Source organism: Zingiber officinale, chromosome 11B, assembly GCF_018446385.1.
Source record: "Zingiber officinale cultivar Zhangliang chromosome 11B, Zo_v1.1, whole genome shotgun sequence".
Classification (NCBI taxonomy): Eukaryota; Viridiplantae; Streptophyta; class Magnoliopsida; order Zingiberales; family Zingiberaceae; genus Zingiber; species Zingiber officinale.
This window is the reverse complement of record NC_056007.1, coordinates 12,914,915-12,983,149: the sequence shown is the minus strand read 5'-3', so window position 1 is coordinate 12,983,149 and position 68,235 is coordinate 12,914,915. Positions and strand designations below refer to the sequence as shown.

The 68,235-nt window shown below is 42.3% G+C and overlaps 3 protein-coding genes across 4 annotated transcripts; all 3 read right to left on the bottom strand.

Annotated features, from left to right (window-relative positions):
* Positions 1 to 38,298: 38,298 nt before the first annotated feature.
* LOC122033386 (cytokinin riboside 5'-monophosphate phosphoribohydrolase LOG1-like) lies at positions 38,299 to 39,770 on the bottom strand. The gene is made up of 6 exons (XM_042592388.1): positions 39,360 to 39,770; positions 39,191 to 39,288; positions 39,074 to 39,104; positions 38,907 to 39,009; positions 38,760 to 38,830; positions 38,299 to 38,680 (listed from the first exon to the last, which is right to left on the bottom strand). Exons 1-6 carry the CDS (start codon positions 39,474 to 39,476, stop codon positions 38,438 to 38,440), a joined length of 663 nt encoding a protein of 220 aa, XP_042448322.1. The 5' UTR covers positions 39,477 to 39,770; the 3' UTR covers positions 38,299 to 38,437.
* A 13,733-nt stretch (positions 39,771 to 53,503) lies between these two features.
* Positions 53,504 to 54,489, bottom strand: LOC122034780. Its single transcript, XM_042594132.1, has one exon. It carries the CDS (start codon positions 54,403 to 54,405, stop codon positions 53,581 to 53,583), a length of 825 nt encoding a protein of 274 aa, XP_042450066.1. The 5' UTR covers positions 54,406 to 54,489; the 3' UTR covers positions 53,504 to 53,580.
* Positions 54,490 to 59,580: 5,091 nt separating this feature from the next.
* On the bottom strand, positions 59,581 to 61,343 carry LOC122034709 (transcription factor ABORTED MICROSPORES-like). 2 transcript variants are annotated; one of them, XM_042594042.1, is made up of 4 exons: positions 60,577 to 61,343; positions 60,208 to 60,504; positions 59,964 to 60,140; positions 59,581 to 59,878 (listed from the first exon to the last, which is right to left on the bottom strand). In XM_042594042.1, exons 1-4 carry the CDS (start codon positions 61,099 to 61,101, stop codon positions 59,663 to 59,665), a joined length of 1,215 nt encoding a protein of 404 aa, XP_042449976.1. In that variant the 5' UTR covers positions 61,102 to 61,343; the 3' UTR covers positions 59,581 to 59,662. The 2 variants fall into 2 exon arrangements, with proteins under 2 accessions (XP_042449976.1, XP_042449977.1); XM_042594043.1 differs by having other exon boundaries at positions 59,581 to 59,866.
* Positions 61,344 to 68,235: the final 6,892 nt, after the last annotated feature.

Sequence of the window (68,235 nt, the reverse complement as noted above, 5' to 3'; positions counted from 1 at the left end):
TAATGAAGGCCTAACTTAACCATACATTCTCCCCCTATTGGCACACATAAAAAACTCTCCCCCTGAAGAGTTACCCAACGTTGTTGACAACTTCACTCGTTATTCACAACACAATAATGAAAGTCTCATACCCTTCATTGTTCTAAACGCTCATCCTTGAGCATATACCACATGAATAATGAAAATATCCATTCTTCATTACATTCAAATGCCCAACCTTGAGCATTTTCACTAAAGAAGGTTAACCACCTTTCAAGGTGTATGAAAAATAAATTTTCATGTCCTTAAAGAGTAACTCCCCCTAAAGACATGCACGTAACTTCTGTCATTGCACCAATAATGACTTGGAATCCCTAAACCTTTAGGAAACCCAAATTTAGAAGTTTTGAGGTCCAAAAATTCAATATTGAAACCAAACCTCAACCTAAACCTCTACTTAGTCTTCCTTAACCAATCCATCCTTTTTTTCATCATGAAAATTTCCCCTAAATATATACAAATGTGTTTTGAGGGGTTTGGAATGATTACCTAGACTAAAGGTGGTTCAAAATGCTGAAATCAGGCTTTCCCAGCTAAAATTAGCATCCCCAATCGATTGGAGTTGGGTCCCAATCGATTGAACCCTGCTGAATCGATCCACTGATCGATTCAAACTGCGTGGATCGATCGGTGGATCAATCCAGCGAGCTTACGCTCGCAAGAGATGCCTTCTCAATTGATCGCCCGATCGATTGAGGCACTTCAATCGATCGATTGATCGATTGAAGCTCTGAAATTGCTGAAATTCACTTTCAGTCAATTTCAGAAACTCCCCAAAAATTCTACAAAATTCAAAAAATTATGAAAATTCATGTAGACATTCCTTAGGGCATATATTATCAAGGGGAAAAATAGTTTTTTCTATGAAAATACTTTCTATTTTCCAATATTGACACAAACTTGAAAACTTGTAAAAACTTTAGTGTTTTCTTCTAGTTTGTGTCTAACTTTTCAATGATGACTACTATCAAAAGATAGTCTTCACCAAAGTTTTTCAAAAGTATTTTAAAATCATTTTCAAAACCAATATCCAATCATGTTCTTTGGGCTCAATGCACATGACTTGTACATTAACTTTCCCAATGATTAGAAAACACATAACTATGTGTTTTGATGAACTTAAAACCCAAAAGAATGTACTAAATCAACATCTTGAGTTTTGTTCATCATCCTAACATCTCACTTGTATTTAATGTGTACGAAACCACATACAAGTCATCTTATAGTTCTTAGTGAGATGTAAACTTTTGGTTTTACCCTAATCTAGGGATCATGCATATCTACCTAGGCATTTTGAGGTTATGAACATCCACCAAGGATGTGATTTGTTAATAAACGCCATTTGTCCTTAAATTGCAAGGAATTAAAGTAATGCATGATATGTTATCGCATACATCAAAAAGAAATAATTTTCAAAAGAAAATTTCCTATAACTATATGATGTATGTATGACATGACATGATATTTTTGTGTTTTTCATAATAATACATGAATGCAAACATAAATATGATGTCATGGCATATGTTAGGCAAATAAAGCATGGCAAATTAGCATAAAAGAAATACCTAGATTATCTCTCTAAGTATCCTTAACCCTTAGCTAAATTAAAATTTAACCCTAGATTGCCCAAAATATCCCAAGAAACTGCCAAAACCCAATTTTGACATTTCTTTTACTTTTCCTAATTGGTGTCAATTTAAATTAAGCATATTTCTCAAATTTTTGACACATTTTACTCTTCCAAGAGTAACAAATTTAAAACAAGACTTAGACTTGCCTTTAACTTCCCAATAAAATGCCAACATCCCAACTTGACATTTCTTTAGACTTGATTTCTTGTGCCAATTAAAATTGTATCCAAATACTCAAATTTTGGCACATCTTACTCTTTCCAAGAGTAAGCCTTTAATCCTTATCATTTTCAAAGGTTAACAATAACCTTGAAAATGCTCTTAGAGTGTCAACTTTATCATGATTGGGTTAACTACCCTTTCAATTTGAGTTGACACTCTCTCACCCTCTAAGGGGTAGAGAAAATGCTCCTAGGAACCCAAAACCTATTGATGCTCCTTGAATGCTCTAGGTATTCATTAGGGATAACTTCCCTAGATACCTTCCTAGTGACCTTGTTAGGCTTCTTAGAGTCCTTGGTCACCTTTTCTAGGTCAACTCTAGGGATTTTTTTCCTTGTGACCTTCTTTGTGACTTTCTTGGACTTTTTAGAAGTCTTAGTCACATTTGTTGCAAAAATGCTCTTAGGGATAACCTCCCTAGTATTTTTGACTTGACCCTTAGACCTAGACTCGGTTCCATAGCTATATGGAACCCTATGGTAAGAAATTTCATCCTTCTTAGCCTTAGGTTTGTATCCCAAACCTCTATGGCCATTGGATGACTTTTGTACTCCTAGATCTAGGCTATGCTCATTTTGCCCTTTAAGGATATTTTCCATCCTTTTTAGGGTCTTTTCCATTTTATCAAGTCTTGACCTCAAGACTTGATTTTCTTCCCATAAATCCCTAGATTTTGATTTTTCCTTAAATCCTTGAGCATTTTTATTTCTAAGCTTATAACTAAAATTCTTAGTTTTCTTGCCTAGATTTTTATCTTCCTTCCTAAACCTAGGTGTGGTAGTCTTAGCATGGAGAGCCATATGTTTTTCTTTAATACTATTATGCTCCCTATTTTTATGGTAAATAGCATTAAAATGATAAAAATTTGAATTAACATGTTTTTTACCAGTATTTAACTGGGCAGGCTCAACAAATGATACCTTTCGTTTTACCTTGGAGGCTCCCCCTTGACTCATGTTTCCTCCCTTAGGCTTGACCGTCTTCTTCCCCTTAGGACATTGGCTCCGGTAATGTCCTTTTTAATTGCAAGAGAAGCACACAATGTGCTCCTTGCTCTTCTTTGTTGTGGGAGCAGTCTCCTTGGGCATCACCTTGCCCTTTAGTGCCACTTGGCCCTTTTTCTTGGCCAATTTGGGACACTTGCTCTTGTAGTGCCCATGTTCCCTACACAAAACATATAATATGATTTTTATTCTTAATTGAAACATTTATACCTTCATGTGTAGGGATGACATCTTCTCCTTTTGATCTGGATGTAGAAACTTCCTCTTGTTCCAACAATGATGTTTCTCCAATAAATTTGACTCGACTTGTGGAGGTGAAAGCTTCTTCATCCTCTTCTTCTCTTGACCCGGATGTGGAGACTTCTCCTTTCTCTTGATCCGGTGTCACCGAAGGTCGCTCCCACTCAATGATAGAGGTTGAGGCTTCTTCCTCCTCATCTTGTATATGGAACAAAGAGTATGCTCCCTCTTTCCCCTTTTCATTGTACTCCTTTGAGGATGAGGCTTCTTGGACTTCTTCATCTTCGGAAGTTGAGCATCTCTCAACTTCGGAGTCCTTTTGATTTTGATCCAATTGTAACACCCCAAATTTCATGATTTGGAGTCCCAAAAGACCTTATTAAAATCTAGAAATACTATAGAAAAATTCTAGAGATTTTTAGGAATTTTTAGAGTATTTTTACGTAATTTTTGGAGTTTGTTTGGTATTTTTACCAAGAGAAAGAAGTTTAAAAATATATATATATATAAAAGTGTTAAAGCTGGGTTTTGAACCCAAGAGCTCGGACCTGAACCAGATTTTAACGGACTCAGCCAACCATCTAGTATATGGCTGTTTTGTTAATAATATATGAGATAAGATGTATATGATGTAGAAAATGGTAATGGAGAATAATAGCAAGGAAAATAAGTTGAAGAAGCTGGGTTTCGAACCGAGCTCCTCGGCCCAAGCAGAACTCGGCCCGACCAACCGAGCTATGCTCGATTTGTTAACTAGATGTGAGAACAAATTTATATAAGGTATAGTTAGGAACATTGAAAATAAATCGAAACGAAAAGTGCGCAGCTGAGGAATCAAAGCTGCGAACTGGGACTTGGTCAAAACCGCAGCCAACCAACTCTTCCGCGAGTATTTCGCGAAAAGGTAGGGTGCGAGATATATATATATGTTAAAATTGAAACCCTAGTGATAAGAAAAGAGAACTTAAGTTTTCTCTTTCCCCGAACCTTTCTCTCCTCTTCCCTTCTGCGACGGCGCGGCGGCGATTCCTTCTTGGGCGGAAACGAAGCCGAGCTTAGGGCTCAACTCCGGCGGTCGGCGAGCACTCCTCTCCGTCGGTTCTTCACAGATTCGAGGTCTCCTCGTTGAAGAGAGCTCGTGGGCACGAGGAAGGGTTGGAATTTGAAGTTTCTCCGCGAACCCTAGAGGTTTTCTCCTTCGGTTTGAATTCAAGAATCAGGTAAGTTGCTACTCACCTGCAGTAGGATAGCTCCGAAGTATATTCCGTACTCCTCTCCTTGTTTCCGAAGTTTAGAGTAGCTATGGAGTTGTTTTTGTTTCTTGTTAGATTCTGGTTTTTCCGAAGGATGAGGTATAGAACGAGCTTTGAGGTTTTCTGCCGTGATGGGCACATTCGACTCATGTTGAGTTTTGCAGGTTTTGTTTTTATGATGCAATGGGTTTGAACAAGTTTTATATAGGTTTCAAGCTTTAGCAGGTTTCGGTCTTTAATGGCTATGTCTAGCGTTTTGGTTTCTTGTAAGTTCCAGCAAGTTTTGGCTTTTGTTTGTGCTAGGTATGAGATAGGAACAGCCTCATTTGAAGCTTAGAACAACCTAATCCTCTTGTGCTTTATGATGAACAAGAACAGCCCCCCTTGGAGCTTGTTGCAGTCCGAATCTAATGGTTTCAATTTATGTTGCTGATTCTGTGAATTGCATGCTGTTAACTTTGTAGTATTAGTATTTTATCTCACTGCCATGTATAAGAATGAGTTTTTAATGAATAATGCAGTAAGGTAGTTTGTGCTTATTAGTCTTTTGTCTAAAGGACTTATAGGGATGAACAATCCGGTTCTGTGAATTTTGATTTGCTTTAGAGATTATAGTGTAGAAATTTATTAGCTAAGAATGCAGAATTCCGAGTAGCATGTTATGTAGATTCTTAAGCTTTGTATTAGCAGTAGGCTTGTATCATACTCATGTAGTAGTGTAGATTTTTCAATTCGTAGTAGACCAGATTTTTGTTAAGCTAGTATGCATATTTCTGTTAAGCTATTATACATATTTTTATTGAGCTAGTATGCAGATTTCTATTAAGAATTAGTGCAGATTTTTGATAACTATTGTATGTACAGATTTCTTTTGTATTATATGCATGATTATGTGATACATAGTTAGTTTCATTCATAGATTCATACGAAAGATACCCCTAACAGTATTTTGGATTTAAGAAAAGTATAAGAAAGATAAAGATAAGTATAAGAAAGATAAAGAAAAGAAAGAAAAGGCCGAGGCCTTAAGTAGATCCCAAAGTCGAGATTTTAGGGATTTTTGGCACACAAGGTGTCTATTAAAATGCCAAGGCATTTAAAGAAGAAGTAAATAAGCTAATAAGTATTTTACTTTTAAGAAGAGGCTAGTACCCGACTTCCGAGGTTGTCGTTAAACAAATCCAGGTGTCCAATTCCGAGGTCTTGGCCCTGGTAGACCGAGGTCTGCTCTTTTAGGATTGGTGGCTCGCTACCCCAACCTATCAGGGAACGCGCATAAGATGGTACTATGCCTGGGCCCAAGAAGAAAGTTGATTATTATTTTGAAGTATTATAAGTATAAGTTTTTGAACAAGTAAAACGAGTTTTACATAAGTATAAAGTATTGAAGAATAAGTCTTTAAACAAGTTGAATAAGATTCAGAAGGTGTTTAGAATTCAGTAAGTTTAGTTCTTTATTCTACCATGTTTATCTAGTGGATGAGTAGTTTTCATGTTTACCTATTAGATGAGTAGCATGATTAGCGAGTAGAATTACATGAGTAGATTTCTTAGCTTTTCTTTGCTATTAGTTTGACATGAGCAGTTATGTTTATGCTTTATTTCTTTTTAGAGCATATAGTTCCTAGTTCTTTTCATATACATGCACATTCGTGTTTTTGTGAGTTAGATAGCGCTTACTAAGCAAATTTTGCTTATAGACTACACTTCCTCTTACTACAGATAAAGGAAAAGAAAAGATTTAGCGAGGAAGGCGACAAGGTGGCGCGGATGGTGTGTGATGCCAGGACTATGGAAGCCTTGGGACTTAGTTTAAGAATTTATTAAGATTGTCATTTATTAAGAATGTATTAGATGAGTCATTTAGTCTTCCGCTGTTAGTTAATTGTATGTTTTTATTTTTTTCGCTATTCATTACTTGCATGATTTGATTTCATTAAACTGCGTGGTGATGTTATTCCTTTTGTGTGATTGATATGTGTTCCAGCCGCATGTGGCTGAGTATATATATTGCATGTATTGTTGAATAAGGTCACCGGTACAGGGGAGATTCTGTCGAAATTTTTCGGTAGGATTTCCATGTGGTTTTTAATCACACCGGTTAAGTAGAGTTAATAGATAAGTAACGGTCATCCTTAGAGAGTAGTAGTAGTAAGAAGGGTGGTCGTTACACCAATGAGTCACCCTCTTTGGATTCTTCTTGATTTGGTACAGTGGAGGGGATCTCATGAATCTTGGCCAATTTGCTCCATAGCTCTTTGGCATCTTCAAAATCTCTAATTTGCTCCAAGATATTGCTCGGTAATAAATTGACCAAAATCTTGGTCACTTTATCATTAGCCTCACATCTTTGGATTTGTTCTTGGCTCCACTTGCTCCTCTTGAGAATTTTACCCTTTGAATTCTTTGGAGCTTCGAAGCCTTCCATTAGAGCAAACCATTGCTCTATCTCCACCATCAAGAAATTCTCGATCCTTGATCTCCAAAGATCGAAGCTCATCATTGTGAATGGTGGAGGCACCCTTGTATCGAATCCGAGTCCATCTTGGAATTCCATCTTGAAGTTGAGCTTCTTGATTTCTTTGACTTTGATTAATTTGCTTCAACTTCTTCACCCTCTAGCTTTGTTGCCCCTTCAGGCGATGATTCTGGTGAAGAGCGGTCTTGCTCTGATACCACTTGTTGGGACCGAAATGTAGCTAGAGGGGGGGTGTGAATAGCTCGGTACGCTCTTGTGCTCGTCGTTGCTTGCTTCTTGTGATGAAATGCAGCGGAAAATACAAAGAAACAAACACACAACGCTAACACTAGGGATTTACTTGGTATCCACCTCAAGAAGAGGTGACAAATCCAAGGATCCACACACTCACGCACCCTCCACTATGTAAACACTCCTTTTCGATAACTACTGAAGGCGAAGAAGCCCTACAAGCTCACAGTACAACAAGAAACAAAGAGAAGCAAATACAAGGGAAAGCTTACAAGATTTGGACAATGAAACCCTAACCCTAGCTTCTTCTTCTTGTTGTAGATCCGCCTCTTGACTTGGAAATGTTAGGACCGATTATGTAGCTAGAGGGGGGGTGAATAGCTCGGTGCGCTCGTCGTGCTCTTCGTTGCTTGTTTCTTCAAGGTATGCAGCGGAAAATACAAAGAAACAATATACAGAACGCTAACAAGAAGGATTTACTTGGTATCCACCTCACAAGAGGTGACTAATCCAAGGATCCACACACTCACGCACCCTCCACTATGAAAATACTCCTTTATGGTAACTACCAAAGGCGGAGAAGCCCTACAAGTTCACACTACAAGAAGAAAGGGAAAGGGAACAAAATACAAGCTAAAAGCTTACAAGTTAGCACAAGAAAACCCTAACCCTAGATTTCTTCTTCTTGCTGTAGATCCGCCTCTTGACTTGGACAAACCTCCAAGAACCCTCAAGAACTGGCGGTGAGAACTCGGTGGATAAGACTGTGAAGATCTGTGCTCGCTGGAGAAGAAGCCGTGTGAGTTCTTTTTGAGAGAACAACTCGCCAACAGCTAAATACGACGCCAACGGTCGGATCCCGATCGATTGGATTACTCCCAATCGATCGGGGAGGCTTTGGATCGATCAGTTGATCGATCCAGAGCACCTCTGTGCTCTCAGGAAATTGCCTAGATCGATCGGCTAATCGATCTAGGGCTTATCGTGCGAAATCGCACCTCCCAATCGATCGCCCGATCGATTGGGGGCTCTGGATCGATCCGCTGATCGATCCAGAGCTCTTCTGTTCGCGCGACACTTCTCCCCAATTGATCCACTGATCGATTGGGAGAAAGCTTGTCATGGGGACTCACCCAATCGATCGGCCGATCGATTGGGCATGTGCCAATCGATCGACTGATCGATCCAGCTCCTTGTTTTTTTACCCAAAAATAAGTCCAAAGCCCCCTAAACCAACATCCGGTCAACCATGACCTGTTGGTCCATCATGCCTAGCATCCGGTCACCCTTGACCTGCTAGGACTCTCTCACCAAGTGTTCGGTCAATCCCTTTGACCCACTTGAACTTATCTTCACCAGGTGTCCGATCAACCTTGATCCACCTAGATTTTCCTTGTGCCAAGTATCCGTTCAATCTCTTTGACCTACTTGGACTTCCCAACACCAGATGTCCGATCATCCTTGATCCATCTGGATTTTTCTTGCCTGGCTTCACTCACCAGGACTTCCCTTCTGCCTAGCTTCACTCACTACGACTTCATGTCTGCCTGGCTTCACTCACCAGGACTTCCCTTCTACCTAGCTTCACTCACTAGGACTTCATGTCTGCCTGGCTTCACTCACCAGGACTTCCCTTCTGCCTAGCTTCACTTACTAGGTCTTTCACCTGGCTTCACTCACCAGGATTTCCTTCTGCCTAGCTTCACTCACTAGGTCTTTCACCTGGTTTCACTCACCAGGATTTCCAGTCAAGTATCCAGTCAATCTTGACCTACTTGACTCTCCTTCACACATGAATAAATGCACCTGCAATCTTCATGTATTGACTACATGTATTGTCAAACATTGAAACCACAACATCAAGACTCGAGCTTGACTCAATTCAAGCTCAGTCAACCTGGTCAACCTTGACCTGGGGAATATTGCACCAACAGGAAATGCCTCCAAGAACCTTCAAGATTTGGCGGTGAGAACTCTATAGAGAAGCTCTGGAATCGCTGTGAAGATCGGAGTTGAACAGTGCAAGCGTTTGCGAAGAAAGAGCTCGACAACGACTTTAATCGACGCCAACGGTCGAATCCCAATCGATCGAATTGCTCCCAATCGATTGGGGAGGCTTTGGATCAATCGACCAATCGATCCAGAGCACCTCTGTGCTCTTGGGAATCGCCTGGATCGATCGACTGATCGATCCAGGGCTTATCGTGCGAAATCGCACCTCCCAATTGATCGCCCGATCGATTGGAGGCTCCCAATCGATCGGCTGATAGATTGGGAGGCTTTCTGTTCGCGCGACACTTCTCCCCAATCGATCCACTAATCGATTGGGAGGACACTTATCGCGGGGACTCTCCCAATCGATCGGCCGGTTGATTGGGCATGAGCCAATCGATCGGCTGATTGATCCAGCTTTTGTTTTTACCCAAAAATAAGTCCAAAGTCTCTTAAACCAACATCCGGTCAACCATGACCTGTTGGTACATCATGCCTAACATCTGGTCACCCTTGACCTGCTAGAACTCCCTCACCAAGTGTCTGGTCAATACCTTTGGTCCACTTGGACTTTTCTTCTCGTGCCAAGTGTCCGGTCATCCTTGACCCACTTGGACTTATCTCCACCAGGTGCCCGATCAACCTTGATCCACCTGGATTTCCCGTGCCAAGTATCCGATCAATCCCTTTGACCTACTTGGACTTCCTAACACCAGATGTCTGATCAAACTTGATCCATCTGGATTTCCTGTGCCTGGCTTCACTCACTAGGACTTTCACCTAGCTTCACTCACTAGGATTTTTCTTCTGCCTAGCTTCACTCACTAGGACTTCTCATTTGCCTGGCTTCACTCACCAGGACTTTCCATACTGCCTAGCTTCACTCACTAGGTCTTTCACCTGGCTTCACTCACCAGGATTTTCTTTCTGCCTAGCTTCACTCACTAGGACTTTCCATACTGCCTAGCTTCACTCACTAGGTCTTTCACCTAGCTTCACTCACTAGGATTTTCCAGTCAAGTATCTAGTCAATCTTGACCTACTTGACTCTCCTTCACAATCTCACCACATGAACAATTGCACCTGCAATCTCCATGTCTTGTCTCCATGTATTGTCAAATATCGAAACTCAAACATCAAGACTCGAGCTTGAACCAATTCAAGCTCAGTCAACCAGGTCAACCTTGACCTAGGGAATATTGCACCAACAGTTAGGTTAGGTTCTGTTGTGTTTAACCCTGTGTCTAAGTGTGCAGGAACTCAGGAGCACAGGATATCGATCAAAAGATGCACCTAGCGAGAAGGAAGGCACGTGAGAGAGCCAACAGGCTCGGTGCGTCTGAGGGACGAGGTGCTGCGGAAGAGTACACCGACGGACGAGAAGGGAGTGTGCAGTATTTCCAAGGGACGAGAAGCCAGGAGCGGAAGATTGCTCGAGGAGCAAAAGACGCAGCTAGCGAGATTCTGAGGGATGATGCGTCCGAGGGATGAAAAGCAGTGGAAGAGTTTGCTGGCGGACGAGAAGGAAGCACGCGATGATTCCGAGGGACGAGAAGACAATTGCACCTGCAATCTCCATGTCTTGTCTCCATGTATTGTCAAATATCGAAACCCAAACATCAAGACTCGAGCTTGAACCAATTCAAGCTCAGTCAACCAGGTCAACCTTGACCTAGGGAATATTGCACCAACAGTTAGGTTAGGTTCTGTTGTGTTTAACCCTGTGTCTAAGTGTGAAGGGTCTCAGGAGCACAGGATATCAAGCAAAAGACGCAGCTAGCGAGAAGGACGACACGTGAGAGAGCCAACAGGCTCGGTGCGTCTGAGGGACGAGGTGCTACGGAAGAGTACACCGACGGACGAGAAGGGAGTGTGCAGTATTTCCAAGGGACGAGAAGCCAGGAGCGGAAGATTGCTCGAGGAGCAAAAGACGCAGCTAGCGAGATTTGAGGGATGATGCGTCCGAGGGATGAAAAGATGTGGAAGAGTTTGCTGGCGGACGAGAAGGAAGCACGCGACGATTTCGAGGGACGAGAAGACCGGAAGTTGGGTTCAGGTGAGCTCTATTCTGGATGGCCGAAATCACTCAAGCGAGCGGAGCTAGAGCGGAAGACCCAGACTGAAGCAAGTGGAGCCGAAGCTAGAGGCCCTGAGAGAAAGTCAACTAAAAGTTGACTTTTTCCTTCGGGGCGCACGGAACCATTATGGGAGCTCGGAGCAGTCCGAGGTGCCCGGAACCATTCTAGGCGCTCGGAGCCTAATTCTTAGCCAAATTCGACGTGACACATACCGTTGCATCTGAGATAAAATATTATCTCATTCCAGGCATCTGAAACTCTTCCAGGTGCCATGAGCAGGGCTATATAAACAACCCTACTCCGAGAAGGTAAGTACAACAAGAAATATCCATGCAACACTTGTACACACTATTGGAACCCCAAGGTTGTTTAGTGTGATCAACAAGTTAAGTTAGGTCCTATGTGCTTTTAACCTTATTTCTAAGTGTGCAGGAGCTTAGGAGCACAGGTAGTCGAGCGGAAGATGCAGCTAGTAAGAAGGACGGCACCCGGTGCGTCCGAGGGACGAGGCGTTGCGAAAGAGTACACCGGCGGACGAGAAGGAAGCGTGCGGTGGTTCCGAGGGACGAGAAGCCGGAGTGGAAGACTGCTCGAGGAGCAAGAGACGCAGCTAGTGAGAAGGTCGGCACGGGGTGTGACCGAGGGATGAAAACTGCGGATGAGTACGCTAGCGAACGAGAAGGAAGCATGCGGTGATTCCGAGGGACGAGAAGCCGGAGTGGAAGCTTGCTCGAGAAGACCGGAGTTGGGTTCAGGTGAGCTCTATTCCGGATGACAGAGATCACCTAAGCAAGCGGAAGACTCGATCTGAGGTGAACGAAGCCGGAGCAGAAGACCCGGACTGAAAAAAAGTCAATGGGGTTGACTTTCCCAGCCGGGGCGCCCGCAACAGTCCGAGGCTCCCGGACCTTAACTTTGACCAGGATCGCATCAATCGCGATCTGAACGTTGGGGGATAAACTTTTATCCCCCTCAGGGTGCCTGGAACCCTTCGGGGCGCCCCGACCAAGACTATAAATATAGCCTTGGTCCAGAAGCTTTTTATAAACACAAGCAATTCACTTCCAACACTTGTACGCTCAATTTCTAAATTAGCTTCTCTGTTTTGCGCTTCAACGTTGTACGAGGCTTCTCCGCCTGAAGGAGTATTTAGTGCTACATTTCCCTTGGATTAACAACCTCATCGGTTGTAACCAAGTAAATCCTAGTGTACCTTGTATTTTTTGTTTTTCTGTTTAAGTTACAATTTATGCAAGTGTTCTGTTGAAAGATCGAGAAGGGTCGTGTTTTTATTTTTTCAGGCTATTCAACCCCCCTTCTAGCTGGCCGCTGCGATCCAACAAGTGGTATCAGAACCAAGGTGCTTCAAGAGGACTAACCGCCGATCGAAGCAAAGACGATGGTCGGACCGAGCAGCTACCCGCCGAAGTTCGAAGGGGGTTTCGCTACCTGGAAAAAACGAATGCAGGTATTTTTTACAACAGATTTTGAGTTAATTCTAATAATGGAATTTGGTTCTGTAGCTCCAGAGGGCAAAGAAGAATATCAATGGACAAAAAAGGAGCAGGCCAACTATGTGGCGAACGACAAAGCATAGTACCATCTGCTAAGCGTTCTCTCGCCACAAGAAGTCAACCGGATCGGGAACTACGACTCGGCAAAGGAACTTTGGGAGAAGTTCCTTAAGCTGCATGAAGGAACATCCGAAGCCAAGCTCGCTAGATGGGATCTACTTCGTAATCAGCTCACCAGCCTGCGACTTGGGGAAGACGAGACAGTTGTAGGAGATCGGTGGCCGGCTTGAAGGGGGGTTGGATAGACGACACCCCCAAATCCTTACTTCCTACGTATGTTAGCTTGCGCAGCGGAATACAAAACAAAACAAACAAGCTAAACTAAAACAAAGAAAGAAAATGCAAACCGCTAACACGTTCGTTCACGTGGTTCGGAGATAACTTGCTCCTACTCCACGGCGTGTCCGTAAGGTGGACGATCCCTCAATTCGTCGGTGGATTAGTCCCCGGCAAATTTCGGCTAGCTCAACCTCCTTGTGGGTGGAGAAACCTCACCACAACCCTCATAAGAGCTCCTTTGATACTAGGGCACAGGTAGACTACTAATAGAGATTAACCACCTCTATTTCGTCACCTTGGCCAGCCATTCCAAGCTCTTTCTTATAGAGCTTGGAAGAAATCAACAATCTGATTTGCCCAATACCGGTCGACTGGTCCTTGCACCAGTCGACTGGTGCCAGCCCAACGATACTCCAACGGCTCTCTACCAGTCAACTGGTCCTTGTACCAGTCGACTGGTGCCGAGCCATGCGGGCACAGAAGCTCTCTGTGCTCACCACTAGTCGACAGGTACAACCCTAAACCTAGGGTTTCCCATCCTGAGTACATTTCTCTCGCACTCGGACCCTCACGACTCACTTGACTCTTCTTCGCAGCTTGACCTCTTGCTTTCAAGCCTACTTCCTTTGGCTCTCGTCCCTCGGATGCATCCAAGCCTGCGGCTCGTCCCCAATGTCATCCTTCGCGTATGCCTCGAAGTCGCTTCCCTCGGCCCTTGTCCTTGCTGCTTTGTCCACGGTCCCTCAGATGCATACAAGCCTGCGACTCGTCCCCAATGCCATCCTTCACCGAACCCGAAGCCATCAACCTGAGTCACATGTGTATCCTGCAGTCCTGCACAACTCAAGTACGCATATCAAATAACGAGGGTAATCCTAACTTAAACCCTTTGCCCAAACACCAAAACACATGGTCGCACGGACTATTGGGATTACTCCAACAATCTCCCCCTTTTTGATGTTTGGCAATACGTTTAAGTTAGGGAAAACATATAGCAAATAAACATGCTAAAAAGAAACAATGGACTTACGTTGTCAAGGATACACACTTGGACTTACACTACTGAATGGACTTACGTTGCCAAGACTACACACTTGGACTTACACTACTGAATGGAAATGCAACATGCATTGGAACCTATCCCAAGGCTCCCCCTACATCTGAGCTCCCCAATGAGCTAGGATTTTCCCACAGAGATTTTTAAGAACCTATCACAAGGCTCCCCCTACGCAAAGACACTTAAGGTTTTCCTAACTAAACCTTACTTCTCCTCCTTTGCCTAACATCTAAAAAAGTTCTCCAATAATATCCCAATTGTTGAAAATTGTTATCCAAACTAACCCTAAACTCATGTATTTATCCCCCATGGATCCCATACATCTAAACGAGTTGACATGGTCAAGAACAGCACTGAAAAACACTATCAGGCTGGTATCAGTCGACTGCCCCAAGTACCAGTCGACTGCCCCCTTCGACACAACCTTATAGAAGCATACTATGGTTGAAAAACACTGTTACCAGTCGACTGGTATCTACACCAGTCGACTGATACCCTATTTCTGTAAAAATCAACCTTTTCAGGCCAACTTCAGAAATGCACCAGAAATTCCATATACCTCCAAAAATTACCAAATTTTGTGGAGAGGTCTATTGTACCCTTATCTATTTGGGAAAAATACATTACAAAATTTATCTATCACCAATCCCAAGATTGACACAAAACTCAAAATTAGCTAAATGGTTCAATTGAACCTTGACCTAAAGTCCTAGTTTTGGCTTCCTCTTGATGTATTTGCCTATACTAACCCATAATGCATCCCTAGCATTGGTTTATATGATATCTATACATCCAAAACCAATTTTCATGCTATATGACCCCAATTGTCATATTTCTTGCATGAAACATAAACCAATTGTGCCAAATCCATAGGTTTGAGACTCAAGTCCATCTCCAAACCACTTGGCACATTCCATGACCCAACCTAGACTCCAAAGTAAAATCCACTTGAAATCCATTGGCCATGGGTCCCAACTTGACTCTTAGACCTCCCCCTAGAGCCCTTAGTCATAGCCACCTCCCTAGGTGACTCATCCACAATAGCTAGGCCACATTGGTGCATCTCCGGTGACACTTGGCCTACAAACCTAACTTTCTTAACCTTGGACACCTTGTCCTTGGTTAATTTCTCCTTACCTTTAAATGACTTTCCCTTGCTAATTATTGGTTTCTCCTTGCTATAGTCATATGCAACCCTAGCATAAGACTATCCCTTAGCCTTGGAGACACTAGATCGGTATCCTAGACCCGATCTATCATTGTTCGGTCTTTGACTACCCAACATCATACCTAAACCCTTAGATCCAACATTGAATCTTTCTAGGGTTTTCTCTAACCTATCAAGTTTTGCCTTCAAAACTTGATTTTCCCTTTCTAGGTTCCTAAACCTAGAGTCAACATGTCCATATTGGACATTCCTAGACCTACCCATTTTTCTAGGCATATGTATTCCCTTCTTGGGATTAATGCCTTGGGTCTCCTTGGGTCTACCATTTCTAAAGTTATCATGAATTGGTCTCCTAGGGTTATGATCTATAATTACCCTATTCCTATCATGATATTTAAATCCAAAGTTATGCATGGGTAAATAATAGCAATTATTCCTAGCATGCATGGAAGAATTTAAATTTACTCCAAATTTAAATTAGGATTTACCTTACCCTTTACCTTTGGAGCTCCCCCTTGACATAAGCCTCCATTCTTCCTCCACTTCTTCTCCTCCTTCTTCAAATGCACCAACTTTTTGATTTCTTTCTTCCTTGGGCATTTGGTGTGGTAGTGACCCCGCTCACCACATGTGAAGTACACTATGTGCTTTTTCTCCTTCTTCTTCCTACAACTCAAATTAGGATCAAAATGAATTGAATTGAGTTTAGGAGATACCTCTTTCTTACCCAATGAACATCTACTCTTGTAGTGTCCCTTTTCATTGCACCCGAAGCACACAATGTGATATTTTGACTTTGCTTCGGTGGAGGTGTTCACTTGGTTGACCTCTTCCAAGACCTCTTCTTCATCCTCTTCACTTGTCTTGGATTCTTCTTCAATTCTTGAGGATGTTTCCTCATCCACACTTGTGGATGGAATTTCTTCATCCATCTCCTCTTTGTATGTTGAGCATGGCTCAACTTCCCTTTGCTCCACCTCCTCTTCTTGAGCTATTAAACTCATCTCCATGGGCTCTTCTTCCTCTTGTGTAGGCATAGGTTCTTCCCATTGAACCTTCTTTATCTTGCTCCATAAATCATGGGCGTTCTTGTATTTTTCTACATGGCTCATCATGTCATTAGGCAAAATATCAATCAAAATAGATATTATCTTATCATTTGCCTTTGATCGTGAGGTTTGCTCCTCCGTCCAATAACGCGGTCGGAGTCTCTTCCCTTTCTTATCCTTTGGGACTTCGAACGGCTCTTTAACCACCATCACGGTGTCCCAATCCGTGTTAAAGAAGACCTCCATCTTCATCATCCAATATGTGATGTCCCCAAGGCTTCCTCCTTTAAACTTTGGAGGTTCAATCAAGCCGGTCATCTTTGCTTCTTCGGCGGTTAGTCTGATGGAGAGCGATCTCGCTCTGATACCACTTGTAGGAGATCGGTGGCCAGCTTAAAGGGGGGTTGGATATACGACACCTCCAAATCCTTATTTCCTATGTATGTTAGCTTGCGCAGCGGAATACAAAACAAAACAAACAAGCTAAACTAAAACAAAGAAAGAAAATGCAAACCGCTAACACGTTCGTTTACGTGGTTCAGAGATAACTTGCTCCTACTCCACGACGTGTCCGTAAGGTGGACGATCCCTCAATCTGTCGGTGGATTAGTCCCCGGCAAACTCTGGCTAGCTCAACCTCCTTGTGGGTGGAGAAACATCACCACAACCCTCACAAGAGCTCCTTTGACACTAGGGCACAGGTAGACTACTAATGGAGATTAATCACCTCTATTTTGTCACCTTGACCGATCATCCCAAGCTCCTTCTTATAGAGCTTGGATGAAATCAGCAATCTGATTTGCCCGTTACCAGTCGACTGGTCCTTGCACCAGTCGACTGGTGCCAGCCCAACGGTACTCCAACGGCTCTCTACCAGTTGACTGGTCCTTGTACCAGTCGACTGGTGTCTAGCCGTTCGGGCACAGAAGCTCTTTGTGCTCACCACCAGTCGACTGGTCCTAGTACCAGTCGACTGGTACAACCCTAAACCTAGGGTTCCCATCCCGAGTACATTTCTCTCGCACTCGGACCCTCACGACTCACTTGACTCTTTTTCACAGCTTTGACCTCTTGCTTTCAAGCCTACTTCCTTTGGCTCTCGTCCCTCGGATGCATCCAAGCCCGCGGCTTATCCCCAATGTCATCCTTCGCGTATGCCTCGAAATCGCTTCCCTCGGCCCTTGTCCTTGCTGCTTTGTCCACAGTCCCTTAGATGTATACATGCCTGCGGCTCGTCCCCAATGTCATCCTTCATCGGACCCGAAGCCATCAACCTGAGTTACATGTGTATCCTGCAGTCCTGCATAACTCAAGTACATATATCAAATAACGAGGGTAATCCTAACTTAAACCCTTTGCCCAAACACCAAAACACATGGTCACACAGACTATTGGGATTGCTCCAACAACAGTTGCGCATCTGCACACAAGAATTAAAGAAATCATCACTGGACTGTCGAATCTCGGAGAATAGGTAAGTAACAGAGATTCACTGAGGTACACGTTAAATTCTTTTCTGAGATTCAAAATGGGCATCACTAGTAGATGCCATTTATATTTCAAAAGATTTAGAAAAAATTACAGTAGAAGAATTATTCTTGACATTTGAAGTGCACGAATCAAGATGTGCAGGTTTGAAGGAGCCCAAACACAACGTCACGCTCAAAACATCGAGAGATGAACCTGAGTCTGAGTTTGCTCTCGACGACAAGGAAATGGTAATGATGGTAAGACGATTTAAAAAACTTTGTAAATCTAGAACCTCTAACCATCCGCAGGGTAAAAAGAAAAGGATGATTCACTACTACCACCGCGACGAAGAAGGGCACGCCAAGGATAACTGCCCCAAGCTAAAGAACCAGGACAAGGATAAAGGTAAGAAGTCTGTCCAAAAGCGCAAGTTCCTAAAGGAGACGTGGGACGATACGTCGTCCGAATCGGAAGTCGAGGCGTTCTTCGGGCTCGCATTAATGGCAAGTCATCAAAACGACGACTGTGATTCAAGCTCTTCTGAAATGAGCATAGAGAGCATCGATGAAGGAGGAGCTACGTCGGAAGAAAGCAGCAGTTCAGGGGGAGACACAGATAACGAGATCAACAAGGTAAGTCAGGTATGATCTCTTCCTTCCGATAAACTTTTTAAATTCGTTAAATTATTAACAAAAGATTACTGCAAATTAGAAAAAGAAAATAAAAATTTAAAAGTAATACTAGCTAAATCTTGCCCTCTAGAAGATTTAGACAAATCAAAATTAGAAAATGAAAAATTGAAATCAGAAAATGTAAATATGAAAATTCAAGTAGAAAACTTGAAAAATTGTGCATGCTCATCTAATACAAATTTTAGAAGATTTAATAATTTAAATTGGTATTTTAGATATCACCAGGGATAAATTAGGAATATTTCAAAAAGCTATGTCCCTAAGAAATTTTTAGTTAATCCAGTTGGCTGGAACGTATATTGGGATCCTAAGTCTTGTTTAACTTGAACTTTTAATTGGATTTAGCGCTTTCAGTGAGAAAATTAAACAGTGAGTTTCTTTATAAGGCTTTGTCTAAGGAAGTGGTTATTGCTCCAATAACCAAGAAGGCCTAGTGCCTCGCCACGACTTAAAAGCTAAAATATTGAAATAAAATATTTAATTAACTTTCTGATAAAGCATTAAGGTTGAAATTAATAATGCTTTAAAAAAGTTTTTTTTAACATGTTCTGGTAATTTTTTTTAAAAAAATAATAAATAATTTTTATACTTAGAAAAATTTTTCTTACGTGAAATTTTCACTTAGAAAATTTTCAAAGTTTTTTTTAATAAAAAGGGACTAAGAAATTTCTTTAAATTCGAAATTTTTTTAAGTTAAAAATTCTTCTGAAAATTATAAATTATTTTGTAAATTTCCTTTTACTCAGAAAATTCTCAAAGATTTAAGTTAGAATTTTTTTTTTCAAAAATATTTTTTGCAAAATATCTAACTTAGAAGTTTGTTTAACTTAGAAATTTTTTTTTTCTTAAGAAATTCTCAAAATTAATTTTTGCAAAAACGTAATTTTTTTTAGTTTTATTGATTGCAAAAACTTAGAAATCTTTTTAGAAATGTTCAAAATTTTCTAAGTTTTAACCCTTAGTTTTTTTGCAACCCCATATTTTTTATATAGTCAAACTGGGAGAAGGAAAAGTATAAGTCTAGGGGGAGGTAGACTAATTTTTCTATCTTTTTACAATTAATTACAAATTTAGTTAGTTTATTTTTTTTTGTCTATTTTTACCCTAACTTAACTTGGGTTGCTCACATCAAAGAGGGGGAGATTGTTGGACCCCAATATTATTTTGGTGTGATCAACAAGTTAAGTTAGGTCATGTGTATTTTTAACCTTGTGTCTAAGTGTGCAGGAGCTTAGGAGCACAGGTAATCGAGTGAAAGATTCAGCTAGCGAGAAGGACGGCACGCGGTGCGTCCGAGGGACGAGGCGCTGTGGAAGAGTACACCAGCGGACGAGAAGGAAGCATGTGGTGGTTCCGAGGGACAAGAAGCCGGAGTGGAAGACTGCTCAAGGAGCAAGAGACACAGCTAGTGAGAAGGTTGGCACGGGGTGTGACCGAGGGACGAAGACTGCAGATGAGTACACTGGCGGATGAGAAGGAAGCACGCGGCGATTCCGAGGGACGAGAAGTCGGAGTGGAAGCCTGCTCAAGAAGACCGGAAGTTGGGTTCGGGTGAGCTCTATTCCGGATGGCAGAGATCACCCAAGCAAGCGGAAGACTCGGTCTGAGGCGAACGGAGCTGGAGCAGAAGACCCGAGCTTAAAAAAGACAACGGGGTTGACTTTCCCAACCGGGGCGCTCGGAACTGTCTGGGGCGCCCGAAATAGTCCGGGGAGTTCAGAACTGTCCGGGGCGGCCGAACCTGAACTTTGACCAGGATCATGTCAATCACGATCTGAACATTGGGGGATAAAGTTTTATCCCCCTCAAGGTGCCTGGAACCCTTCGGGGCACCTCGACCAAGACTATAAATATAGTCTTGGTCCAGAAATTTTTATAAACACAAGAAATTCACTTCCAACACTTGTACACTCAATTTCTATATTAGTTTCTCTGTTTTGTGCTTCAACGTTGTACGAGGATTCTCCGCCTAAAGGAATATTTAGTGCAACATTTTCCTTGGATTAAGAACCTCCCCGGTTGTAACCAAGTAAATTCTGGTGTGCCTCGTCTTTTCTATTTTTCTGTTTAAGTTATAATTTATGCAAGTGTTCTGTTGAAAGATCGAGAAGGGTTGTGTTTTTATTTTTTCAGGCTATTCAACCCCCCTTCTAGCCGGCCACCATGATCCAACACACACTTCCTTTTTTGTTTAGCTTCGTCTTTCTGTGCTTTCATTGCTGTAAAGAGGCTTTTCCACCTGAAGGAGAAAATAGTGCGACTTCATCTGCCTTGGATTAACAGTCTCCCCGGTTGTAATCAAGTAAACATGTGTGCCTCTGTCTTTTAGTCTTTTTAATATTTCTTATATGCAAGTGTTATTTTAATCAAGTTATTTGTCTGAAAAAGGTTGTGTTTGTTTAATTTGTGCAGGGGTTATTCACCCCCCTCTAGTCGGTCGCCAAGAGTCTTAACACCTGCATATACCTCCTTCCATATCCATGGGGCTGGCACTAGGGGGTTGATCCTATCCGAGAGTGAGCTGACGGGCGCTGGGAAGGTGCTGCTCACATTGACTGAATGTCGACTGAAGATGACGTGGACCTCCAACGAGCTAAGTCTGCAATCACAAGTCGTTAGTGCTAAGCCAGGGAGGGGTTCCCCGATGATGGCCCTCCGACGCTCAAGTCAATCACCGGCGGCAAGCGAATGAAGAATGAAGTAGAGAAGAAGGGAGCAGCAACGTAACTGTAGCTACCGTAGTGAACATACCTCCGTCGAAGCCTAGAGGTCCTTATATAGGGCTCCCGAGAAGCGCGTATGCGCTTCCCAAGGCGCACACACTTCCTGAAGCATACCTAGAAAAGACGTATCAGAAAAGTGTGCCTAACGCCATACCTTAACAGCCCGAGCATATCCCTGACGTGATAGTGGAAGCTTCTACCGTACGATTCTCTATCTGACCATGCCGCCGACCATGCCGCTTGTCGATGACACTGGTCCCTAGGGAGATATCGCCAACTGCTCCTTTTATCTTTTATTGGGATGAGCGTGAGAGCCGCTCGGCCAGTTTGCCGTCCAAGTGATACAATGGTCGGGCTGAGTGTCTGCTCGGCCAATGCTCTGCTATCCGGCTCCCCCCTATCGGGCGAGGGAGCCCTATCTGCCAGGTTGAGGCTGCATCCACTGTTTAGCCGAGCGGGACGGCCGTTCGGCCTTCGTGCATCCCTGCTTGAGCTTTATGTGCGTCGAAAGCTTGGTATCTGATTGAGCTATCGGAGTGTCGGACTGACTACTCTTCATGCTGACCGGGAAGGTAGTTCGCCCGATCGGACTCATGCCTGGGATGTTGACCACTTTGACCCCCTGTCGGATGGGCCCCACCTTACTACCGGATCACGTGTCTCCCCCTCAAGTCTAGTCGAAGGAGGCTGCAAGTTAGACTGACTGGACAAGTAGTCTGGTGACCGATTGGCCGATCGGCCAATGGGTTGGTTGGATCCCGATCGGCCCATGTAGGACTGATCTTTCTCTGCCGGTCGACGCTTTGAGCCTTCATACTTGGATATTTTTCCTCATTGTTCCCAGAGGGGTGCGCGTCGGGCGGTCAATGCTGACGCCACCCGAATCTCCTCGGAATACGCGTAAATCACGCCCATTAAGGCTGAGCACGCACCCACGCCCATTAAACACTGCCCTGTGGGAGGGTGCCACGTGTCGTCATCGCAGTCGCTACATGTCCACGGTGACAGCTACTGATGTGACCTTTGCGGTTTGAATTTAGCGGCTGGATGTGCGCTCCGATTCCCGTGCCCTAGATTGGACGGCTCCGGTCGGCCGAGCCATTCTTTTTAAAGCCGCCACTTCTTCCTCCTCGCTCACTTTGCCATTTTCTCCCTGCTAATCACCGGCGATCTCTTGAGTGATCCGTGCTCCGTCGATCATCAGGCTCCTTCAGCGGCGGCTGCATTCACCCTTCCTGTAAGCTCCTCCTTCTCTACCTGATCTCTCACTGTTCTTTTCGCCTCCTTAATTTTCAATTTTCTGTGTTTTCCAGCCATCTTTCCTGTCAAACCTTCTGCCTTTTGGGTTTTTGGCCATCTTTCCCGTCGAACTCTCTACTTCTCAGTTTCACGGCGATGGCGAGTTCTTCTCGGCCTTCTGACCCAGCTCTCGATCTCTAGTATAATGCCATGGAGATCAGTTCGACGCGGGCGACGCCGCGAGCATGATAAATGCTTTTGACCTCCCTTCTAACAATGAAATAATCCTAGCCTCCCCGTCCGACCGGCCTAATGACCCGCCGATCAACACAGTTTGTTTCTTCCAAGACTAATTTGTGGTCGGTCTTCGATTTCCCGTCCACCCTTTCATAACCGAGGTCTGCAACTACTTCCGTGTCCCGCTCGCCCAACTTGTCACTAACTCCTTCCGCCTGCTGTGCGGCGTGGTAGTGTTGTTCCGAGTGTACAACATTCCACTTACCCCTCAGGTCTTCCACTACTTCTATTATCCCAAACAGTCCAAGATGGGCACTTACCTTTTCCAATCTCGTATCCGTCTGGTCTTTTTTGACAAAATGTCCACTTTCAACAAACACTGGAAGTACTTTTTCTTTCTGAGACTTCTCGAGCGGCCAAGCTTCCGGACCAAATGGCAGGTCGGGCTTCCCCCTGAACCAGACTTGAAGAAGTACAAGACTCATCCGGACTACCTCCATGCTGCAAATATGCTAGCTGACATGAAGTTCGACATTCATAAGTTGTTGTCAGAGGGTGTGATGTACGTATTCGGGCTAAGTTTGATCCGAACGAAGCTCCCGAGCAGCCTACGTATGAAATTCCTCAACCTTCTTCCCTTGAGTCTAATTGATTCTTATTTTCTTTTGCAACCAACATCATGATGCGCGCTCGGGCAACTGGCATAATGAAGGCCAAGCAAGCTGAGATTGAAGCAGTTATAGCCAAGGAGAAGGAACGACTTGGCTTAACCCCCGTCAGCTCACAAGAAGGTACAGTTGGGGAGACCCCAATTGTGGGCGAGGGGGCAGCCGAACGGACGCCCAGCGCAGGAGGGGCGACTAACCCACGCCCGGTCCGAGAAGTGCCACCCGTTGTTCATACTGAGGGCTCGGGGTCCTCGGATGATGAGGTACCGCTTACTCGGAAGAGGCGGTAGTGGAGGTTACTTCCTCTGATCGGACTCCGCCTTTGGCTAAGCTACTAGAGCCGCTCGCTATTCAGCCGATCACTTCCCTGCCTCTGACCCGATGGAAGATAACACTGTCTGCTATTCTTCCAGTCCCCCCTGCTCAAGCTTCCGGCTCGATGACCTCTTCTCAATCGGCGCCGAGCGGGTGACGATCCATCACCGCTACGCTTCGCCTGCCGACGGAGGACCTTCTTGTGCCAGGTGACCAACCCAGCTCTCCCCAGCATCAGGTCTACATTCGCGGTCGGCTCGATCGTGTCTGGGAGGAAGTAAGGGCATGAGCGACGATGAAACCCCCTAGCGCGCTCGCCGATAGTCATCTGGAAATGTTCACCGGGGTTAGTATTATCAACTATCAATTCATATGTTACCTCCGATCGATACTAATGCTTGCTTGCAGTACTGGGTGGAGAACATCGCCATGTGCTAGAGGTTGGCTCAGGTGGAGGACGAGTTGAAGAAGCTTAAGATTTTCGGAGAGGCCTCCTCCTCCCAAGGGCCATCGGTCACTCATCTGCAGGCCGACTTGGAAAAGGCCCAACAACTGCTCATGTTAGAGCAGCAGAAGTCGGCTGACCAGGCTAGTAGGCTGGTCCAGATCGAGGCACAATTGAAGACTTACGATCGAAAACTCGATTTGACTTCCACAAGGAAACAACGGGCCATCGCCGACCTAGAACAGAAGAACGAGGAGGCTTGGCAGTTGGCCGAGAAGCTCAAGAATGCGGAGGACTCCTTGGTTGTCGAGCGGGAGAGCCGCTCGGCTAAGGAGGTGGAGCTTCAAGATCAAGTGAAGCACCTTGAAGAGGATCTGGAGGCCTCCCGTGCTGCACTGATAGCCTACCAGGAGGCCGAGCTGGGCCGCTTCGCGGTCCTGAGGCAACAATACCTCCACTCAGACCAATTTCTGGAAAAGGCGACCAATCGGATTGTCCGATCATTTGAGCTAGCCATTGGCGCGACGCTCAGCCAGCTGAAGGCGAACGACCACGTCTTCGAAGCCCTGTCTGACGGTGATGCCAACCGCGTCCAGCTCCTCAACTCCATTCCTGATGAAGCCTTCGACTATATCGAGTGAGTTAGGCGCATGTAGAGAATATTTTTGGAAACTTTGAATGTATTCCTGCCGCTCGGCAGTGTCTAACTTATTATCAATGAAATCTTTTTGTGATCTTCCTTCATATGTTGTCTTTTTGCTAGTATCTGGTTGTATAGTCCCGATCGGCTGCTACGACCGTACTTTCGTTATTGGTAGATTTGCTAGGATCATACCTTCTGGGTTTAAGGTCGTCGCTTGACCCGGGGGTTTATAGTCGCCACTCGACTTTTTGGGTTTAACGTCGTCACTCGACGATTTGGTGAAGACCGGGGTTTGAGGTCGCCGCTCGACCGTCGATGGAGACCTGGGTTTTACGTCACCGCTCGAAGATTTGGCGAAGATAGGGGTTTAAGGTCGCCGCTCGACCGTCGATAGAGACCTGGTTTTAATGTCGCTGCTCGATGATTTACTGAAGACCGAGGTTTAAGGTCGCCGCTCGGCTGTCGATGGAGACCTGAGTTTAACGTCGTCGCTCGACGATTTGGTGAAGACCGAGGTTTAAGGTCGCCACTCGACCGTCGGTGGAGACCTGGGTTTAACGTCGTCGCTCGACGATTTGGTGAAAACTGGGGTTTAAGGTCATCACTCGACCGTCGGTGGAGACCTGAGTTTAACGTCGTCGTTCGACGAGAGTTTTGGTAACCTTTCATTTTTCATTCCAATCCTGCACTCAAAGGAAACAGGAAAAATGGAAAGTACACCTCAATTACATTGGCACATCTTTCATCCAGCTTGGTACGCCTGGAGATGGTTCATACTGTTGGAACCCCAAGGTTATTTTGGTGTGATCAACAAGTTAAGTTAGGTCCTGTGTATTTAACCTTGTGTCTAAGTGTGCAGGAGCTTAGGAACACAGGTACTCGAGTGGAAGACGCAGCTAGCGAGAAGGACGGCACGCTGTGCATCCGAGGGACGAGGCGCTGCGGAAGAGTACACCGGCGGACGAGAAGGAAGCGCGCGGTGGTTCCGAGGGACGAAAGCCGGAGCGGAAGATTGCTCGGGGAGCAAGAGACGCAGCTAGCGAGAAGGTCGACGACCGAGGGACGAAGACTGCGGATGCTGGTTGACGAGAAGGAAACACGCTGCAATTCCGAGGGACGAGAAGCCGAGGAAGCAGCTCGAGAAGACCGGAAGTTGGGTTCGGTGAGCCCTTTTCCGGAGGCGAGATCACCCAAACGAGCGGATCCGAGCGGAAACCGGACCGAAGCTGGGGCGCTCGAACTCCGGGGCGCCGGGAATGTACCGGGGTGCCCGAAACCTTCCGGGGCGCCTGGAGTTGACTTTTTCAGATCGAGTAATTATTGATCTGAACGTTGGGGATAAATTTTATCCAGGGCGCCCGGAACCTTTCCAGGCGCCCCGACCAAGGCTATAAATATAGCCTTGGTCCAGAAGCTCTTCATCAGTTCAGAAATTGTAAACAACACTTGTGTGCTTCCATTGCTTTGATTAGCTTCTTTCTTTTTGTGCCTACACTGCTGTAAACGAGGCTTCTCCGCCTGAAGGAGTTTTTAGTGCAACAATCTTCCTTGGATTAACAACCTCCCCGGTTGTAACCAAGTCAAAACCGGTGCCTCGTTTTTATGCTTTACTTTCTGATTAATCCATTTTTTTTTCAAGTGTTAGCTTAATTGTCCGAGAAAGGGTTGTGTTTTGCTCAGGGCTATTCAACCCCCCCTTCTAGCCGGCCGCATCGGTCCTACAAGTGGTATCAGAACCGAGGCGCTTCAGGAGGACTAACCGCCGAACGAAGCAACAAGATGGCCGGATCCAACATCCACGCACCAAAATTCGAAGGGGACTTCGCTAGCTGGAAAAAGCGAATGGAGGTATTTCTTGAAACAGATTATGATTTATTACTAACAATGGAATTTGGCTATGAAGCACCAGAGGGCAAAGCAAGAAATCAATGGTCAAAGAAGGAGCAAGCTGACCACGTGGCAAACAAGAAAGCAGAATTTCATCTGCTAAGTGTACTTCCAACACAAGAAGTCAATCGAGTCGGTACCTACAACTCGGCAAAGGAGCTTTGGGAGAAATTCCTTGAGTTACACGAAGGAACATCCGAAGCCAAACTTGCAAGACGGGATTTACTTCGTAACCAGCTTACAAACCTCCGATTTGAAGAAGGTGAAACAATTGCACATCTACACTCGAGGATTCAAGAACTCATCACTAGACTTACGAATCTCGGAGAAGAGGTAAGTAACCGAGATTCGCTAAGGTATGCCCTAAATTCCTTTCCTAGAAACTCAAAATGGACATCACTAGTAGATGCCTTTTACATTTCAAAAGATCTAGAAAAATTTCATTAGACGAATTCTTTTCAACTTTTGAAGTGCATGAGTCAAGATGTGCAGGTGAAGGAGCCCAAGAATAATCTCAAAGCTTCGAGAGACGAACCTGAGTCAGAATCTTCTCTCGACGACGAGGAAATGGTAATAAGACGATTTAAAAATATTTGTAAATCTAGGAAATCTAACCATCCGCAGGGAAGAAAGAAAAGAACCATCCGCTGCTACCATTGCGATGAAGAAGGGCACGTCAAGGACAATTGCCCTAAACTGAAGAACAACGGGAAGGACAAGGGTAAGAAGCCTATCCAAAATCGCAAGGCCCTAAAAGCGACGTGGGACGATACGTCGTCGGAATCAAGTCAAGGAGTTCTCCGGGCTCGCATTAATGGCGAGTCATCAAGACGACGACTGCGAATCAAGCTCTTCCGAAATGAGCATCGAAAGCATCAATGAAGGGGGAGCCACGTCCGAAGAGAGCAGCAGTTCAGGGGGAGAAACCGACAACGAGATCGACAGGGTAAGTGAGGTACGATCTCTTCCTCCAAATAAAATGTTTAAATTCGTTAAAATTTTAACAAAAGATTGCTGCAAATTAGAAAATGAAAATAAAGATTTAAAAGCAATATTAGCTACATCTTGTCCGTTAGAAATGCTAGATAAATCAAATTTAGAAAATGAAAAATTAAAATTAGAAATTCAAAATTTAAAAATCCAAGTAGAAAACTTGAAAAACTCTGCTTGCTCATCTAATTTTAGAAGGTTCAATAATTTGAATTGGTATTATAGATATCACCAGGGACAAATCAAAAATATCTCTAGAAAATATGTCCCTAAAAACTTTTTAGTTAATCCAGTAGGTTGGAACCTATATTGGGTTCCTAAATCATGCTTAAATTAATTTTAAAAGTAAAATTAGCGCTTTAAGTGAGAAAATTAAATAAAGAATTTCTTTATAAGGCTTTGTCTAAGGAAGTGGTTGTTGCTCCAATAACCAAGAAGGCCTAGTGCCTCGCCACGACCTGGAAGCCAAAATATTGAAATAAATGTTTAATTAACTTACTAATGAAGCATTAATACAAGAATTAATTAGTGCTTGAAAAAGGTTATTCAAAACATTTTATTTCAATTTACCTACTTAGAATTTTTTTTTTTTTACTTAAGTATTCTCAAAAATTATTTTTTCCTAAGTTAAGAACTTTTTTTTGAAACTAGAAATCTCAGCTTTAATTACTTAGAAAATTTTCTAAATTTCTTAAAAACTTAGATTTTTTTTAGAAATATTTTTTCTAAGTCTTTAACCCTTAGATTATTTTTCTTGGAACCCCATTTTTTTTGTGATCAAAGGGGGAGAAGGGAAAGTATAAGTCTAGGGGGAGGTAGATAGAATTTAATTTTTTTCTATCTTTTTGCACTTAAATTGCAATTTAAGTTAATTTACTTAATTCAATTTTATGTCTATTTTAACCCTAGCTTAACTTGGGTTGATCACACCAAAAAGGGGGAGATTGTTGGAACCCCAAGGTTGTTTTGGTGTGATCAACAAGTTAAGTTAGGTCCTGTGTATTTAACCTTGTGTCTAAGTGTGCAGGAGCTTAGGAACACAGGTACTCGAGTGGAAGACGCAGCTAGCGAGAAGGACGGCACGCTGTGCGTCCGAGGGACGAGGCGCTGCGGAAGAGTACACCGGCGGACGAGAAGGAAGCGCGCGGTGGTTCCGAGGGACGAAAGCCGGAGCGGAAGATTGCTCGGGGAGCAAGAGACGCAGCTAGCGAGTCCGAGGGACGAAGACTGCGGATGAGTACGCTGGCGGACGAGAAGGAAACACGCGGCAATTCCGAGGGACGAGAAGCAGGAGGGAAGCACGCTCGAGAAGACCAGAAGTTGGGTTCGGGTGAGCCCTTTTCCGGAAGGCAGAGATCACCCAAACGAGCGGATCCGGAGCGGAAGAACCGGACCAAAGCGGGACTGAACCAGAGAAGCGGTCCCGGATAAAAAAGTCAACTTGTTGACTTTCGGGGTCCGGGGCGCCCGGAACTGACCGGGGCGCCCGGAACCCTTCCGGGCGCCCGGAACAGTAATTTTGACCAGATCGAGAATTATCTCGATCTGAACGTTGGGGGATAAATTTTATCCCCCCAGGGCGCCCGGAACCTTTCCAGGCGCCCCGACCAAGGCTATAAATATAGCCTTGGTCCAGAAGCTCTTCATCAGTTCAGAAATTATAAACAACACTTGTGTGCTTCCATTGCTTTGATTAGCTTCTTTCTTTTTGTGCCTACACTGCTGTAAACGAGGCTTCTCCGCCTGAAGGAGTTTTTAGTGCAACAATCTTCCTTGGATTAACAACCTCCCCGGTTGTAACCAAGTCAAAACCGGTGCCTCGTTTTTATGCTTTACTTTCTGATTAATCCATTTTTTTTCAAGTGTTAGCTTAATTGTCCGAGAAAGAGTTGTGTTTTGCTCAGGGGTATTCAACCCCCCCTTCTAGCCGGCCGCATCGGTCCTACACATACTCCAAGGACGTTCTAGTTGCCACCCATCTTCATCCTCTAGGTAGTAGGCGCCAAAGTGGAGCTTCTCCACGACTTTGAATGGTCCAGCCCACGGAGCTTCTAATTTAGTGACATCGCCAACTGGCTTCACTTCTTCCACACAAGGTTGCCGACCTGGAACGACCTCGAGATCACTCGTCGATTGTAGTTCTGTCTCATCCTCTGCCTATAAGCCATCAGCCGAACGGCTGCTTTGTTGCACGTCTCATCCACAAAGTCCAGCTCCAGAAGCCTCCGCTCGGCGTTGTCTTCGCTGTAGTGCTGTATTCGATTGGATTCGACTCCGACCTCGATCGGGATGACCACTTCACCGCTGTACACCAGGTGGAACAGAGTTACCCCCGTGCCTTCCTTAGGGGTCGTACGGATTGCCCATAACACGCCGGGGAGCTCGTCCACCCAGCTCCCTCCGATGTGGTCGAGCCGAACTCGCAAAATCCGCAAGATCTCCCGATTGGTGACTTCAACCTGTCCGTTGCTCTGAGGGTATGCTACGGAGGTGAAGGCCTGCTGGATGCCATACTCCTCGCACCACTCTTTGAGTTTTTGTCCGACGAACTATCTACCATTGTCTGAGACTAGTCAACGCGGAATGCCGAACCGACAGATGATATGCTGCCAGATGAATTTTTGGACTATTTGCTCGGTTATTCTCGCCAGCAGCTCGGCTTCGACCCACTTGGAGAAGTAGTCTACTACGACGAGTAAAAACTTTCGTTGTCTGGTCGCCATGGGGAAAAGTCCCACAATATCCATGCCCCATTAGTCTAACGGACACGACACAGTGGAAGCCTTCATCTATTTGGTTGGCTGGTGGGAGAGGTGGTGGTACTTTTAGCAGGACAGGTAGTTAGCTACTGTCCGAGTATCATCCTCCTGTAGAGTCGGCCAGAAGTACCCGACCAACAGAATCTTCCTTGCTAGCGACCGACCGCCCAGATGTCCTCCACAGGAGCCTTGGTGTACTTCTCGTAGTATATAGTCGACATCCTTCGATCCGATGCATTTAAGCAATGGCTTGGAGAAAGTTTTCTTGTAGAGCTGGTCCTCGACTAAGGTAAAACGACCGACTCTTCTTCTCAATAAGCAAGCTTCCTCCCGATCGGATGGTGTAGCTCCTGATCGTAGAAACTCTACTATGGTCGTTCTCCAATCGCTAGGGAAAGTGAGCCCCTCCATCCGATCGATGTGCACCACCAAGGATACTTGCTCAATCAGCTGAGTAATGACGATCGGCGAGAGTGAGCTCGCCAATTTGACTAGCTCGTTCGCCGTTTGGTTCTCTGCTCGGGGGATCTTCTGGATGATTACCTCCTGAAAGTTTGCCTTCAACTTTTCGAAGGCTTCGGCGTACAACCTGAGCCGTGTATTATTGATCTCGAATTCTTCAATCAGTTGTTGAGCGGCTAATTGAGAATCAGAGTGGATAAGAACCTTGCTGGCGCCGACATGCCGAGTGGCTTGTAGGTCGGCTATAAGCATCTTGTATTTAGCTTCGTTATTAGTTGCTCGATACTCTAGTTGAAAGAACAACTACACTCGCTCTTCTTGTGGGGAGATAAGCAATATGCCAATCCCACTACCCTACTGGGTGGACGACCCATCTACATATACTTTCCAGATCGAGTCAGGTTTAGGGTTTTGTACCTCCGTGACAAAATCGGCCAAGGACTGCGCCTTGATGGCCGTTCGGGGCTGATATTGGATATCAAACTCGCTGAGCTCGTTGTCCATTTGATTAACCAGCCGGATGCCTCTGGGTTAAGCAGGACTCTTCCTCGAGGCCTGTTGGTCATCACAATGAGAGTGTGAGCGAGGAAATAAGGACGGAGCCTCCGAGCGGCAAGTACCAATGCAAATGCGAGCTTCTCAAGACCAGTGTAGCGAGATTCAACATCCTTTAATATATGACTCAAGAAGTACACTGGTTGTTCTTCGTCGTTCTGCTGAACAAGCGCCGAGCCGACAGTGTGCTCGGTCGAAGACAAATAGATCTGGAGTGTTTCACCGGCAGTAGGCTTAGCTAGTACAGGTAGTGAGTTCAGATATGCTTTAAGTTTCTCGAAGGCCTGGTCACACTCCTCGTCCCACTGAAACTTGGTGGCTCGACGTAGAATCTTGAAGAAATGAAGGCTCCGGTAGGATGACTTGGAGATGAACCGTGATAATGCTGTTATCCGGCCGGTGAGGCGCTGAGCTTCCCTTAAGTTTCTCGATGGTGACATATCTTGGAGTGCCTTCACCTTGCTGGGGTTTGCCTTAATGCCCCGCTCGGTGATGATATATCCCAAGAAGCGCCCACTTCTCCACCGAACAGACACTTTTGAGGATTTAATTTGATTTCGTACGCTCGGAGGGGCTGGCAGGTCTCCTGGATATCTGCACAGAGATCGGCGGCTCAGAGGGATTTAATTAATATGTCGTTGACATATACCTCCATGTTGCGGCCGATCTGCCGCCTGAACACTTTGTTCATCAGCCTCTGGTAGGTGACTCCTACATTCTTTAGGCCGAACAGCATTACGTTGTAGTAGTACATATCAACAGTAGCGATGAAGCTAACTTTCTCTTGGTCTTCACGGGCGAGTGACACTTGATGATACCCCTGATATGCATCCAACATGCATATCAACTCGCACCCGTCCGTGGAGTCTACCATTTGATTTATCCTAGGCAAGGGATAGAAGTCCTTTGGGCACACCTTGTTAAGATCCCAAAAGTCTATGCAGACTCTCCATTTATTGCCCGGCTTGGTGACCAGCACCACATTGGAGAGCCAGCTCGGAAACTGAACCTCGCGCATGTGGCCAGCCTTTAGTAGCTTCTCAATCTCCACCCGGATAATCAGATTCTGTTCAGCGCTAAAGTCTCTCTTCCTCTGCTTCACCTGCCGAGCATCTGGTCGGACGTGGAGCTCATGCTGCACGACGCTTAGGGAAATGCCGGGTAGCTCATAAGTTGACCATGCAAAGGCATCATGATTCTACTGAAGGCATCTGATCAGCCCGACCTTCTGCTCGGCCTCCAGGTCAAACGCTATGAAGGTCGTCGCCTCTGCTAGGCCTTGATGTATCTATACTTCTTCCTTTTCTTCATAAATTAAAGTAGGAGGCTTCTTGGTTATGGCACTTACCTCCAGCCGGGGCGTCTTCCGAGTGGACTTTGCTTCCGTTTTGACCATTTTGACGTAGCAGCGCCGAGCGGCCAACTGATCTCCTCTTACTTCTCTGACCCGATCCTCCACTGGGAATTTGATTTTTCTGGCAGAATGTCGAGACGACCGCTCGAAATTCATTGAGGGTCGGTCGACCCAGAATGACATTGTAGGCGGAGGGGGCGTTTACCACAATGAAGTTCATGATCCTCGTCCTTTTGAGGGGCTCCTCTTCAAGTGATATGGCCAACTTGATTTGGCCGATCGGTTGGACCTCATTGCCGGTGAACCCGTACACTGGAGTTGTCATCGGCAACAGCTCTCCACGATCAATTTGGAGTTATTCGAATGCCTTCTTGAAGATGATGTTGACCGAGCTGCCAGTGTCAACAAATACAAGTGAACGGTATAGTTGGCAACTATCGCTCGGATAATGAGGGTGTCGTCGTGCGGCACTTCAACTCCTTCAAGATCCCTGGGGTCGAAGCTGATCTTCGGTCCGCTCGCTTTTTCCTTGCTGCAACCTACAACATTGATCTCCAGCCGTCGAGCATAGGACTTTCGGGCCCGGTTGGAGTCTCCGCTGGTCGACCCACCAACGATGATGTTGATTTCTCCCCGTGTGGTGTTACTTCTATTTTCTTCCTCCCAAGCAGACGACTTGCTTCGGTCATGTGCGGTTCTGGCCGGATCGGCGCATCTCCAACGAGGTTGCAGCGGGGATCTTCTCGTGTCCTCTCGCTGATTGGAACGATGATGCTCGTGTCGCCGGTCAGAAGAGGGGGGCCGGTGACGATAACTCGTAGGTGCCGGTTGGGTGATCGGGTTGAATCCGCGATAGTCGCGGGTGTTGTGAGTTGCGAATTGATGGAATGAGCAGAACAAAAGGGTACATATCTTCCCCTTGGTCTCGGCCGCTCGGCGGCAACATGCTGGATGGCGTGTGGTCTTACCTCCTGGTGTGGGCGTACTCCTTCGGTTCAGGGCCCTCTCAGAGGTTGTTGGCTGATCGGTGGCCTTCGTTCGGTGGCCGAGGATGGCTCGAACGGTGCCTCTTTCCTTCTTGCTGCCTGAGCTTCCTCTACATTGATGTACTCGTTGTCCTTCTTCAGCATGTGGTCGTAGTTGCGGGGCGGCTTCCTGACGAGCGATCGGAAGAAGTCCCCATCCACGAGCTCTTGTGTGAACGCGTTCATCATGGTTTCAGACGAGACTGAAGGAATATCCATCGCCACCTGATTGAAGCGCTGGATGTAAGCTCGGAGGGACTCCCTGGGGCCTTGTTTCATGGAGAACAGGCTGACGCTCGTCTTCTGATAACGTCTGTTGCTCGTGAAGTGGTGAAGGAAAGCCGTTCGGAAGTCTTTGAAGCTTCGGATAGACCCGTCTGACAACCTTCTGAACCACCGTTGAGCGAGCCACAGAGCGTAGTGAGGTAAACTCTGCACTTGACTCCATCTGTGTACTGATGAAGAGTAGCGGCGTTATCAAACTTACCGAGATGATCGTCAGGGTCGGTCGACCCGTTATATTCTCCGATCGCCAAGGGAGTGCAATGCCTTGTCAATGGATCTTGAAGGATTGCCTCAGAAAATTGCCGATTGATCCGCTCAGGAGAAAGACTGCTTTGCCCTTTACGGGAGCTTCATCTGATGAGGATCCTTGCTCTTGATTTGCTTGCGCTATTTCGGAGGGTGTTTGAAACAATGCCCGATGAAATGGAATGGGTGCAAGAGGAGCTTCTCCAGGAGTGTCGGTTGGCAGCTTATTCTGCCCCCATATGGAGAGTTGTTCCGGCTGGTCCTCTTACGCCGCTCGACCTCCCGAGGCTGATGTTGCTTGCTGCGCCAGCCGATCGGCTAGCGCCTTTTGTTGCTGCTGCTCGATTATTTTTGCTGCCTGTACTTGTATGAGCGCGTCGAGCTCCTCTTGCGTGAGCGTCACGGTGTGGAGACGTCCAGCTTCTTCTATCTTCTCAGCTCAGATTCAAGTGCGTTCGCATAGACGGCGCCTAATTTGATCATGTACAAGAGTGAGCCGACGGGCGCTGGGAAGGTGGTGCTCACGTTGACTGGATGTCGACTGAGGATGACATGGACCTCAAACGAGGTAAGCCTGCAACCACAAGTCGTTAGTGCCGAACCAGGGAGGGTTTCCTCGGCGATGGCCCGTCGACGCTCAATTCAGTCACCGGCGGCAAACGAATGAAGAATGAAGTAAAGAAGAAAGGAGCAGCAGCGTAACTATAGCTACCATAGTGAACATACCTCCGTCGAAACCTGGGGGTCCTTATATAGCGCTCCCGAGAAGCGCGTGCGCGCTTCCCAAGATGCACACGCTTCTTGAAGCATACCTGGAAAGGACATATCAGAAAAGCGTGCCTGATGCCATACCTTAACAACCCAAGCATATCCCTGACGTGACAGTGAAAGCTTCCACCGTACGATTCTCTATCTGACCATGCCGCCGACCAAGCCGTCTGTCAATGACACTGGTCCCTAGGGAGATATCGCCAACTGCTCCTTTTGTCTTTTATTGGGCCGAGCGGGAGAGCCGCTCGGCCAGTTTGCCGTCCCCGTCCAGGTGATACAATGGTCCGGTCGAGCGTCCGCACGGCCGATGCTCTGCTATCCGGCTCCCTCCTATCGGGTGAGGGAGCCCTATCTACCGGGTTGAGGCTGCATCCACTGTTTAGCCTAGCGGGACGGCCGCTCGGCCTTCGTGCCTCCCTGCTTGAGCTTTATGAGCATCGGAAGCTCGGTATTTGACCGAGCTGTCGGAGTGTCGGACCGGCTATTCTTCATGCTAATCGGGAATGTAGTTCGCCCGGTCGGACTCATGCCTGGGACGTTGACCACTTTGACCCCCTGCCAAACGAGCCCCACCTTACCACCGGATCAGGGGCCGCTAAGGAAACGGATCAAAGGAGAGGGTCATCACACATCAGAATGTATAATATCAAATGAATTAGAAGAAAAAGAAAAACTTTTAACGATAAGACAGAAAAGTTGGCCAGTTTACAACCATTATAATCAGAAATATCATAACTTTTTAAAGGTTATAATACTCCTGTAAAAACTAAAAACTACAAATGAAATACTGAAATATGATCAAATTGAGAAACCATAAATAAAAATCAAAAGATGAACAACTCAAACGAAAAAATGATAAATCCACACTCGAAAGTACAACATCTAGTACTTTGAGTTGATCCAAAACATATAATCCTTCTTGCTTATAGCCTATGCCAATCTGCCTTTGAAATTGTGGGTTCTAAACCTAACAATTGGATGAAAAACGAGGCTAGATGTAAGACTCGAAATATAATAAACATCAGTAAAAGATAAATAAGACGTAACAATTGAACCAACACCTATTAATGACATAGGAGTACTATCAACAGTCACAATATATATAGATGAACAGAAGAAAAAAAGAAACAAAATATGATAAAATAAATGAGATATGATTGAAGACACCAAAGTCTAAAACCATAGGAATAAAGATATACCTAAAATAACAGACGATGATAAACCTAGATAAGAAGGTTGTGAAACAAAAAATTATTGAAAATGTTCAAACATATATGGATCAAGATTTTCATGATGTAGCAATGGTAGTTATTTTCATGATGTAGCAATGGTAGTTATTGCAATTAATATTGTTACTGCGATGGTCATTTCTACTACTGTGGTGGTCACACAATTTTTTTTTTTTAAATCAAATTATCAAAATATGAAAATGAAAATTCTAATACTATGTAGAAATCAAAAGAGAGAAAATTAGAGTTGGCTTTATTATGAACATCAAACTTAATAAAATGTTATACAATAAGATGTTTATATAGTTAGCTTAAATAAATGAAAAAACTAATTTATCGTTAATAGTTAATAAATAGAAACATCTAATAATAACATAAATTAATAGTTAATAAATAGAAAAAATCTAATAATAATATAATTTAATAATAACAGTTATAAAATCATAACTATTGATTCGATTATTTAATATTGTTGTAACAATGATTAGTTATTCGATTATTTAGAGGACAGATTTTTTGATCCGTAATTTATGAATCAGGAGATGATCTACTATTGTAGACTTTTGATTTGGATGGACCCTATCAATTTAAAAGTGTGCTCCATCTAAATCAATGATTTTCATACAGTGAATCATCTTTTGATCCATAAATTGTGGACTAGAGGATCCTTACTGGATTATTTAATATTGTTATAACACTGAGTAGTGATTCGATTATTTAATATTGTTGTAACAATGAGTAGTTTTTAGATTATTTAATATGGGTGTAATAATTTACTCATCGATGAATTCAAAATTTATAGAAAATAATAATATATTTAAAGATAATTATGTTATTTATAAAAAAAATGGTATCTTATTTTTTAATAATAACTAGTGTGATCGTCCATACGCGTTGCGTCTATAATATAATAATATATAAATTATTTGGGTCTTGGATTTTCTAATGTCACCCTTATAAACCAAGAATTAATTATTTGGATAAGATTTGTCAGACCCATGCAATAGTGACGCTAGAAAATCCCAGCAATAAACTACTGTAACGGACTTCCCTATGCAAAAAATTATTTTAATTTAATATTATACTTATCTTAGTAAAAAAAATTAAGAAAAATATATTTTTTAACATCGTTGGCTTAAAATATTTATAGAAGTTTTTTTGATCATAGTGTTATCAATTCTAAGATATGAGACTAAAAATAATTATATTTTTTTTATATAAAACAACCAGAGAAAATTAATGATGAAAAAAATTCATAATAATACACTGTAACGGAGTCTCGAACTCTAAATTATTGATTGTTTCACTTTTAGAATTACTAATAAACCTTGAAATTATTTTTAGTGTAAATAGAAAAAAAGATATTAACGTAAATATATTTTAAGCTTCACCAAAATTAATTAATAAAGGGAGAAGATTTTTAATAAAATAATAAAATAATAATAATAATAATAAACCTTCTTTTAATTTTTTTATTCATAATTTTTAATTATATATTTTTAGTATAATTTTGTATCATTTTTACTATAACATTATAGCATAACAAAAAATTTCCTATTTAAATTTATAAAATTATTTATATCTATAATTCATTAATAAATACATTACTCAACCAATGAACACTAGACGAAACAGATGGCGTCCACAACTCCAAGCCCGTCCCTCCCTGCCCCGGCAGAGATCCCCACCCTCGAGTCTCCGACCATGCCTCACCACTTCTGGGAACTAACGCTCCGCCATTAACGAGCCTAGATGACAATCTATAGATCCGGCAAGGGAGGGCAACAACGCACACGCAGGGATCAAGCTTCTTTAATTACAGTGCATTTAATCGCCAACTGACTGTCTGTAAATTAATTAGCTAGGGATTCAGTTTTAAACGTAGATGGATTGTGGGAAACAGCGACAGGACATGAATCAGAAGCCATGGCTTCGTCCCAGGTTCGCCGTCGCCTACAATCCCACAGCGGCATTTTATCAAACATATGGTGACAGGCAATAAAGTACTAGCAAGAACATGCAAATTGACTGTATTTGCCATGGCAAAAGCTGGGAACAAGAAGGGATTCATGGCGGGAGGGAACGCTTGATTCTGTTTCCCCCTCGACAAAACATGATCGGAGTATCGGAACACATTCTACGGTTGCTACCGGGCGATCTCAGCTTGGAGAGTGGAGTTGAGTCCCACTTGCTCCTGCTGCCAGCTGAGCTCGGAAACCACGGCGTCGTCGACGGGGGCGAATTCCTCGAGCTCTCGGACGAGATCTTTGGCATTGGGGGCGGAAACGAAGAGGTGGCGCTGGAAAGGCTGGATGAAGCCGTCCTCCACGGCCTTGTCGATAAAGGCGAGCAGAGAGTCGTAGTAGCCGTCCACGTTGAGCAAGCCAACCTTCGATCAAGATTTAACATTGAGCATGTAATTGAGCTGCAGAGAAGTAATTCGAGGGGGAAATGGAGAGAGAGAATACGGGCTTCCGGTGGATGCCGAGCTGAGCGAAGGAGATGGTCTCGAGCAGCTCCTCGAGCGTTCCGTAGCCGCCTAGAGATTGGAAATGAGGAAGAAGGTGATGATGAGGTCAGAAGTCAATTATTGGCAGGGGAAGGAAATGGCCGACCAGGGAGTGCGATGAAGGCGTCAGAGTGACGGGCCATTTCGGCCTTGCGCTGGTGCATGCTCGCCACCGACATCACCTCCCCGAACCTCTGCTCTCCGGTCAACTATCCACAAAAACAGACATTGAAACCATGCAGGAATGGAAGCAAGATTCGATTTTGAGACTACCTCTTTGCGCATCAGGGTCCGCGGAATGATCCTGGACGAGAAAGGAGCGAATTTTAGGGAAGCGATTAAGGATTCAAACCGAAGGGAATTGAAGAACACTGCTGGGTGCTTGCTGACCCGATGACATGGCCGCCGCCGGAGTGAACAGCTTCGGCGACCAACCCCATGAGGCCCACACTGCCTCCGCCGTACACCAGATCCACCTTCCTCGCTACCTGATCAGAGGAAAACGCATCAAAGAAGGAACTAATTGCATGGAAAACTGATTGAAGAGATATCGAATCACCAGTTCCTTGCCGAGCTCGACGGCGGCGTGCTGGTACGAGCTCCGCTTCCCAGGGCTGCTGCCGCAGAAGACACACACTCTCTTGAACCTCGATTCGGCCACCGTTACCTCTTCCATCTTGTTCTTATTCTGCCGCCGCCGCTGCTACTTCTCGCAGTGCCTTGGATGAGAGGGCGAACAAGCTGCGTATATATAGCACACGACTCGATCGAGGATGCTCATTTAATCTGATTTTATCTCTACGGAAGAAGAAGAGGTGTTGCTTCTTGCTACGTAAATGCAATGTCACCCTCTCGCGTACTTTCCGCCCCTTCGAAAAGCCAAAAAGAAAACAGAGGAGCGCACAAGGCGATCATGATCTTCTAGGTCGCCCACACGTGTAGACCATCAGCATCCCTTGGAAACTCGCACAACACACTGTTCGACCTCTACACGCCTACGAATTTGTCCTGTTTATGCCTCTCTTTCCTCTGCTGCCATTAACTCTCGTACTACGCGGCAGAGAGGCCTTGATACAGAGCAGAGGAAGCAAAGAGAGAGAGATAGAGAGAGGGGGAGGGAAGACTGGATGATTACTGGAATTAGAGGGGAGAGGAAGATGAAGAGGGCAATGAGGAATCATTCATTTGCCTCATTGTCGCAGAGAGATTGGATGGAGGCGTGGAATGGGTGCCTCTGTGACTGTGCCGCTGCCTGCATGAAATCGAATCCTGGTCGAGAGCAATTTTAATGGCGGAGGCGAGTGCCGTCTGGTCATTGCGGATCTTCCTTACTTCTTGCGGAAGACCGAATCATGGTGGGATTCTCCCTCGGTTTCCAGGCTCCTCTGGAAGATCCTCCATCTGTTCGAATTAATGTCTCAAAGATGAGACTTAATTGTGATTAATAGAGATTAAGCTTCGGGTTATGAGAAGCTAGTAGCACGGAAGGGTCGGTACGGTTGATTGCATACGCATTCCGGAGGGAGTGACGTCAGGATACTGGCAGTCGATGGGACGAGCTCATCATTACGGAAGGCGTCGGTACGACGCGTGGCGCACGCCTGCATGCGCCTTCGGCCTTTCCATTTCGGCCTTTGTCACCTCCCCTGCGCCATCGTACGTTGCAACCAAAGCTTGGCCGGACCGGATCCGATCGGGCCGCCTAAGTACTCGGAGATAAATAGTCGATTATAATTGAATTAAATTTAATAATTTAATTGAATTAATTAAATTAAATCAAATAAGTTTTTTTAAGTAATCGAATAAATTAAATTTATAATAAAAATTAAATAAATCGAACTAATAAAATATTAATTAATTTAGTCAAAAGTTAAATTGTCTAAAAATTTAGTTCGTTTTAATAAAAATTCATTTTCAATCTAAAAATTAGGATTTAAAAATCTATTTGATTTAAAATTCAATTTATTCAATTTTATTGAATAAAAAATTTTAAAATCAAAATCCAACTAAGTTTAGAAAAATAAATTAAAAATTTAAATTCAGTTAATTTATTCTATTTAATTAAACTTTTGCTCATTCTAAATATATATAGTCTTATTTTTTATAAAAAAATTATTTTACAATAATCAACAGGACGCCTTTTAACACAGCAGTTATCCTAAGTATATTATTTAATATTATTATCTCCTTTTATATATTAAATTCTGAATTGATGGAAGATATTGTAACAGGTATAGATTCTTAATTATTAAGATACATATTTAACATGTTAAAATAATATTATCACAATTACAAATTTATAATTACTATAGCATAAATTTAACATGTTTATATTATAATAATTACAATTTTATAACTATTACCATTCGATCAGTTCATTTAGCATCACATTCCAATAATTATGAAATCATAATTATTAAAATTTAAATTTATTTTCTTCAATATTATTGATATAGTAATTTTATAATATTTAAAACTATTACGACTTCATGGTTATTATCACGATTATTTTTAAATTTAAAATTTATGATAGGAAATAATAACATGTAAGAGATGTCATAAAAACAGAGATGCCCATGATTTCAAAAAAATAAAGATGTTATTTTGATTTTTTTTTAATTTTTAAATAATTAAAATAAATTTAAAAAGAGATAAAATATGTTAACTATTTTCGACAAATTCTATTAAACCGGCTACCGCCGCCGCCGTCGTGCGTGCCGTAATTTTCAACCGTTACATCCGTACGCGTAACGCTGCTACGGACAGTATACCGCGTTCCCTGTTACGATCTCGACTCCGTCCCCATCTCGTGACGCGTGAAGCGTCATGATTGCTCTGGCGCATCGTATCGGGTTCATTGATAGCGATCCGACCGTCAATTTGACGTTTTCGCCCGAGTGGTAACATCGCGTAATAAATAGCTAGCGCGCCGGATTGCTGGCACGTGAGCGGGAGCGTGTGGCGGCTAGGCGTATTTAATTGGATTTGACGCGAAGTGGATTTTTAGAGGATTTATTTGTATTTACGTAACCCTAAAATAAGACGGAGACGGCACCTGCAACGAGTGGCCAGGATTCACCCACAGTGCATGATCCATGCAGCTAGACGTCGACGTGTATCTTTGACGTGCACAACTTTTACAGTGAGCCACCATTACGCATGCAGATGGATCTGTGAGTGGGTAATTAATAGTCAATCCTCTTCTTTTTCCAATAGATTGATCAGTTTGGATTGATTGCGTTGTGGAAACGGCAGAAGGAAATTGGAGAGGGACTTGGGGAAGATCCATGGCCATTGTGTAATGAGGTCTTTAATTATCACCTGCTTTCCCAGCTTCTTTTTTTCTTGTTCCTTCCCCAAATTGATCTGATCATCTCGATCGTCTATTATGATTATATAGTTAATGAAGATTTAGAGTTTGGTGGGACTAGTTAATGCACTAGAATTTCATGTGCTTGTACCAAGGCTGGCTACTTTGGATCGGTTTGGCTCATCAAGATTTGGTTGGTGGTAAGTGTTGGTCCTTTGATGACCAACAAGAGGGGAGGGATGAATTATTCTATAAAAATAAATTCAACACTTTCTCGACTTATACCTTAATTAAGAACACTTATAATTAACAATTAAGAGACTAATTAAAAAGATTGAGACACAAGAAGAATTACTTGGTTTGCAATCAGAAGATTGTTAATCCAAAGAAAATGAAACGCACTTTATGACGATCTCTTTCAGACAGAATAACCTCTTACAACTTTAACAACTCACAAATGAAAGTAGAACAGAAAGAAATGAATTACAAGTTGTTGTCTGAACTACTGAAATCAGAGCTATATTTATAGTACTGTTTCGGGTGCCTGAAAGGATCCCGAGCGCCTGGAGTGGGATATAATTCTATCCTCGATGCGTCGATCAACGTACACGCCGATTCTGATAAAAGCTGAGTTCTGGAAGCTCGGAATGGCTCCAGCCTCCCAGATCCACAAAAGTCAACATGGTTGACTTTTTCGATTCGGACCCTCTGCTCAGGTTTTGTTCGCCTCGGTCCGAGTCTTCCACTCCGATTCCGCTCGCTTGGGTGATCTCGACTATCCGGAATAGGGTTCACCCGAACTCAATTTCCTGTCTTCTCTTCGAGCAGCCTTCCTCCTCGACTTCTCGTCCCTCGAACATCGCGTACGTTCTTCTCGTTCACCGGTGTACTCTTCCGCGGCACCTCATCCCTCGGACGCACTGAGCGCGCCAACTCTCTCCCGTGTTGTCTTTCTCGCTAACCGCGTCTTCCGCTCGACTTTCTGTGCTCCTAAGCTCTTGCACACTTAGACACAGGGGTTAAACCAAACATGATCTAACTTAACTTGTTTGATCACATTAAAATAACCTTGGGGTTCTAACAATATTCTCCTTTTTAATGTAAGTAATCCAAGTTAAGCTAGGGTAAACAAATATAATGTAAAAATAAATAAGTTTACAAATAAGTGCAAAAAGGATTTTACAATTTGAAATATGGATAATACCTCCCCCTAGACATAATAGTCCCTTCTCCCCCTTTGATCACATTAAAAAATTAGGGTATCACAACAGGTCTAAGGGTAATTCTAATTTTTGTGCAGAAAAATTTCAAGCAAAAAAAAATTTCTAAGTTTAAAGATAGAATTTTTGTGTAACCTATAAAATAACTTAAAAAAATTTAAGTTAAACAGATTAAAAAAAATAAGTTTTAACAAAAACAATTTAAATGAAGTTTGCAATTAAAGACAAATTTTTAAGTGAAATTTGAAAAAGTTATTGAGTGAAGTTTGTAATTTTTTAAAAATTTTAACAAATGTTAAATCTTTGACAAATATTGAAAGCATTTCATTGAAAGCATTTCATGTTTATCAGTTTATCAATTAAATATTTAATTCAGAAATTGACTTCCAGGTTATGGCGAGACACTAGGCATTCTTGGTTATTGGATCATCAACTACTTCTAGAAAAAGTCTTTTAATGAATTCAAATATTTAATTTTCTACCTGAAAGCCCTAAGTCTAATTTCACTTTTTAATTTAAATAAGTTTTTGGAACCCAATATAGGTTCCTTCATACAGGGTTAATCAGGTATTTTCTAGGGATATAAGTTTTTGTTACTTTTCTGATCTGGCCTTTATGAAATCTATAGTATCAGTTTAATCCTCTATAGTTTCTAAAAACAGAAACATTTGAATATGCAGAATTTTTTAAGTTTTCTATTTCTTCTTTTAATTTGACATTTTTAAGTTTTACATTTTCAAAATCTTCTATTAGACATGATTATACTAAAATTCTTTTTATTTCTAAGTTTTCATTTTTTTAATTTATCATTTTTATTTTTTAACTTGTACATAGATTTTGTCATAGACTTAATACCAAAACAGAATTGATCAGGAGGTAAAAGACATACTTCACTTATCATATCAGACTTGAAACCTGACTCTCCCCCTGTTTCGCTGCATTTATCTGAAGTCGCTCCCCCTTCATCGATGCTGGCTTCTGAGGTGCTTTGCTCTTTATGGATTGCCATCAGTGCTAGTCCGGCATATTCTTTTATTTCTAATTCTGATGACAAGTTGTCGTCCCAAGTAGCAGTTAGAGTCTTGTGTTTGTTTTGCTTGGGCATCTTGCCTTTTTTCCTTTTTGAGTTCTGGGGAGTTCTCTTTTAAGTGTCTTTCCTTTTGACACTGGTAGCATCGAACCCTTCTTCTATTTCTTGGATTTTTCCTGTTCTGCATTTCTTTAAATTTGTTAGATCTAAAGAATTTTCTGAAATTCCTTACCATGTAAGCTTCTTGATCTTCTTCCGAGTCTGACTCGGGTTCATCCTTCTTGGTTGCATTTAGTGTCATAATTTGGCTTAATTCTTTTGTTCTACCTGCACATCTGGTTTCATGTAATTCTAGAGTAGAAAAGAGTTCCTCTAGGGTACTTACCTCCAGGTCCTTTGAGATGTAGCAGGCGTCAATTATCGAGATCCATTCTGGAGTCCTGGGAAGACATTGAGTGCATAGCGTATCGAGTCCCGGTTGGTTACCGTTTCACCGAGATTTTCGAGTCTGGTGATTAGTTCTTTGACCTTCGCGTGTAGATCGGCTACCTTCTCACCTTTTTTAAGACGAATATTCGTCAGTTTGTTCCGAAGTATGTCTCATCTTATGAGTTTGGCTTCAGATGTGCCTTTGTAGAGTTCCAAGAATTTTTCCCGAGTTCTTTGGCTGACGAGTAACTCCCGATGCGGTTGACTTCTTGAGGTAGCAGAACGCTCAGCGAGTGATATTCTGCTCGGTTATTTGCTACGAAATCATTTTGTTCTTTCTTCGTCCAAAGACTCTCTTCCTTCTCCTCTCCATTTTAATTCGTAGGAGCTACAAAGCCATACTTGATTATTAAATGAATCTCAAAGTCAGTTTTTAGAAATACCCCCATTCGGCATTTCCAGTGTGCGAAGTCTCCCTCGAATTTTGGTGGAACGATGCTTGGTCCGGCAATTGGTTTCTTTGCTTTGGTCGACAGTTAGTCCTTCTGAAGCATCCTTTCTATGATACCATTTGTTGGTCCCTTGGTGGCCGACAAGAGGGGAGGGGTGAATTGCCCTACAAAAATAAACTCAACCCTTTCTCGACTTATAGCTTAATTAAGAACACTTGTAATTAACAATTAAGAGACTAATTAAAATGACAGAGACATAAGGAGAATTACTTGGTTTGCAATAAGAAGATTGCTAATCCAAGAAAAATGAAGCGCACTTTATGACGATCTCCTTCTGGCGGAGTAGCCTCTTACAACGTTAACAACTCACAAATGAAAGTAGAACAGAAAGAAATGAATTACAAGTTATTGTCTGAACTACTGAAATCATAGTTATATTTATAGCACTATTCCGAGCGCCTAGAAGGGTTCTGGGCTCCTGGAGTGGGATAGAATTCTATCCCCAACATGTCGGTTAACGTACACGTCGATTATGATAAAAGCTGAGTTCCAGACACCCGGACTCACAAAAGTCAACATGGTTGACTTTTTCAGTCCAAGCCTTCTTCTTCGGTTTTGCTCGCCTCAGTCCGGGTCTTCCACTCTGGTTCCGCTCGTTTGGATGATCTCGGCCATCCAGAATAGGGCTCACCCGAACCTAATTTCCGGCTTTCTCCTCGAGCAGCCTTCCTCCCCGGCTTCTCATCCCTCGAATGTCGCGTATGTTCTTTTCGTCCACCGGTATACTCTTCTATGGCACCTTGTCCCTCGGACGCACCGAGCTCGTCGGCTCTCTCCCATGCCGCCCTTCTCGCTAGCCGCGTCTTTCGCTCGACTTCCTATGCTCCTAAACTCCTTCACACTTAGACACAGGGGGTTAAACCAAATAGAACCTAACTTAATTTGTTTGATCACATCAAAATAACTTTGAGGTTCCAACAGTAAGTTGGTCAAGTTAATTACTCCACTTAATATATATACACACTGTCCGACGCTTTGTGTGCGACCGTGAGCAATGCGCATACGTGGCATTGCTAGCTTGATTTTTTAATAAATAAATATTCCTTTTATTCTCTCTCCCCTTCTGCGTTTTATTTAAAATGGAAGGTGAAAGAATCTTTCCAAATCTAAATTTTCCTCACCCTCTCTCTCTCGCTCTCGCTCCTTCCTTCGTCGTAGCTCGCTCATAGAGGGTAAGCAAAAGCAAAGGCGCTGCGAGCTAAGCACAACTTACAGTTGCATGCTTATTCTTGAGCTAGCTGGAAGCTCTCCAAACTCCCACTGAACACATAACCAACACTGGTTTGCTTAACACCCATCTCTATTCTTGATCGTAAGTCTTTCCACTCCACTGTCTATTTTCTAGCTCTATATAATATTTTTTTAGCTCTGATATATCCTACAACAAATAACCCCTAGCTGCTTTCTTATAGTTTTTGCTTATATAATTTATAGGGAACTTCCCAATCATCCATTCTCATATTTCATAATAAATGGTAATTCATTTCATTTTAAGTTGTAATTCTCGATCGTCATCCTAATATATATTCGAAGGATTTATGTTACAACATACAAGGTCGACGCCTGCTACAATGCCTGCAACCACTTGAACAGTTAGCTGTTATACGTTGTAGTAACTACTTCGATGGATAGATGCTACACCTTGTAGAAACTAAATGTCCAAGCAGTTACTTGGTAAGTCATTTGATTTTAAGTTATAATTCCCTTTATTTCTTATATATATTGTTTATACATGATTCTAAATGATCTATTTAATTAACATAGGGGAAACATATATTGTCTTTATTGGACGTCAGCCGAGTGTTAAACTATTAATTAATATAGCTACTACAATGTTGTGTTAATGAGGGAGCACCAGACAACTGAACATGAGTTTTGATAATGGCAAAGGGTTCTAAGTTAAGTGTTATTATTGTTCTAAAAAATTAAACTGAGTGTGTAGGAAAGTCCTAAGTGATATTAGGCAAAGTGAAAGTCCTAGCTGTGGTTAGGCAATGAAGTCCTGATATGGGGAATGAAAATAAATTTTACTCGGTATTATTATCGATCGAAAAATCTGTCATCCAACGGAATTCAATTCTTATTTAGAATCACCCGATTGTTCTTCCCACCCTAAATGGGGGCGGGTAATAGAGGGACAACCCTGACAAAAGGGGGAGGCTCGTCCTGTCCTCTGGTGCTTATATGGTTCCCCCTCACAAACATGTGACTGAAAGGTCATTTTTGACCTGATCTAATTCAACTCGGCTTGTAGAAGATCCACCTTAGCTTACTGCTGGTCTAAGACTTGTTGTTATTGAGATATTAGTAAACCATCTACATGAACTTTTCTAGCCAGAACGACTATCTCTGAGGTATGCTGGGCTCTTAGATCATCCAACTCCTCAATTTTTTGCTTCAACTTTGAATAGACTTTGTTCCTCAAAGTCACTTCTGATTGGACCCGTGATTGAGCTGCTAATAGACGTACCTCTAGTTCTTTTTGGTGTGAACGATGTAGATCCAGAGCTCGCATGGCCTCAACTAAAGATTTTTCCTTCTCATGAAGCAATTGATCCCAGGGAGGAAGATCTAAAGCCATGACTTCCAACAAAATCTTTAGAAAGAAAGTAGAATAAACAAGATCAAAGATCGATGTTGTAGAAGGTAGGATCACACACCTATTTAAATTACTGGAGGTATCACGGGATCATTGTATCAAGGGTCACGGGATCATTGTAGTAAGGGTCATGGAATCATTGTAGCAGAGGTTACGAGATCACTATCATAGATGTGAGAGGTTCAGGAAAAATTATTATTTAGAAAAGAGACAAAAGTAAACTTAGGTCTAGTCAGTCGGATGCACCTCCTTCGACTAGACTTGAGGGGGAGGCGAGTGATATGGGTCATCAGGAGAGGATCCCGTACAATAATGTGAAAAGGGATATAAGTGGACGAGAGAAGAAGTAGAGAACCCCGGGTGGGGTAAATGCGCTCGGTAAGCAAAGATCGGTCGAGAATATGGGACCGGCAGGTCTAGAACTGGCTAAGGACACGATATGGGTAGATATGCTCGGCAGGAAAATCTCGTCCGTGCATGGAATGCTAAACGAACCAAAATGAGTGAAATATTAGCACACACACCTACGCCTGGCAGGAGAGTCTTGGTCGAGCATGAAATCCCGACTGAGAATACAGGGCCAATCGAGAACGCAAGCTTGACTGAACTAATAAACGGATGAAGAGTTAGTACATGCAAACACGTTCGACAGTCAAGGTTCGGCCGAGTATAAGGCGTTGGTTAAACTTAAACAATAGAATGCGAATGAACCTAGGAGCGCTCAGCAAGCAATGCCCGATCGAACTTAAAGGCGTGCATTCCTAAGCAATCTCTATAACCAGCTAAGCAAAGATCGATTGCATATCATAAGGCTCAACATGACTCAATAGACGAAGCTCGATTGGGCATAAACATAATACAAATATAACACACCCGATAGTAGAAGCCCGGTCGAGCATGAACATAACACGCTCGGTAATATAATCTCAAGCGAGAGAGCAGACATACAAACTAAGGTTGTCAGAATGGGCTTGGCTTGGAAGTATTAAGTCAAACATAGGCATGACTCGCTCGGTAATATAATCTTAGGCGTAGAGTAGACTTACAAACTAAGGTTGTCAGAATGGGCTAGGCTTGGAAGTATTCAGTCAAACATAGGTATAATACGCTCGGTAAAAAAATTCTGGGCGGACGTATAAATATGCACTAGTATAAGATCGACCTGGCAAAAGCTGGCTGGACATAGACAACCTTGTTACATCCTTTAGATATAGTTGACCAAAATTAGCTTTTCTTCTCGATACACAAATACATCTGTTATATTAATGATATGTGATTACATGACAACCTATTTTACTTGGTGGGAAAAATCTTCTAGAGACTTCTGCAGGTGAACTAAACGACAAAAAAGGTACATCTGGGCTACAAAAAAAAATTCCTTAAACTATTATTGTAGATGATGTCATCTCCTACTCTAACGAACCGGGGTCCACCTCATGACTACGAAGGTTATATGAGGTGGTATAAAAAGAGGAATCCTCTCCGTTGGCAAGGTAAGCGAGGCATCGTCTCTCAAACCCTAGTTCCACTTCAGTTTATTCTTCTTCTTCCTCTTTTTCTTCCTGCTTGAAAAAGGAGAAAACTGACTTAAGCGTCGGAGGGCCTAGTCAGCGATTACCACCCCGGTCTTAGGTCATAATACTTTGTTGGTTGATTTCATAGTGCGCGGGAGGTGATATCATCTAGCGGAACATTGATCCAGGGCCTTCTTCGTCACGGTACACTATTCGTCGGAGTTTCTTCTAGATCTGCTTTGAGTTTCTCAAATATGTTATTATTCTTCTTTATCGGAATTATCGCCCATCTTCCTTAGCGCCTCATCTCACCGAGGCTATTCGCTAGAGTTTCTTCTAGATCTATTATTATTCTTCTTCACAGGAATTATTGCCCATCTTCCTTAGCGCCTCATCTCGCTGAGGCTATTTGTCAGAGTTTCTTCTAGATCTGCTTTGAGTTTCTCAAATCTGTTATTATTCTTCTTCGCCGAAAGTATCACCCACCGTTCCCAGCGCTTCATCTCGTCGAGTTCTCAGATAGGATCACAAACCAACGTCGTCTATGTGTTCGGTGGCAGTTTGGAGAACTTCCAGCCAGCTCGAGAACAAGCATGCTATTGTAACTTGTGCTTAGCTTGTAGTGTCATTGCTTTTGCTTGTCCGGCAGGAGCGAGCTACAAGGGAAGACGATGTCAAAGTAAGTTTTGAATAGAAGGCGGAAGGGAAGAGAGAATAAAAAAAAATATTTTTTTTTAAAGAAATCGAGCTGGCAATGCCACGTATGTTCGTCGCTCACAATCGCGCATGAAGTGTTGAGCAACATATCATTTCTGTATATATATATATAGAGAGAGAAAAAGAGGTTTTGTTATCCTAAAGACCTTATGTCGCATACTCTATGCACATCAGAAAAAAATTTCTATTTAGTTTTTTATATTTAATACTATAACCCAACCTCTAAATCCTAAAGACAAAATCTTATTGACATAATTAAAAACTTAAAAAATAAAATTAAATAAAAATTTAATCAAATGAAATAGACAATTGTTTTGTTTATTTTTTTAGCACTAGGTTAAGCCAATTAGATTTTATCTTTAAGATTTAGTGGTTGAGTTATAGTGTTCAAGATTAAAAGAATTTAAAACTAATAAAATTTATATGTTCACGGGATATAATATATGTATTTAGGAGATTTAGGGTTTAACATTTAAAAAAATAATTTTAAAAAAAAAATCGAATTCCAAGCACCTCAACTAAAAAATAAAAAAAATTAAAACAAGAATCAAGTGCCTTGAATTAATCAAACACTTCAACTAAGTTATCATGGATTGTTCTGCAGCAAAGGTACCAGTAAATTATATTTTGAAAGTCATGTAAATCAGTCTGATTAGATCACCACATTTGGACCAATCAGGTCGATGGATACATCCAAACCGATTGCTTGAACATGTTAGGACACATAGATGCCTATTTGACACATTTGAGCTAAACAACTCGATTGACCATCTAAGTTGGTTGACCCAATTACTGCATTTGACGACACATCTAGATCAATCAATTTGTCTAGACGGATCAAACAATCAATATGATTTATTGATGAACAAGTTTGGCAGGGCCGTCTCAAGCTAGGTTTTTAAAGCTCACTCATGATTGTTCATTCGAATTTGGGACTAACAATGGAAGATTTAAAAAAAAATAAAAAATATTTTTTAAAAATAGATTTATATATATATATATATATATATATATATATATATATATTATTTTTTTGAGATGTAAAATTATTACTTAAATTTTCATATTAAGTTTTATTTTAGTTGATAAAACTATAGAATTTTGTATTTTTTATAAAGCACACAGCATGAAGTATAGAAATAAATATTAACCAGCCAAATAATTGTCATATGCAAGACCATGTTATGCAGGGTCAGTATAAACTAGCAAGACATATGGAAAGCATTATAATATAAAATGAGATAATAAGATTGACGGTACACCAACAAAAAAAAAATATTAATTTAGGGATGAAATTAATTTAACAACAAATAAAATTTGGGACAAACAAAGTAATCATTGCTAATTAGCAACGAGATTTATGACAAAAAAAAAAATCCTATTAGCAACAACAAGATTTCGTCACAGACTTCATTGCTAAAAATAAATTTATCGCAAAGATCATTGTTAATTTGTGGTGAAGTCTTAATTTGTCACCAATTTGTTGACGAATTCAGGATTTATCGCTAATTTAGCAATGAGTTTTGCATTCATCATCAATTTGGCAATGAATTTAACAATGAATTATAATTTTTCATCAAAAATCCTAACTTAACTTCTTTGCCCTCTCCCCCAAATCCCTCGATCCCCCCTGAATCTCCTGATTTCCCTGATTCCCTAAAATCCCTCCTGAAGTGATGGTGATGACAATGAACGAGAGCTTGGAGAGGTATGACGGTAACCTTCCTCCCTTTTCCTTTACTCTCCCCTCTCATTTCCCATGGTCCTCACCGGTTAGATCTGGCCGTGGCGAGGTGCAGCGGCTGCCAATCATGATTATAAGGCGCAGCAGTCACTAGCCATGATCTCGAGCACTAGCTCAAGCGAGTTGCGAGAAGGTTGAATTATGCTGGGCACTGAGGCTAGTCGTGTTGAGGCTAGTCGGTCGTTGAGGCTGGTTGGCCACTAAGTTGAGGTTGCCCACCCACTGAGGATGGTCGAGCACTAGGAGCTAAGGCTAGTCGATCGCTCGGTGCTAAGGGTGGCTCGTTGGCGGGCACTGAGGTTGGTCGGATGCTGAGGCTGGTCGGGCGCTGACGCTAGCTAGTTCTGGAGTATGGCCGGCCGCTGAGGTTGGCTTGTCGATGAGCTGAGGTTGGTCGACCGTTGAGCCAAGGCTGGTAGGCCGTTGAGCTGAGGTTGTCCGACCGCTGAGCTACGGCAAATCAACCGCTAAGTTAAGGTTGGTCGACTATTTAGGGTCGTCGGATGCAAAGACTGGATCACATCGATCGTGAGTTTGAAGACGGAACTTATCAAGTATGTCATATTTGTGTTAAATTGTGAACGATGTTTGTATTTAATTAGGATGTGTTATATATAGAAAGGGAGATATAAAAGAAATGATTTCAACATAATATTTTGTAATATTGTTTGTGTAGATATCTCTATTTAGCGTCGACGTAATTGCTCCGACGCTCAAGTTAGATGAGGAGGAAGAAGATGAACCCTAGGATTTTTATATACATAAGTGTGCGTATGCATACCTTATGTCGGAAAGGACTACCTTTTATATAGAGAAAATAGACCTTTTCCTTTTATTCCGATCCTCATGCTGTTATTATTTAATTCCTTAAATAATGGAAGATTTATTCTCCCTGATGTCTTTTTACATAATAATTGAGATTAATAGACTTTTTCCTTCTATTCTAATTCTTAAGCTATAATTATTTAATTTCTTAAATGATGTAAAATTTATTCTCCTTATTATCTTTATTCTCCTTATTATCTTTTTTTCATATTATTACGAAATTTTCACGATGATTATTCTTCTCCTAAAATAGTCTTTCATCTTATATAATTTAAGAGCCGAGAAGCCCGAGTGGTCGAGAGGCTATAAAGTCGGGAAGTCCAAGTTGGGAGGTCCGAGTGATCGGGTGACTATGGAGCGGGAAGGCTTGAGTGGTTGGGAGGTCCGAGTGGCCGGGAGATTGTAGAGTCAAGAGGCCCAAGTGGTCGGGAGACTGTAGAGCCAGGAGACCTAGTGGTTGAGTAACTGTGGAGCCGGGCGGTCCGAGTGATCAAGAGACTATAGAGTCGGGAGGTTATAAAGTTAGGAGGCCCGAGTGAGTAGAAGATTGTAAAATTAAGAGGCCCAAGTTATTAGGAGACCGTGGAGCCAGGAGATCTTAGTTAATATCCCACGTATTTATCCAGTTGATTAAAAAACTGATAAATTTATTATAAGAAAATAATTGATCAATTTTCGACCAATACATATTCTATAAAAAAAAACAAAACAAAAACAAAAATAAAACCAAAACCAAAAGAGTTCCGCACACCTCCTAACTTTACGGTCTCCCCGCTCCAACTCTCGCTAATGTCAAATTTGAAATGTTTGTTTTTATTAAAATAATTTTACAAATTCCACTCACAAAAAGGAAAAAAATTCAAAATTGATGAAAAATTGTTTACAAAGAGGGAGTAATGATGTTGAGGAGCGAGACTCTGATGTTCACCAAGCTCCGGTGAACCCTATTGCTTCCCTCCTCCGTTCCCTCCGCCGCTATCTCCTCCACCTTAGCCCTCGCCGCCTCCTCTGGTGTCGCCCTTTTCTTCATCAGCACCCAAATCCCCCTCCGCGAATTCTTCGCAATCGAGGCGGCAGCCGTCGCGGCTGCCCCCGCTACTCTCAGGAAAACCGCCGCCATCCTGGTCGCCGTCACTGCCAATGCCTCCGCCACGGCGGCAGCGATATCGGCGTCCGCCCACTGATCCGGCCCGGTGGGAGCGCATCTGGTTAGATCCTTGATAGCCAGGGCTAGCCCCGCGATCTCCTTCTCCTCCCGCCGGTGCGATCGGGCGGCGGACGCTAGCCACGCGGGGTCTCTCCTCCGGGTCGCGGCGCTCGCGTCCGCGCCGTGCTGCGCAAGCGCCAGGACGGCGGAGCGGAAGGAGCTCTGCGCGTCGGCGAGGCGGAGGAACCCGTCGAGGAGGCGATCGGTCAAGGCCGCGCAGCGGCGGAGGGGGTCCTGCGTCTGCGGAAGCCGGAGGAGACCATCGAGGGCAGCGAGGAGGCGATCGATCCGCTCGAGATCTGATGCCGCGGAAAAGGAGGAATAGCAGCCGAGGCCCGCGGAGGTGCGAAGCGATAGGATCTCCTCGTGGAGGAGGGAGAGGGCCGGGTGGGAGTGGCAGGGGAAACTGGCGGAGCGCGTATGGCGGGCGTCTCGGCGGCGGCTGGCGCTAGCGCTCAGCCCTGGCAAGGAGATGGAGCGGCGGAATCCGACGACCATGACGTCAGTTGCGAACCCTAAGAATAATCGCGGTAACCTTACTCTCCTGCCTTCACCCTTCTTTTTCTCTCTATTCAATTTGCTTCCTCCATCCGTAATGGATTAGAAAGGAAGGTGGGCGGTATTGTATTTATATCGACCGGGGATGAGCTGGGTGGAAGTAAAGAAGGCCACTACAGGACACTCCGTTTTAGGCGGAGAGGGAACACGAATCACAAGCTTGAGATCGGAATCTTTAATTTTTTTAAAAAAACTAAAAAATAACGTTAAATCTATTATATTATTTGGAAATTTAATTAAAGTGGAATTTTATTTTGCTGCAACGACGATATCAATACCAATCGGAATTAGCAGTTAGCTCTAATAAGTTAACACGTAGCTTATCTGTTCCTAGTTCATTGCACCTTGTTGCTGGTTGTTGCAGTGTCCATCAATATTGTGGGTCTTCTCTACCTGTTCTTGAGCCTCGATACTTTGAATGTGCAGGCATTGTGAAATCATGGTTGAGGTGAAAGATGATGGGGATCGAAATCAGTCCTGCCACCTCTTCCTCCGACTTGTCAAATGAAGCAAACGTGTGCATGATTGATCCAGGTAATTAATCTCTGTTTTATTATGATTTTGGAGATTCTTGTTGTCCCTTCTGCGGCTGCCATTGATTGACTAAAAAACCACGCATGCCAGATTAGAGATGAAAACTTGATTAATGAATGGCATTAGACTTCATGATTAGGAGTTAAACAACTGGACAAGTTTGGTGGAAGGCCAAGCGTACGTGCAAGTGATGGATATGGGAAATGATATGTATAGAGGTGATAGAGAGATGAGCCTGCCCGACGATGAATCTAGATCTCAATCTTAAAAAAAAAATTTAGAGATATCGATACGTGTAGCGCAACTGCAGAACTACATGTTTAATTAAAAGGGCAGGTTATCTGATCAAAAACTGTGTAACAGATTGCTCCTCTGTGAATTTTCAATGTTAGATTTCTTGTGTGAGGTTTCTAAGTTGGAGACCTGATGCTCCGTTGTCTGAAACACAGTACTCCAATGTTTATGTTCCATTGTCTGAAACACAGTACTCCAATGCAAATACTAATGAGATGCCTGCATATCACATAATCATAGACCTTTAAATCAACATTTATGCTCTGTTTAATTGGGCGGGCGGGCGGGCGGGAAAAGGAAAGGAATCAACTAAGAAAAAGATCCACGGAGGGGAGGAAAAGAAAAAACAAGGGAAAGGAAAGGAGGGAAAAGGATCTCTGCAGAAAAAAAATAGTAGGAAAGATGGAAAGTGAAAAAAAAAATGACAAAGTCACCGTTCACAGTTGCAACGGGAATCAAACTCCAGAGCCAAGCTTTCAAAGTTCAGTCCTCTCACGAAATTGATCCCCGGTCGACGGAAGAGACCATCTCCGTGATGCCAGTCGCCAGAGCAAGTGTCGCGGCCAAGGGGAAGGGTGTGGTGAGCAAGGAAAAGCTTGAGGTCGGGAGGGAGAAAATTGTTTTGAATCAAAACAATGTAAACTGAGGTGTGATTTGGATCTTCGATACATCAAATCAACACCTCTGAAGTATGCTTTTAGTACGTTCTATGCATCTCTTCGTTGAAATTCATAATATTCTATATATCTTTGCATATAGAAAACATAATGCTTATAAGCGAGTTCAGTCCAGTTTTAAATATTTTCAACGGTAAAGTACCGGACCACGTATTTAAAATTTTAAAATATCTAAATCTCATCTTCGAGTTTCAAAATTATCGATTCACGTATCTTATACTTATTTTATCCCTTCCGAACTGATATAATGTAGCAATCAATTATTTTGTTTAAATGATTATGATTTGTATTCAAAAAAATTATTACTCTTAGTATAATATGTCAAATTGATATTTGAGGACATTGATATAATTAGAAAACTAGATAAATATATAAGCTATGTTTGATAGGATGTAATCTACCTTGTAATATAATCAGGATTACATTACAAGGCTGATTATTTTGTTTGGTTTAATTTTAAACTTGTAATGTAATGTAATTTGGATTACAAAAGGTAGTGAAATTTTGTAATCCGGATTACAAAACAAATACTATATAATCAGATTACATTACAAAGTCACTGTTTAATCAAAATTTAAATGCCGAATATACCCCTAGTCCACCATGGTTGTCGCCCACTGTTGTTGACGGCCGCCGCCCACCACCGTCGACCCCACCGTCGCCGTCGTCGTCGTCGGCCTCCGCAGCCGGTGGTCGTCGTCGTCGTCGGTTGCCGGCAGTTGCCAATGGCGGCGGACGACGAAGGTGCCAACAACGGTGGCCGCTGGTTGCCGCAAGCTCCGACAGAGGTACGGCGGCCGTCGGTAGAAGTCGTAGGATATTTTTGTCATTTTATAATAATACGAATTATATTCCTTATAAAAAATAATGGACACCAAACAAAACAATGACTTGTAATCAAAGATTACATACATTACATTACCAAACGTAGTAATGTAATCAAAATTATATTACATTACATTATACAAATTTGATTATATTACGAGCAAGATTACATTACACCCAACTAAACGTAACCATAGTATATTATTTTATGTCATTCCAAGCTTTCTAAGTATATCAACGATTTTGGTCGAAACCAGCTAATAAACATAGAGAACTCAGAATGATATAGAGTCAGGTTTTATGTGTTTATCTAGTTCTCCTGATTATGTACATGCTCTCAAACATCAATTTAACATAATATATTAAGAGTAGTAATTTTTTAAACCAAAATCGATCATTAAATTACAGTTCATAGTCACAGAATTTGCCGAATCGATTGCTAGACTATAGCACATGATTAAAAAGTCCAATTATGTTAAAAAAATCACCGCTCTCAATTGTATGTCAAATTGATATTTGAAGGCATGAATACGAAAACTAGATAAATACGTAAGACATAGTTCAATATCATTCAGAGTTTTCTAGGTCAATCAATTTAACATGAATTAAAATTTTCAGACATATTCGTATTCAAAAAATTACTACTCTCAATATAGTTCGTCAAATTTCTATTTGAGGATATGAATATAATTAAAAGAATTAGACAGACATATATGATCTGATTTCACGTCATTCCGACCTTTTTAGGTCCATCAGTCATTTTTGACTGAAACTAGTTGATGACATAGAAAACTCAGAATGATACGAAATCAGGTTGTATGTGTTCATTTAGTTCTCATGATTACATTAATGTCCTCAAATATCAATTTGATATATTTATTAAGAACAGTAATTTTTTAAAATATAAATTCATCATTAAAAAAAAATTAATCGATTGTTTCTATAGCAATCGATTATTTTATTGTGTTGATGAATAGTCTCCCAAATCAATTGTTATAGTATAGCAATTAATTTGGAATAAAAAAGAGGGGTAAATAGATATGGATACGCGAGTTTTTTAAAACTTAAATACTTAATTTGGGTATTTCGAAATTTTAAATAGATGGTTCGATAGTTTATGTATTTTTCAATGTAACTCAGGTCAGGTTCTCTGTTCTTTCTGGATTGTTAGCATTATGTAGATGATATAGTTCAAGTCATTTTTAATTTTGTTAGCTAGGATTTTCTTTAGTTCTTTATTTCTTGCACCCTCAACTCTAGTTCATTACACATATCAAATTATAAAATGTATTCGTTTATATCATCTACATCTATTTTATCTTATTTAATCATGTATCTGATCTTTAATTGACTGAACTTAGTAGCCGTCATCAAGTTTAATTAGTTCTTTCTATTTGAGATCGATTACATTCATCTTATCTCTCCATTAAATTATTATAATATTTCTGGAGCTATGGTATCGTGATAAGATATTCAAATTATCATTCAAGCATCCATGATTCAATCTTTAACTATAATATATTTGTAGAAATTTTTTCTTCAAATGAAACGCGTAACGAAAAGATGATAGGTTTCTGGACTGCCCCGATTTATCCTGATGACTAATGAAAAAATTTTATAGGACAAGAATGATCATCCCAAAATTAATCAATAAAACCAACTGAATTTATAATTATTTTTCATTAAACTATCATAACACTTTTAACTCCTCCATTTTTTTATAGATACAAGTTTAATCGACTCAACTATTTTAATGAATCCAATTTGATATTTAATTTTGTAAAAACTTGTTTAGACTCATTTGTTCATGGATAGAGATTGTCAAAAATTCATCAACATTATTTACCGGAATAAAGTTTGTAAATCATATTTACTAATAAAGTTTTTATTAAAATTATAAATAAAATAAGCAAGTTTGTAATACTAAGCTCATCAATTAAATAAGTTTAAAAATAGAAAAAATCAAATAATTATACCAGCTCAAATTGAGAGTACAATAGTTAAATTCAACCAATTTAAATCTGTATTGTAATATTTATAAAATTATAATTATTATAATATAAATATTTTTAAATATGTTAAGTATATATTATAATCGTCATGAAAAATAACTACTATAATCTGAATATTGTTCAACATTTAAATTTGAAATCAGTTCACCGAAAAAACAAAATTGGCCGAAAATACACTAAGGGCAATTATGTAATTTTATAAGACTGATGGAGTGGGCTATTTTTCATTAAAAAAATGGAAAAAAAGATATCCTTTGATTATTGGAATTGAAAGGGACGCCACTTTATTATCGCTGTTGATTTAACTCATTTACAAAGCCGAATATTATTTCTTTCCCATTTGTTTTATTAAAATATAATTTATGAATTGTTATCAACATAATTATATTTTAGTTTTTTTATTACATATTATAAATTGTCATATTTTAATTTATATACACATCCAAGCAGTGTCAATAGCAGAACATGATTTTAACATTGGAGAACTAAAATAAAACCACCATAAATATCTTTAATTACTCATAATTATTTTTTAAAAAAATAAAAAAAACTATTGGAAACCTCTATCACAATTGACTTGTGGCTAAGGAGATAATTTAAATTAATTTATAATTAATAGCACATTTGAATATTCAAAACTACTTAAATTATTGGTAATATAAATTTTAAAAATATTAATACATATTTAATAATCCATATAAGTTTAACACCCGCACAAAATGTATGAGGATTAAATAAATAAGAAAATTAGAGAAAAATGTAAGGTTTCTGCTGCAATTTTAATCAACTACTCGTTATTCATTCTTTAATCCGAAACGAAGAACAAGGTAAAGAACAGGGAAGGCGATGAGCTAATTAAGGTTGTTGATGGTGGACGAACTGAAACTGTTGGTGGTCGAAGTCGATTGGGTGGTCGCGGAGGCGCCGGCGGCACTTCTGCTCTCCGCCGCCGCCGCCGTTCTCCATGGATTCCGGCCACAGCCGGGGCGGACCTCGAGTCACCTCCAGCAGCAAATCCCTCAGCTCCTCTGCTTGCACCACTTCCTCATCATCTCTCCTCTGCAAATGATTCTTATCAAAAAAAAATTTTAAAAAAAAAACAATTTTTCGCCTAAAAATCTTTGAAAGATTCAATTTTGAGCACGAAATGAAAAACCTCGGCTCTGAAGACGCTCAAGATCAAGCTGCCAAATGTGGTAACGGATGCATTGCTGACTTCCATTCCCAGCGAGCTCACCGCCTCCATTAACCTCGCGAAGCCGCCTTGCTTGTGCTCGCACAGCACCTGAAGGAAGAACTCGTTCGCCTCCAGTCGCCTCACCTCCACCTGTGGCTGCTCGAAAAACCGATCGATTTGATGGATTCGTTTCAGTTTTTGTAAAATTTCATCGATTACGTACCTCCATCTGCTGGTCCTTGTCGCCGTTGCTCATGCTTTCGTGATTTCTTTTGATGGCGGCGGCGGACGGTTTGTCGGCGTCTCCGGCGACCATCCTCGAGTTGTTCGTGGAGTCGTCGCGATCCGCTGCCTGGCTCATCCACGCATTTAGATTTGCTGGGATTTCTCCGGTGATCTGCTTGCCGTGGCCTTCTCCGTCATGATTTGTTTCTTCGAGCTCGTCCTCCAGATTCTTCACTTGCCGCTTCAACTCCATCACGTACTCGATGGCGTCTCCCAGAATCGACGCCTTATCCATCTGAATAAAAACACGATTTTTCCTCTAAAAAAAATGTGATTTTGATCACAAAAAAACGCAGGATTAATCGACCTTGGAGATCTTCGGGACCAGCGCGCGCAGAGCGTAGAGCCGGTCGTTGAGCTTCTTCCTCCGCCGGCGCTCGGCGTGGAGGTTCTTCGAATGCTTACCGTGGCGCCGCGTCCCCTGCTCCTCCTCATCGTCGCTGCCCAACTCCGACCCGGACTCGACTCGACCCTCGCCTTCCGCCTTCACAGAGCACTCCTTGCACTGCGTCGCCATCTCCCGACTCACCGACGACTCACCGCCGAGGCTCCCCCGGTGCAAACTGTTCACCAAGGACTCCTGCAGCAGAACACTCCCAGGAGGATTGACGCCGGCAGGGATGAAGCCTTCGTGATGATCTTCCTTCCTGAAAAAGTCGAAATTTTGGGAGTAGAGCGGAGGCTGGTTGTCGACGAGGAGGTCCCAGGCCAAGTTCCGCGCTCCGGCCGCCATCGGAGAAATCCATGGATGACCCTCTTCAGCGGCAACACCAGCGTTCGAGTACTCTCCGGTACCGTCGTCAGCCATGGCCATGGCCATGTCCATGTCCATGACCAGCCGGATCGATCTCTCTTCCCCAAACAAGAAACTATAAATCCAGCCGACTAAGAATCATCAAAATCTCGTGAAAGCAACGGAAACAAAGAGTTAAGGCACACTTTACGTGCTTCGATCGAACAGCTAATCCAGCGCAGGCAATCCAAACCACAAAAAAATACCTTAAATCAAGGGCAGAAAAACAGAGGAAAAAATTATTAAATTAAGAAGAAAGTAAATGGAAAACAGGAAGGACGGAGAAGAGACGATGCAATAAATTTGAAAAGCCTGCAGAAAGTGAGAGAGAGAGTGTGTAATAATTGAAGCAGGAAAGGAATCGTTCAGGGCAAGAGGAGGAGGATATGGTTTTGACTGTACTTGGAATGTAAGCAGAGAGAGTAGTAACAGAAAGGCAAGTGAAAAGCCTCCGGAGAATCATCTGATAGCTATTGATAACTGAATATATTTCGATTTTATTCTACGTATTTTTCTTTTCTTCCGAAGAATTATGGAGAAAGTGAGGGAAACCCAGAGCATGTGTTGTTCTTGTACTGAATGGGAGTTTAGGTCAGTTTGGTTCATAGAGGACTGACCTGATCAACCAAGAACTTTGAACTTCGGTAGGTACGTTTATGAATTTGAAGAGCTGGATTTGTACAGATAAAAACCGTGTGGGTTGAGTGCATCAGCTATTCATCTCATAGTTAAAGAATTTATTACTATTATTTTTTTTTTAGTAATCTTGGTGTCTTGAATTCATGATTTTTCTTTTCATAATTTATCTATTGAGTCCATTTATTATTCTTCCTAATATTTTAGTATTGCACCATATCTGTGGCGACAATTTATGATTTAGGAGCTTTTTTTTAATGAAAAAATCTATTGTCATGGTTATATGTATGGTTCGAGAGGAGAGAGAGGTGGTACTCACATGTGTAACTAAGTTGCTATTCGGGTAGGGTTTGTTATTAGAGAGGTATGGTTTGAATCTTGACATGTGTAAACACTGTTTTGAATTATCTCATATCCTCTGTCTAGGAAGGTTGCTCGACTAAGACTAAATAAGCTCTTTTGATTTATCCCCTTTTAGAATGTGTGAGACTATCTTGGAGGAGTCGTTAAGGTGACGACTTCATCTTTTACCATTGGAGAGTAAAGAGAGGTGGTGAAAAGAAGAGAGGATAAAGAGGCTAAAAGGGATAGCATGGGATGAAAGGGAGCAGCCAAGCATTTAGAGCTGAGTAAAAGACCGGTTAAACGGAATTAACCTATTAAATCTATAGAATTTGGAAGGTTTATTGATATGGTCAAACTATAAGTGCATGGTTGTGTTGTTTAGTAATAATTTGAATTCACATGGATTGGTGGCTAAGTATTACTTCAATAAACAAATACAATTCTTTAGATTAATCGTGTGGTTTGAGTTGTGCAACGAACAAGAGTTCTAGGGATAGAAATCAAAGAATATGGCGAGAAAAGAGAAAGTAGTTAGAAGAGAAGAGAAAGGAGAGTGATCTAAGGGACTCGAGGGGAAAAGCGATTCTAAGGGTTTGATTTTGTTGGTGCAACATCCCTCAGGTCAAGGTTGACCTGGTTAACCAAGCTGAGTCTTGGTTTGGGTTTAGATGTTTGACAATAAGATATTGATCGAAGAAGAGTCAAGTAGGTCAAGGTTGACCGGATACTTGACTGGGAAGTCCTAACTGGCATGTTAGGCAGGTGAAAATCCTGGTGAGTGAAGCCAGGTGAAAGTCCTAGTGAGTGAAGCTAGGCAGAAGGAAATCCTGGTGAGTGAAGCCAGGTGAAAGTCCTAGTGAGTGAAGCTAGGCAGATGGAAAACCCTAGTGAGTGAAGCTAGGTGAAAGTCCTGGTGAGTGAAGCCAGACAAAGGAAATCCAGATGGATCAAGGATGATCGGACATCTGGTGTTGGGAAGTCCGAGTAGGTCAAAGGATTGACTGGATACTTGGCAAGGAAGGAAATCCAGATGGGTCAAGGTTGACCAGACATCTGGTGGAAGTCCAAGTAGGTTAAAGGATTGGCTGGATACTTGGCAAGGAAGGAAATCCAGATGGATCAAGGATGATCGGACATCTGGTGTTGGGAAGTTCAAGTAGGTCAAGGGAGTGACCGGATACTTGGCACGACGAGTAAAAGTCCAAGTGGGTCAAAGGGATTGACCGGACACTTGGTGGGGAGTCCTGGCAGGTCAAGGGAGTGACCAGATGCTAGGCATGATGTACCAACAGGTCAAGGTTGACCGGATGTTGGTTAGGGAGGTTTGGGACTTGGTTTTGGACAAAAATCAAGTGCTGGATTGATCCGTGGATCGATCCAGGCTCTGGATCGATCAGTGGATCGATCCAGATTCTTCCCAGCGAACAAAAAGCTTCTGGATCGATCCGTGGATCGATCCAGAGGTCCTGATCGATCAGCCGATCGATCGGGACGATGCTGCTTCGCGCGATAAGCGCTGGATCGATCCGTGGATCGATCCAGGCGCGTTTCCAGAGCACAGAGGCGCTCTGGATCGATCCGTGGATCGATCCAAAGCCTCCCCGATCGATTCGGAACATTTGAATCGATCGGGATCCGACCGTTGGCGTCGTTTATAACTGCAGGCGTGCGATGGCTGCGAGCAGATCTTAACCGATTCATTCCAGCTCTTCACCAGCTTCTCCACGGCTCTCTACAAGCACGTGATCGCCAGTTCTTGAAGGTTCTTGGAGGCTTTCCAAGTCAAGAGGCGGATCCATTGCAAGAGGAAGAAGTTAGGGTCAGGGTTTTCACTGCATTTCTTGTAAGCTTTTACTTAATCTTTACTACCCTTTCTTCTTCTTGTACTGAGAGTCTTGTAGGGCTTCTCCGCCCTCGGTAGTTACCGAAAAGGAGTGTTTCATAGTGGAGGGTGCGTGCGTGGTGTGGATCCTTGGATTAGTCACCTCCTTTGGAAGTGGATACCAAGTAAAATCCTAGTGTTAGCGTGGTTGTATTTGTTTCTGTATTTTCCGCTGCATATCCTTGAAGAAACAAGCAACGACAAGCGACGAGCACGCGACGAGCTATTCACCCCCCCCCCCCTCTAGCTACTTTTGGTCCTAACAAGTGGTATCAGAGCGAGGCCGCTCTTCACCGGAATCATCGCCGGAAGGGTCAAGCATATCAAGAAAAGCTAGAGGGTGAAGAAGTTGGAGCAAATTCTTCAAGTTCAAGACTTTATCAAGCTCAACTTCAAGATGCAATTCCAAGATGAGCTTGGATTTGACACAAGGGTGGCTCCACCATACACTTCTACGAGTTTCGATTCTTGGAAATCAAGAATCGAAAATTTTCTTATGATGGAGATAGAGCAATGGTTTGCTCTAATGGAAGGCTTCAAGGCTCCAAGAAATTCAAAGGGCAAAGTTTTAAAGAAAAGCAAATGGAGCCCGGAGCAAGTCCAAAGGTGCGAGGCAAATGACAAAGTGACCAAGCTTTTGGTCAATTTATTGCCAAGCACCATCCTTTGCAAAATTGGAGAATTTGAAGATGCAAAGGAATTATGGAGCAAATTGGCCAAGCTTCATGAAGAGATCCCCTCCACTGTACAAGAGCAAGAAGTATCCAGAGAGGGTGACTCTTTGGAGCAAGACCAAGAGGAGGACTCCGAGGTTGAGAGATGCTCAACCTCCGAAGAAGAGGAAATCCAAGAAGCTTCATCCTCAAAGGAATGCAACGAAGGGAACAAGGAGGGAGCATACTCCTTGTTTCATATTCAAGATGATGAAGCCTCCACCTCTAGGATTGAGGGGGAGCAATCCTTGGTGACGCCGGATCAAGAAGAAGGAGAAGTTTCTACATCCGGGTCAAGAGACGAAGAGGAGGAAGAAGATTCTACCTCCACAAGTCAAGAAAAATCAAATGGAGGAGAATCAAGGTCCGATCAAGAGGAAGCTTCTACCTCCGGATCCAAAGGAAAAGATGCCACCCCTACAAGCAAAGGTATAAATATTTCAATTAATAATAAAAGTCATATTATATGCTTTGAGTGTAGGGAACATGGGCACTACAAGAGCAAGTGCCCTAAATTGGCCAAGAAGAAGGGCCAAGTGGCACAAAAAGGTAAGGTGAAGCCCAAGGAGACCATCCCCGGAACAAAGAAGAGCAAGGAGCACATTGTGTGTTTCTCTTGCAATAAAAAGGGGCATTATCGGAGTCAATGCCCTAAGGGGAAGAAGATGGTCAAGGCTCAAGGAGGAGACATTAGTCAAGGGGGAGCCTCCAAGGTAAAGAAGAAGGTAACATTTATTGAGCCTACTCCTTTACATTATGGTAAAAAGCATGATAGTTCTAATTTTTATCATTTTAATGCGATTTACCATAAGAATAGGAAGCATGAGGGCTTTAAGGAAAAGCATGTGGCCCTACATGCCAAAACTACTACACCTAAGGCTAGGAATGTAGGTAAAAGTCTAGGCAAGAACTCTAAGGATTGTAGCTACAAGCCTAGAAACAAAAATGCTCATGAACTTTATGGAAAACCAAAAACTAAGGACTTAGTGATGGAAAATCAAGTCTTGAGGTCAAGACTTGATAAAATTGAAAAGACCCTAAAAAGGATGGAAAATATCCTATTAGGGCAAAATGAGCATAACCTAGGTTTAGGGGTACAAAAGCCATCAAATGGCCATAGAGGTTTGGGATACAAACCAAAGGCTAAGAAGGATGTGCCCTCTTACCATAGAGTTTCATATAGTTATGGAACAAACCCTAGGTCTAGTGGTCAAGCCAAAAATACTAGGGAAGTCATCCCTAAGAGTATTTTTGCAATAAATGTGACTAAGGCTTCTAAGAAGTCTAAGAAAGTCACAAACAAGGTCACAAGGGAGGCTATCCCTAGAGTTGACCTAGAAAGTGTGACCAAGGCCTCCAAGAAGCCAAACAAGGTCACTAGGAAGGTATCTAGGGAAGTTATCCCTAGTGAATACCTAGAGCATCCAAGGAGCACCAATAGGTGTTGGGTTCCTAGGAGCATCTTCTCTACCCCATAGATGGGTTAGAGAGTGTCAACTCCGATTAGAAGGGTAGTTAACCCAACTTTGAGGAAATTGACACTCAAGGAGCATTTTCAAGGTTTTTGTTAACCTTTGAAAATGAAATGGAATCATTATTTACTCCTTGAAAGAGTAAAATGTGCCTAATGGTGGAAAATTGATTTTATCTTAAAAAGGCATAAATTGGGAAAACCTAGAGAAATACCAAGTTGGGATTTTGGTATGTTCTTAGGAAATTTAAGGCAATCCGGGCCTTAATTTAAAAGTGCTACTCTTGTGGAAAAATGAAATATGCCAACATTTGAGGATATGCTTATTTTCAATTGGCATACATTAATCAAGGGAATTAGAAATGCCAATTTAGGCTTTGACATTTTCTTTAAGCACTTTAGGGCAATCTAGGTTTAAGTTTTAGGATTAACTAAGATTAACGATACTTAGATAGGTAATCTAGGTATATCTTATTTATGCTAAACCTTGCCATGATTGATTGCTCAAAATATGCCATGACATCATATTTTATCTTATGTGTATTTTGCATTCATGACTTATCATGAAAAATACAAAAATACCATGTCATGACATTCATACATCATGTAGTTATAGGATATTTTCTTTTGAAAATTATTTCCTTTTGATGAATGCCATAACATTATCATGCATTAAGTTTAATTCCTTGTAATCAAGGACAAAAGGCATTTAACAACACTTATTAACAAGTGACATCCTAGGTGGGTGTCTAATATCTCCAAAATGCCTAGATAGTATGCATGATCCCTAGATTAGGGCAAAACCAATCTCTACATCTCACAAAGACCTATAAGATGACTTGTATGTGTTTTAGTGCACATTAGATACAAGTGAGATGTTAGGATGATGAACAAAACTCAAGATGTTGATTTAGTGCATTCTTTTGAGTTTTAGTTTCATCAAAACACATAGATATGTGTTTTCCCATCATTGGGAAAGCTAATGTACAAGTCATGTGCATTAAGCCCAAGGAATATGGTGGGATATTGGTTTGAAAAAGTTTTCAAAATGATTTTGGAAAACCTTGGTGAAGGCTATCTTTTGATAGTAATCACCATTGAATAGTTAGACACAAACTTGAAGAAAACACTAAAGTTTTTGCAAGTTTTCAAGTTTGTGTAAATCTTTGAAAATATGATGTATTTTCATAGAAAACTATTTTTCCTTGATAATATATGCCCTAAACAATGTCTACACAAAATTTCATAATTTTTGGATTTTTGTAGAATTTTCTAGGGGTTTCTGAAGTTGACTGAAATGGAATTTCAGCTCTTGATCGTCGCAGGATCGATCTAGGAGATGATGGAGCGAATGGAGATTCGAATCCTCTCATGGAGCTCGCTGGATCGATCAGCCGATCGATCCAGGTAGTCTGAATCGATCAGTGGATCGATTCAGAAAGGTTCAATCGATTGGAACCCAACTCCAATCGATCCAAGTTGCTGATTTTGGTTGGGAAAGCCTGATTTCAGCACTTTGAACCTATTTTAGTCTAGGTAAACATTCCAAACCCTTAAAATACATTTGTATACATAAAAAGGGTGTTTTCGTGTTGAAAACAAGGATGGAATGGTTAAGGAAGACTTCATTGAAGTTTAGGTTGAGGTTTGTTTCAAATTTTGAACATTTGAACCTCAAAACTTCTAAATCTGGGTTTCCTAAAGGTTTAGGGATTCCAAGTCATTGTTGGTACAATGACAGAAGTTACCACCATGTCTTTAGGGGGAGGGACTCTTTAAAGACATGAAAATTTATTTTTTTTCATGAACCTTGGAAGGTGGTTAACCTTCTGTTTGAAAATGCTCAAGGTTGAGCGATTGAACTTTAATGGGGAGTGGATATCCTCATTGTTCAAGTGTTTTCAAAGGATAATGCTCAAGAATGGGCATTTACCTACATTGGGGGAGAATTTAGGGTAAGGATAATGAAGGGTATGGGACCTTCAGTATCGTGTTGATCACAATAAGTGATGTTGTGAACAACGATGAGCAACTCTTCAGGGGGAGAGTTTTTCAACAATGGATTTGTTGAAGTGTGCCTAAAATTGGAGCATCGGTTGATGTGTGTCCAAAGATGGGTTGATGTG

What these genes read in the sequence shown, in the direction of transcription:
- LOC122033386 (XM_042592388.1), bottom strand. Translation starts at nt 39,476, where the DNA reads ATGGAAGAGGTAACGGTGGCCGAATCGAGGTTCAAGAGAGTGTGTGTC. An exon ending in TCGAGCTCGGCAAGGAACTG is followed by an intron (nt 39,289 to 39,359) that starts GTGATTCGATAT and finishes TCCTCTGATCAG; the next exon opens with GTAGCGAGGAAGGTGGATCT. An exon ending in GGCGGCGGCCATGTCATCGG is followed by an intron (nt 39,105 to 39,190) that starts GTCAGCAAGCAC and finishes TTTCTCGTCCAG; the next exon opens with GATCATTCCGCGGACCCTGA.
- LOC122034709 (XM_042594042.1), bottom strand. Translation starts at nt 61,101, where the DNA reads ATGGACATGGACATGGCCATGGCCATGGCTGACGACGGTACCGGAGAG. An exon ending in TGGTCCCGAAGATCTCCAAG is followed by an intron (nt 60,505 to 60,576) that starts GTCGATTAATCC and finishes GTTTTTATTCAG; the next exon opens with ATGGATAAGGCGTCGATTCT. An exon ending in ACAAGGACCAGCAGATGGAG is followed by an intron (nt 60,141 to 60,207) that starts GTACGTAATCGA and finishes TTTTTCGAGCAG; the next exon opens with CCACAGGTGGAGGTGAGGCG.
- LOC122034780 (XM_042594132.1), bottom strand. Translation starts at nt 54,405, where the DNA reads ATGGTCGTCGGATTCCGCCGCTCCATCTCCTTGCCAGGGCTGAGCGCT.